Below are 70984 nucleotides of genomic sequence, written 5' to 3' on the forward strand. Positions count from 1 at the left end.
ATTTAAAGTAAAGTTTGGGATTTAGACTGGGAAGACAGCAGAGGTTTTCTTTGTGTGTCTTTGGCGAGACTTTCATGGGTCTTTGAAATGTTTGCCACTAGAATGTGGGACAAACAAAGGCAGCCCAAAGTAAACCACTTGATCACTGTTGAGTGAAAGCTAGATGGAACATTATAATACTATAATGCCGAATAGTACTGCTTTTACATATGTTAGGGATTTCCAGTTGCCTCAAACTGAGTGGAAAGTTTTTAACAAAACTGGAACAAAGTTTAAGGAAGTGATTGACTTTCAGAATAACGAGTAACAATAAATCTTTTTTTGTGATTTCTCAGCCCTGAAACTGAGGTCAAACTCAGGTCAGTGGTTGACTTTCATTTACCACTAAATTGTTCCTCTTAACACTCAACTTGTTTTATTTAATATCCAACTGATTTCCCATCATCACTGCTCAGAAAAGTGTCAATTAGAGTAAATATCCAAAATATGAAGTTTAAAGTTACATCACTGTGAAATCAGACTAGTCTATACTGAAACGATGTTGAAATCATGACTGAAGGTCAATGGGACTTCAATGGTATGAAAACCGACTGTCAGGTTTAATATAACTGAATATTTAATTTAACCAGTGTTGGGCAAGCTACTTTGAAAAAGTAATTAATTATAGCTACTAGTTACTTCTTTCAAAAGTAACTGAGTTAGTAACTGAGTTACAAGATTCTAAAAGTAATTAATTACTAGGGAAAGTAACTATCGCGTTACTTTAAAAAAATGTTTAACCCTCTGGGGTCCAGAGTATAATTGGCCGTTTTTGACTACTTTTATTTTTATCTCTACATTTCACCTTTAAAAACTAGTTACTTTGCTTTGTTTGGTATCATTCTTTTCAACACGAACCTCACATCTGAATTTACAGTTATGTTTTCATTTTGACATACTGTATTAACACACATGATCTAAAATCAGACAAAAAACAAAATCAGAGTAGAAAAAGTTATATTTTCTACTGTAACAACCACAAACATGTTTAATGAATCATATTACATAACTTTAAATGCAAATATAAATTGTAAATTTTAAAATCCTATGCACAAGTTTTGCAAACAAAGTTATTTGCAGCCATTTCAAACTATTTACATAACAATCAGGTATTCTGCATTAAATAAGATGCCACACAAATTATTTGTGCCACTCCCAAAAATAATTTTTGTCCACTATAAAGGAGAACATCACAGCCTGATACCTGCAGGTCTGACAGAACAGGTGTATCACTCCTCCTGTTTTCTACCTGGAGACACCGTTTACACTGTAATCTACCTTTGGTGGCTTTTTAGCAGCACCTGTGTCATTCAGCAGTTGTCTCATTGTTCTGACACACAACACAAAACTATCCACTACGCTACACACTAACTACACAAGACAACACACTAACTACACACTTGGGGTGTCTTTTGTTTTGTTTTATTTTTTTATTTTTGGGTCATAAGCAGAGAGTGCTTGCTACACTCAGAAAAATAAAGGTGCCATCTGGAACCAAAAGTGGTTCTTTAGACTGATGCCATAGAGCAGTGGTTCTTAACCTTGCTGGAGGTACCGAACCCCACCAGTTTCATATCTGCATTCACTGAACCCGTTTAGTGAAAAATAAAATATGATTTTTTTTCAAATTCAAGACATAGATATGTTATTTTGTTTTAGATTTTAATGTCTGTTTTCTGCCTCTGTAAAGCACTTTGTGATTTTATCTTGAAAGGTGCTATATAAATAAAAAAAATTTATTTATTATTATTATTGTTTTTTACTGGTGCACAAAATGAGCCGTGCATGTCATGTCGGAGGCTCTGCCGAACCCCTGAGACCGTCTCACCGAACCCCTAGGGTTCGATCGAACCCAGGTTAAGAACCACTGCCATAGAGGAACATTTTTTGGTGCCACAAAGAACCTTTCAAACAATGGTTCTTTGAAGAACCATTTCTTTCAGTGGTTCATTGAAGAACCTTTAAAGGTGCCCCAAAGAACCATCAAGAAATGGTTCTTTGGGGCACCTTTAATGGTTTTTCAAAGAACCTTTTTAAAAATGGTTCTTTAAAGAACCATTTTTAAAAAGATCCTTCAAATGGTTCTTTAAAAAAAAAAACCATTTTAAAGAACCTTTTTTGAGTGGTTCTTTAAAAAACCATTTTAAATCTTTCAAAATAAAATGTATCATAAATTGAATTTGAGTAGGGTAAAATAAATACAAGCACAGCATAGACATATATTAATGGTTTATTGTCATTTTGTAGTTACCAAAAGACAAAAAGGCATTTTAACCCTCAGCACAACATCACTACTAATACATGTCACATATTAGTGTTTTAAACAGTAATAATTAAACATTTTTACTATACTATAAATAAATATATATAAATACTATATCTATAGATAACACAATTAATACATGTATTGTTTAATTAATAAAACATCAGAAAGTGTTAAAACACATTAGAAATAGCAATCCGATTGTTCAGTCTGACGTCACTAGCCGTGTCTGGGTCTAAACTCCGCTGCAGGTCCATATATCAAACGATCACTATGGCATTACTGAGAGTTGAAAAACTGTCTAAAGTCTTTCATCTTTAATAAAATGATCAGCGTTCTGCTCTACCAGGTGTAACAATTGAGTTTAACATCCAGGCATCCATGAAAACGGAATTTATGACATTTAACGGAGTTAGAAGTTAGCAGGGAGTTAGCTCGCTAGCTTCTATCTAAATACAATATAGCATGTCCTGACTGCGGAGTTTTGGAAACAAATTAAAACGTACAGCTCTGCTATCACTTCCAGCATAAATGAAGACAGAAAACTAAACAGCAGTGACGTTTGTAGGGTTACTGAAGTTGGGCTAGCTGGTATATAATGATGTGCTACGTGACCGCTAGCAACACAGCTATGTTAGCATAATATAAACAAGCTAACTTTTTTCCCACTCGATAAAAGTTAACGCGAGTGTTCTTGGTGGTCAGGAACAAATGTAATCGCATGGCAGGATGCTGTAAAAGGACCAAACTTCAGCCAGGAGAACAACTGAGATAATCCATCCACAATACGAGGTTAGTCATTCATATACTGCTGCATGGGCTGGGCTGTAGTTACATCCTAAGGTTTTAAAAACTGAGCTTAAATAAATGATTAGTGGTAATAAAAGCCGAGGGAGGTCAACAGTGATCACTGACTGTTTTAGGAGCTTTTTGAGATCAAATAGAAGAAAATACATAACATTAAACATGTTAACAACACAAAAGCCATATTAAACGCAGACTACTTTAGACCCGGAAGTAGGATTCGTCGCGTCATCACTGAACAACCGGATAGCTTCATAACAGACCAATAAATCAACACATTTTCATCAGCAGATGCTTGCATGTTCAATAAAAATATTTCAACAACAAGTTTATGATTAAAATGATCAATGAACTTCAGCCTTACGCTATGTAATGTACGTTTCATGTTGTACTCATGGTCCTTTGTTAGTCCAGTTTAGGATAATGTCTCTGACGTATGTTTCATATCAAATATATGTCATATCAAAACAAGCCCACACCTGCAGTTGTTTCAGTTTTTCACTGGTGTTTCCTGTCAGCTGGTCAACCTCACTCAGGCGGACATCCATATCAGCCAACCAAACGACAAGTTCCTCCCTTTGTGCTTCAAATCCCTCCCACTCTGAGACAAGGAGCTGAAAGAGAGAGAGAAAAGAGTCAATTATAAAGAAGAGAGAAAAGTGAAACCCTCCTCAGAAGGTCTGACTCGCATACCTGCAGTTGACCTGTGATGGACCAGTTTGATGTTCACGTCATCCCTCGCCGATGCCAACAGCCAAGTCTGCAGGGTGCCCTGGAAGAGCTGAGTTAATGTTTCACTCCTCCTGGTCAGGCTCTCCAGCTGGATGATCCGAGGTCTCCCCTCTCGCCGCTGCCTCTGAACACACAAACACAAATTGCATCTGAAGCAGGAGGTGCAGATTTTTTGTGCTATTCTTTTCTAAATCCAGGCTAGATCACGTGGAGGTATTTGTAAAACTTTTTTGGCCAGTGGACGACTGTTGTCTTGCAGAAAGTCAAATCAAACATATGCGATACACAATCAATTCACAAGAACACATTATAAAAAACAAGTCCAGTTCTTGCCTGATTTCAACTGAATTCTGCATCAAAACAGCGTAAAACGAGTGTTTGCAGCAAATGTGAGCACAAAGCCTCACTTTGTACAAGCCTGCTATTACAGTTCTCCTCTATGCAGACGACTTTCCTGTTTTCAAGGCACAACTTGGATCTGCTGTACGAATCTTATGGATACACACTAAATGAAACAATAGTGTGCATGAGTCCAGATTCTGATCCCTCATCCTAATATGGTCCCAACATAGCAACAGCAATAAAGCAAATGTTGAGGCTTCAAAATACAAAGTCCATAAACCAATGGCTGACATGGGTTTTATCATAAGGGTGATAAATATACAGATTTCAGTCTGTTTTAGAGATTTGATGTTCATTTACCTGCAGATGCACTATACGTACCTGCTCCATGGTTTTTCACAACATTTTGCACATCACTATTTAATACAGGAAGGAGGTGAACTAAAACAAGTCATCTTTCTTTGTGAGAGGACCATATTAATGAAACAAACCTCAATGACATCATAGGGATCCCTAAAGATGCTCCTGCTGCTTCTCTTCCTCCTCATCCTAAGCTTCCTTCTCCTTGTCCTCGCCTTCCATCCAATTGTAATTCAATCTAATTGTGTTTCTCCCCCTCCTCTTCCTCATTTTGTTGGAGCTGTGAACACAATGTGAATCTGGATTAATTTGTGCAAACAAGAAAAATCTACAGCTTTTTGGTCAGAGGTGCTCTTGTGATTTAAGCCGGGTAGAGTAGATTTATGTGTTGATGCTGCCTGCTTCAGCTCTGGCTGCTGAGTGATATTTACACCCTGGCTGGATTACAAACTTTAACCATGTGCTGAATTTTGGCCCAGCGTTGATACCTCTTGTTAGTATAACGATCTCTTCTTAGCTTGTATGTATGATGGTGGATAAATGTAATATACAAAGAAAATTTAACTATATTACAAAAGAACATCTATCTTGGAAACATCAAATGACCGGAGCATAACTTGTCAACTAGTCCAAAAATAAGTTATACAGGAACAGTCAAAGACACACCTTCTCATGTCACATTTCTATTCATTTCTATATTAGACAATAAAGAGTTATCTAATCTAATTATTCATTCAAAACACTTATGCATAGCTGTATTTTATACAGCTCATACAGAATTCAAAGTACAGGTTCATGTGAGTATTTAATGTGCGGCTCAGATCTACAGAATTTCAGAGTTTCTAGAGCAGACACAGAGCTCACATCACAACAGGCTTCAGGCGCCATTTTAGTGACTTTAACAATATATAAAATTTTAATTTCGGTCAAGCTGACATTAGGTTATGTACGCAGCACGCAATTGAACCACATATTTTAGAAGCCAAAGGTTCAAATTAGCTGGGAGCACCTTCACTTAATTATAACAGTGGTTTTGTTAGGAAAACAGTTTCTGTATACCGGATACTAAATTGCGCTGACGTCAACGGCTAACGTATCTAGCTAATCGCTACTGTTAGCACAACATTAACAGCAAGCTACAATGGCGAGTAACAAAAACAAAACAGTAATAAGGTTTTAATGAAAATGTTTTACCTTTTCTAACAGTCCCAGAATCCAGAGCTTCAAAGTCCAGCAGGTACTGAAGGCTGTCACCGGCCGTGAGAAAGTGTTTTTTTCCCCGAAAGGTCAAGACCCGCCGCTCGCGCACTCTGTCTGCGCATGCGCATCCCAACGACTGACCCCCTCCATCCACTCCCGGGAGGTTATAGTATGACGTGTTCTGACGTCACTCTCTCTCCCTGTCATTTATTTGGCTCGAAACATATTAACAAATTGCTCAGTGATGAACAACTACTCAGATCATTTACCTAAGCAGTGCGCTTTGTCAAAACGAAGTGTGTGTTCATTACACTGACATTCTGTTCTGCAATTGTTATTTACTTGTATTTTATAATTTGACTTTACATACTGCTGGGTGGTTTGTAAAGTTTACAATAACTAGTATTATCATTATACTATATTTTCAAAAATATATAATAATCTCAAAAGTACGCCGCGTATATACTGTTTATCATGACTCTGGTTTTACGTGGCCTATCAACACAATTTAAAAACTGGTATATAACACCTTGTTGCTTTGTCATCTTGAAGTGATCAAGTTTCTTGTTAGTAACGGTAATGGCATTGTAATGATAGTAATTAGTTAGATTACTTGTTACTGAAAAAAGTAACACCATTAGTAACACCGTTACTTATAAAGCCGTTATTCCCATCACTGAATTTAACTGAATATATATGTTGAAGTCTGACATTGATCCTTGATCATATTTGTACCCTAACACAATACTGAAACAGCAGCGAGGTCACTGCTAAAGTGCAGTAAGACTTCAATGGTATTTCTGCTGATACACAGCAAATTACTAATAACACTTTAAACTATTGTGCTTCTTTATGTATGGCCAGGATGAATGTTGTGATGATGCTGTTTTAAATATTTTTAACCTTTTTAACCTTACCATTAAACATTAGGATTCTAACATGTAAATAACAAGAGGCAGCTTTGCATTAAAATCACAGGTTTATTCATTTCATTAAATCAATATTAAAAATTTAGAATTTTTTTTGTTTTTGTTTGTTTTGTTGGTGTTGTTGTTGTTGTTTTAATTGTATGATATTCTGCCTCCAACTGGTCTGGATCATATCTGTAAAGGAGAGTCCCACCCAGCCCATTTGCTCAGTCACTCCATCTACAAAAGAAAAAACCAAAAGCAATAACTGAGTAAATCTAATGAGAAAAAAAACCATAACAAACTTTTATACTCACTTATTTATTGATTCAAGGTTTTCTACTTAATATGCATCGTTGTCGTTTTATGGTCAACCATAAATTAAGGACATTTCAACAAAATTTCTCAGAAAACACGTGACTTTTCTATATTGGGAAGATGGGATGTACCACTGTGAGAGGAGCCTGATGGAATAGTCCAAGTGAAAATATCTTTAATCTGAAAAGTCAACATTTGTTTTCAGTGTCACGTTTCTAAGCCCTTACATGCCTTGACCTTTACAAACAGCAGAGGTGGGACCAAGTCATTGTTTTGCAAGTCTCAAGTAAGTCTCAAGTCTTTATCCTCAAGTCTCAAGTCAAGTCTCAAGTAATGTCAGGCAAGTCAGAGTCGAGTCTCAAGTCACTGGTGTAAAAGTCCAAGTAAAGTCACAAGTCTGAAATTTTGAATTTCAAGTCCTTTCGAGTCATTAAAAAAAACGAAAAAAAAAAGCATGTTGCAGTTATATGCTAAATGTAAATATTAGACCATGTAATTTTTAAATCTGTGTTTTTCTCAACACATGACAAAATAGTGAACTTAGAAAATATACACAAATTGTGAAATTGTACCTCTTTAAAATGCAGCTCAATTAAACCTAGCTCCAAGAATAATTTTCACCAACAGTTCTGAGATAAGCTGCATGTTATTCTTGGATGCGCTTGTAGGACCGGCTTTAAAATCGCATGACAAAAATATCATACACATTAAAAAAAAAACTGCATCACCAACGTAGCCTGGACAACATTTGCTAGTTAGATGAAGTCAGCTATCTCATCGTAGCATATTTATATGCATATTTATAATTATACGGTTCTTGTGAGTGCATACACTCGTGAAGTTTAGTAACTTCAGGTCACTGCAACAAGCCCAGGTACAGTTTACCGACGGATGGGTGCAGGACCTTGAAATGCACTGTGTAGAAAGTAAAGACCATCGTAGGTATCATAAGTTTACCAGTCTCACAAATCGTCGTCATAAATACACATTCGTTAACCGTTTATTAATAGGACCTTTGAGCTCAAAGGTAATTAATTAGCAGTGGAAATAATTTCTGGTAGCATCACAGAAATGTAGCAGTGACAATAATACTGTATGCTGTAATCGTACTGGGCAATTAGTGATACAAAACAACTGTTTTACCCTGTGAATAAAAGTATATGTTTTTGTCAATGTACCATAATAACAGAAGCGAAACGCAATATTGTGTCAGGACAATTCACTATTTATGCACAATAAACAAAGGAGCGACAATTTCTGTTCAGCGCCAGACTTGCTTGTAACCTATATCACCAATTATGTTGTGAAAATGACGCATTAACTACTACAGCAGACTGACCTTTGTGGGAATGCTTGGAGCAGACTAACCTGTGAGCTGGAGTGTTCTGGGACGTTATATTTGGTCTTTGAATGGCTGCAATCCAGGCCATCCGTCGCCTCTTTGTTACTTCGGAAACGTGGCTCGAACAATTTCTCTTCAACGACGTAATCCGATAACAACCGATCTCTTTACCCGTCGGCTTTCCGTGGCTGTCATGCGACCGGCTATTGCAGTTAATAATACAACAGCTTCTTGACATTTTTGTGTTTCTTTTTATCGCTGTATAACTGATTTTAATTGAAAGCCTGCATGCGCTAGTACCTCTTGCCACGAGTTCCCAGAATCCTTTGCGGTTCTACCCGTGAATGACGTCACATTTTCAATCTCTATATAATATGCATGTTAAATTTTATATTTGGGGTAAAATATCAAGTCTTTTCAAGTAAACCGGTTCAAGTCCAATTCAAGTCCCAAGTCATTGGTGTAAAAGTCCAAGTCAAGTCACAAGTCTTAGAACATTTTTTCAAGTCAAGTCTAAAGTCATAAAATTAATGACTCGAGTCTGACTCGAGTCCAAGTCATGTGACTCGAGTCCACGCCTCTGGCAAACAGCTCAAATGACTAACTCTGAAAGCGAAAGTAAATAGCTGGTGAAACAACCCCAAAACAGAAAGTTTAAAAAACGTACAAAGCATAACATGTCCCGTTACAGCGACTCAAAACGAAACTCACGGGCAGAATAAAAGCTCCGATGGGGACACAAACTGTGGTTTTCTGGATGACACAGCTGTAAACCCAGATGGTGTTGGACATCCTCTGAAGCAAAGACGTATACCTTTGTCTTTACGTCGAGGCAGCAGGAAATCACACCAAGAGACAGGTGAAAAGCATAAATGTGTTATTTTATATGTGGCAGACTTCAGAACAATTCATGCACATCCAGAGTGAGCTAAGGAGTTTCTTTCATATCTGTTTATATGTGACCAATAATCAAATTTGATTTGATTAAATGACTGATTTTAATGCACATTTCTTTAGTCAAAATGTGATTTATGCGCAGACTTTTAGCTTTACTTCAAGAGGTTATCATAAAGTAGGGCTATTAACTACTAGGAGTTATGGCCATTATTACACATAAAGCATAAAAAAAACTTAATGATGAGAAGTTGTTTTCGTATTGCTTTTATTTTGACATAGCAAGAAAGTAAGTGCTGTATTTTGTGTGTTGTATGTGTGTGTGTGTGTGTGTGTGTGTGTGTTCATTTCTAGATTTGGCTATTAAATAGTCTGTTTGACAGATGGCAATAATGTTACTGTGCACACACTAAGTTAACCTAATTTGGAGCTATGAAGACACACAGAGCTGCATGGTGTTGTTTAGATGGACTTGTTTTGCATGTTTATATTTCCCAAAGATACAGTTAGAAAATACTGATGGAGAGATGCACTGAGGAGAAAAGACTTTCAGCCAAATTCCTCTGCATATGAACAACATGGGCTGTCAAAGATATTACTCGAAAAATAAGACACCGGTTAGCATTTTGCACTTCTGCTTTTCCCTTGTTGTTTCTCAGTCCCCCATTCTCTCTTCACAGTCTCTACATCCTCACAGATACAAGCAAAGGAGTGCGGAGTCGGGAAATAGGAATTCAACAAAACTGAACCAGAGTCGTCATTTCAAAGCCAAGTATGTAAGACATAACTGCATGGCGTGTCCATTGTTTAGTTATAGCCTGGGCCTACTGCTGTGTTAATGACATCTTATTTATTCATTTAAGACTTGGGGACAGCGTCCACAATACAGTCCACAATATAACATATTGCTGGAGAGACAGCTAGTTAAAATCTTGTCATTTGCTTTTATGTTTATTTTGGGGCGTCCTGTGTTATGGTGCTTTGAGTTTTTGGAGTTTTCTATTACAAATATTCATGGTTAGTTTCTTTGTTTTCATCCTTGGGCTATTCTTATTTACAGTTTTGCTATCTAGCTTAGTTCTTGGTTATAGTTTGCTTTTAGTCACTGTTTCAGTATATACCACCCATCTCTGTGTAAGGTGTTCTCATGCTTTAGTTATTTCCTGGTTTATTTTGGAAACTCTTGTCTCATGTATGTTGTATTTAGTTTTGCTTCACTTTGCAATCTGCCTCCTCCTCTGTCTGCTTTTGGGTCCACACTTGAACCAACTCCAAACATGACAGTATCACCATTCACCTTTTTACTTAGAGAAACATACTTAGATGGTACTAAGATGCTGCCGTGATGCCACAAGTTGACAGGGAAGCTTTTGTTTTGGGGGTGCTTAAAATGTAAAATGGAAGCAATTTACAAACAGGATTTGAAATGATGAGTTTGTCTTTCTTTAAAAGAAGAAAAAGGCTGCTGTTAATTCAACAGATGCCCACAACATGTGGTAAAAGACTTCTAGGCTTAAATCGGGTTAAACGAAGTTGAAAATGTAATGTTTTTTTTATGTTGTTTCTGTTTAGCTGCATTCAAATTATTTTATTTGAATGCATATATTACAAGGAGAGCAGAGATGTAATTCAAAGTAAAAGCCTTTTCTATTTTGGAATAAACTGAACATTTATTTGATTAAATCATTTCCCGAGGGGGATGTAAGCTGGCAACATAAACATAAACAGGGATATGTGGTCCAACTGGCCCAGGCGGGTGATGGTGAGGCTTTGTAGTAGCTCTGTTTAATGTTGGAGCAGACTTTATCCTTTTCGCAGATGTAGCACAGTTTACATGCAGGTGAAATTTGGGGAACACTACTTTTAAGTCCACATGATTAAAGACGTCAGCTTTAATGTGTGCTGCTTCTTATTCATCTTTCTTATTCAGGTGGGTGCGAATGGCATTATGTAGAAGGCTAAGGGCTGAGTTAGATTTAGCATTGGAAGCTATATCTAGTGCCGTGGTCAGAATAGCTTGAATCTCACGAGGAAGAAAAATCTCACAAACTCTAAGTCTGGAGAGCAGTGATTGTCCACAGTCTTAGTATTATTTGCTCATTTTTCATTAATATAAAGGGAAAGACCCCCACCTTGCTGTTGTTTCTTTGAGTTCTGGTTTCTGTCTTGACAAGTGCATTGGGTTTTGCTGGGTAAATCCTCTGCAGCAGTCCCCAGTGAGTCTATTATCTTCCAGCTGTAGCCTCAGCTCATCCCCTTTGTTAATAATAGTGGTTTGTGAGGAAAAGGCTGGGCAGCGTAGGTTTGTGCAGTGTTTTCTTTACCCTTTCTCACTCACCAGCTTGGCAGGCTCATTTTTGTTTCCCGTATCACTGCCTCTGCCTTCTATCCCAATTGATCCCAGGATCCTGTCTTGGGAGATGACCTAAAACAGCGCTTGAGTGATACTTTTTGCCTAAATGCTCTGGCACTGCCTTGGAGTAGTCTGTGATTATTAAGTTGTTCTTTCTTCTTTTTTTCTTCTAGAAACCTTTCTTCTAGACACCAAAACATCAAAAATGGGTAATGGATTACCAAAGGAGAGTAACATGGGAAGCTCCCTGAGATGCTGCAAATGTTTTAAAGTCTTGCCTCCATGCAAATCATTTGATGACTTCTACAAAAGTACTATTCATGGGCGATACGTATATGTGTTCAATGGAGGTGAATACTACAGACCAGTTGGTTACAATGACGCATATGAGTGTGATTATTGCTTTAATAAGCCAATCAGAGATCAAGAGGAAATGAGAAGAGAAGAGGAGAGGAAGAGAAGAGAGGAGGAGAGGAGAAGAGAAGAGGAGAGGAAGAGAAGAGAGGAGGAAAGGAGAAGAGAAGAGGAAAGGAGAAGAAGAGAGGAGGAGAGGAGAAGAGAAGAGGAGAGGAAGAGAAGAGAGGAGGAAAGGAAGAGAAGAGAGGAGGAGCAACAGAAAGAAAAACTGAATCAAAGACTAAAAGAATCTCACCAACAAGCTAAAGAGCAGTTTGAGAAACAATTGAGCAGCCACATCTTAGATGAATGTGAGTCCAAACGAGATGTTCTAATAGGGCATCTGGATGAGTTTCAAGCCAGCTATGAATCAGGCAGTGACAGTGACGAGCTTCTTGAACTCCTCTCAGTGAAATGCAGTCTTCCACTTTCAAATCTCAGTCTGACTCAGCTCACAGCTGATCAGCTCAGTGAGATCCTTTCAGTCCTGGACAAACTTCTGTTTGATGAGTGGATTAATGCTCCTCCATCCATCAGCACTCTGCAGCACACTCAGGTGTTCATCACAGAGCTCTGTGCTCTGTCTCTGGAAATATCTGAAGAAGTTTCCCTACAAAGCATCTCCAATCATATGCAGTCCCTTTTGGGATCCATCAGCCAATCAGCAAGTGGTGTTTTTGAGAGTTTCCTCTTGACTCAAGCCCTGTATCTGAACCTGATGCATGTTTTCAATGACCGTGACAGATCTGATAATGATGCTGTCCTCATAGCCAAACAATGGGCAGAATATGATATTTCCACTGAGAACCTCTTTATAATTGAATTCCTGAGCACCCTCACATCATCACTGCAGAGTACAGTCAGCAGAGCCTCTGTGTTCATTTTAAAGATGGAAATCCAGTGTTTAAAGCTTCTCTTATCCACACTCACAGATCTAAATGGAAAAGAAGCCCACTCAAAATCCACTGAAATGCTCCTCAAACTTGTGCAAAGAAACCAATGGACTCCAATGGAAGCAGTCACTCTGCTTAAAGCACTGTCACAGAAATATGCAGATGATGATTCCATAACTCAAATCCTTACCTTGGTACGAGTGTATGACATACCACCAGACTGGATAGATGACTGTGGGCACTCTCTAATCCAGCTCCTTGAATCTGCTGCTCCTGAGCGATTTTGTCAGGATTTCCAAAAGACTCTAAGAGGAAACGATGAGAACAGTGTAACTGCAGTTCTAGCAGAAGTAAAGATGTTGTGGAATTTGGATGACTCTGTCATTGATATGATAAAAAACATTAACACTGGTGTCCTAAAATATACAGAAAATGTACCAAAAGAAGAACCTTTTATGAAAGATTCATTTAAATGTGAATCTTTGAATGCAGACAACATACAGAAGTGTCTGTGTCAGCTCTGCAAAGCAGTGTTTAACATAAAAGGCTGGTGGCCCACAGTGAGGCAGGTGGTGCGGTGGTGTGCACTGGTGCTGACTCAGAAAAGTAGAGTGGTACAACTGGTTGGTGTGGAAGAAGATCCATGTGTTACAGCCATGTTTGCAGCCATGCAAGTCTGCTTGGGAAACAAACTGGATATTGTGCTGAGCTCTGATGTTCACTCAGAGGAGCAAACAAAGGAGTGGTCTGACTTCTACAAACTCCTTGACATTTCAATCAATACAAACATGAAGAAGACTGATCCATCATTCCAGGATGTCTATGAAGCAGACATTGTTTATGGTACAATGGATGATTTTGTGACAGATTATGTTCAACGTGGCATAGAGGCAATGGAAACAGGGCATACACAGTTTAGTCGTGGATTTATTATTGAAAAACAAAGTCTCACTGCTCTGTATGCTCTGGAGCTTTCAAGACTCAAAGACGATGACTCCCTGGTGTTTGCTGCAGAGGTCCTGCAGAACCTCATGAGTAAATTTCACAGTGAAGATGTGGGACTGATACACATGTTTATTAAGGCCCTTTTTCAGGTGCTTCACAGTATCCTAAACAAAGACACAATCACTGACAATAAAATCATCACAATCTCAAAGAAAATCACCAGAAAGGAATTGCTTTTTAATGAGATCTTTATTTTGACCTTTCTGGAGAATCTGATGAAAAGTTTTGTTAGAGAAACAGAAACCATTAAAAACATGACAGATCCTGCAGGCAAATGGTGTTTGGAGATTTTATTTGCCTGTGTGGAACAATTCCAAGACTTAGAAAAAGAAACCAAAGAAGTCTTCAAGATGGTTTCAAATCTTGGAGAACAAAGGCTATGGTCACCAGTAGAGGCCTTAAAGTTTCTTGAAGCATTAACTGTCCACCATCATGATAAAAGCTGTATTTTCATCTTGAAGATTTTACATTTGATGGAAACATATCAGGTTTCTTCCAAGTGGAAAGATGAAAACAATAAATCTCTCCTTGAGCTCATAGATTCATGCACAACTAAGAATCTGATCCAGCATCTAGACAAGAGCCTTAAAGATGAGAAAACTAAAAGCATTGACAACCTTTTTTATGAAATACGGCAGATGAAAGAAATTGATGAACAAACACTGAGTAAATCATACAACATAGTAACTCATGTAACAAACCTCATCGAAACTGGTGAAATTAAAAAACACAGAGACATACAGCAAGCTAGGACTCTGAGTCACAGCATGGAGACAGAGGACCTTCAGGAAGTTCTTGCAGTCTTATGCAATGCTGTACACCTCCACAAAGCTGAAAGAAAGTGGTTTCCCAGGACAACTCAGATGATAAGCTGGTGCCTGTTGGCCTTGTCTGACACTGGGAAGCTCCTGGAGATGGGAACTGGAGAAGGGAAGTCTTGTGTCATAGCGATGTTTGCAGTGCTGCGTGTGCTTAGAGGTGAAAAGGTGGATGTGGTGTCCAGCTCCTCTGTGTTATGTCAAAGAGATGCTGAAGAATGGGCCAAATTTTACAAATACTTTGGCATTACAGTCGACACAAACACAAATAAAAATGAGGATAAAGATCGGAAAGAATGCTATCAGAAGGACGTGGTCTATGGAACCATTGAAGCCTTTGCTGCTGATCACCTTCGCCAAATATTTGAGATGAAGGATGTGAGGCCTGATCGTAACTTTCAGTGCATCATTATCGATGAAGTGGACTCACTGCTGCTGGATCAAGGAGTGCAGCTGACATACCTGTCCAGCCCCATGGTCTCCATGCAGCACCTGAACATTATTCTCACCATGATCTGGAGCCACGTCAGTCAGTATGGCTTCCTATCTACAGGACACCAGACATTTGTACGAGGTCCTCCTGCTTCATTCTTCAAGGCCATCTATGACTCAATAAACACAGAAGACACTGAAATTAGTGATCCAATGGACATTTTAGGTATTGCTGAAGAATCCAACATTGTGCCAAAAGGATTTTCAGAAGATATCTACAAGAGCGAAAACCATGAAATTCTCAGTAAACTGAAAACAGTGAGTCAGGATGCTATGGTTGACCTTTTCAAAGAAATTGAGGACTATGTCCCTTATGGCTTTACTGTTTACATGCTAGATGACAAGGGACTGCTCTGTCTTCAAAAGTGCAGTCCATATAATGACCGGGACATCCCAGAGCTTACATTTCTTGTCTTGGAGGAAGGATTGTGTTGTCCTCTCTATGAGTCAGAAGAAGTTCTCATCAAGCCCATTGCAGAATTGATCTCTGAGAGGATTCAGTACACCCCATGTGAAAACAATAAAGACAAAATCAGCATTCCTGGATTCTTGAAGACTCTGGTGGAGAAGAAAGTCTCAGTGTGGGTTCAGAATGCCTTTCTGGCAATGTTACTGAAAGAAGGACGAGAATATGTCGTAGAAAATGACAACGTCTGTCCAGTGGACTTCAGATCCACTGGTATTGTTGAACTGAATAAGAAATGGGGGGATGGTCTGCAGCAGTTTGTGGAGATTAAACACCAAGTCAAACTGAGCACAATTTCAACAGTGACAAACTACATTTCCAATGTTTCTTTTTTTGAGAAATACCAGGGGAAAATATACGGAACAACAGGAACACTGGGGAGCAAAGCAGACATTCAGTTTTTGCAGGACCTGTATCCAAATCTCTCTGTGTGCAAAATACCAACATTCAACAGGAAAAAGTTATTTGAGGTCAAAGGTACTCTGAAAAAAACAGCTGAAGAATGGAAATCTGAAATAAAAGATGTGGTCATGGCTCAGATTTCCCCAAATTCATACAGAGAAGGAAGAGCAGCGTTGGTGATCTGTGAAACTATCAACAAAGCCAACGAGATCTACGAAGAGCTGAAGAGCAGCATCCCAAATAAAAAATTGATTCTCTACTGCCGCAGTGACAGAGACAGTTTGAGTAAAATAGACAAGGAGCTTCATCCTGGTGATGTCATTGTTGCCACAAACCTTGCTGGGCGTGGCACAGACATAAAAGTGTCCCCAAAGGTGAACAATAATGGAGGGTTATTTGTGATCCTCTCCTTCCTTTCTGAAAATACGAGGGTGGAACTCCAGGCTTTTGGACGAACTGCACGCAAAGGTAAACCTGGATCTGCTCAGATAATCATTTCCACTGAACACCTGCAGCCATCTTTCAGCACAGTGTCCTCTCTGGAGGAAGCCAAGAGCACAAGAGACCGACTTGCAGCAGAAAAGATAAAACACATGATGAACGATGTTGCTGAGATGAAACTGCGGGAAGACCTTTTTTCAGAATACTGTGAAACACTTCGACATATTTATAACAACACTGATGGAGACGAGGAAAGAGCTGTTGTTGCCATCATGAATGAGTTCTGGGGGATTTGGCTGCAAACTAAATCAGAAGAAATTGATCAGTTGAAGAGAAATGAACTGCAAGAGAGTCTGAAAGCTGATTTGTCAAAGGCAAAAAGTCAGTCTGAAAGTCAGACTTCACCAAGTTCCAGCATTTATCACTACATTAAGTTTGGAAATATTGCACTGGATGAAAAAAAGTGGGATATTGCAGCCAGACTGTTTGAAAAAGCCACGACAGAGGATAAAAGCTGGGCAGCTGTAGCTTTTTACAATCATGCATACTGTACTATACAACAAAAGAAAGCAGATTACCTCACCAAGGCCATAGATGATCTAACAAAGGCACAGGAATCTCTGAGGTTTCTCAATGAGGAACTAATAGGCTGTCTTCAGTTTGTAATAATGTCCTCTGCATACTCAGCCAACAGCAACCCAACCAGCCTGGAAAAACAGTTATCAACCAAGTGCAACGTTCTAAGTTACTTTGACAAAAACATTACTGAGGCCATCCAAAAGTTACGAGAAATAAGAGAGAAAGGGAGGGATGCAATGGCCCCAAAATTCCCAATGTTCTCACTATTTTCAGATGCTGATAAAGATCTCCAAGATGAAGCTTACAATCTCTACAGACGAGGTCTGAGATATGTATTTTCTGTGGAAGATGAGCCTCGTTTCTCATGGGAAGGTCTTCTAGTGACCTTTTTTGCAGTTTTACAGAATATTGGAGGAGCACTGCTCACTGCATTTACATTTGGAACATTTGCTCAAGTTGGAATGGGACTCATTATTGAGGGGATATCAGACTGCATCACTGGCATTGAGGCCATGGTGACAGGAGAATTCAGCTGGAAGTCATGGGCTATAGACAAAGCCATTTCTATTGGAGTCTCTCTCATTGGGTTTGGAGTTGGAAAGCTGATTTCAAAGGGCTTCAAATGTTTTAAATCCTTAGTTAAATTTGGCAAACAGCTTAAGTCAATGCCAAAATTTCTCTCTAGACAAGCTAAAGATGGCTTCAGTACTGTTTTAAAGACAAATATGAGGAATGCAGTAAAACACACAGCTAAAAAAATTGCAGAAGAACTCATCACCTTTGGACTGGGAAAGGCAGAAGATGAAATAATTAAAAAAATATTAGAAGAAATCAAAAGCAAGGTGAAAGAGAGAACTGATCATGATGTGAAATTAAAAATAGAAAAAGAGCCGTCATCTTCATTAGTAGACATCATTATTCTTTCACAACTTGAGGACAAAAAACAACTTCATGATCTCCTGAATGACGAGAGAAGAAAGGAAGAGCTGCTGGCCGTTTTCACAGACTTAAGCAAAACTGCAATACAGCCATTCTATGCAGACCTCAGCTGGCAGAACAAACTGAACTCATCCCTCTACAAAGTGATTGAAAAAGCTAAATCACACACTGGAGGAACAGCAAAAGCAATTCTGACAGTTATACAAGGTGTCCACATGGTCACACTGGCAGGGGAAGCTATCAGTGCAGTGCTCAGCCTGTCAGACCAATCTTTTTCAAATTTTCATGAACAGCTGAAAATATTTAAAGAAGAGCAACGAAAATCAGAGAATATAAATGTAAGTGATCTTTCTGCAGAAGACATTAAACTGCTGAAAGATTTCAAGCAGGATTTAGCCAGCACCATCAGTACGTTATTGGCTGATGCTTTGGTGGAAGTTTTCCACCAGAAGTTCTCCAGTCACATTGTTTCTATTGTTAAAGACAAGGCAAATGGTGTTATTGGTAAATATGTGAGAAATGGTTTAAAGAGTGCCAGAACAGAGGAAAAGCTCAGAGCAGGACAGAACAACAGATACATTGCATACATGCCAAAACACCCCAATTCTAACCTAAAAGTTGAAGGAGATGCAGGTCAACGCTCACGATCACATGCTGAAAAGATCAAGAACTCCACGACTGCAGGCACCATCCTTGATATCAGAGTCCTGTCAGAAGCCACTGGCACTAAAGTTGTCATCCTAACAGAGGACAGCAATGGAAGACTTACCAAAATGCAGGAGCTGAGCCCAGACACTCGACATGCCAATACAACTGTGACATTGATCTACAGACCAAAGAGTGACCAATACCCCGATGGCCATTATGATGTGCACATCAACAACCAGACAGTGAGCATAGACAACAAAGGCAAGAGCTGTCTGTTTTCTGCTTGGGCACGTGGAATAAAACCACAAGCCAGTGAAGAAGAGATCACTGTGGAAGCAAATCGTCTTCGATCTGTGGAGGCTGATGCTCTCCTCAGTTACCCAGGCCAATGGGAGTCTTTCATCAAGCGGAAAGAATTAACTGAAACAATCAGGGGAGGGGACTGGTACATGTTAGAGGGAACTGCACCCAAACAAGCCATAAAAGAAAGCAAAGAGTTACGTCAGAAATTAGTTGGCCAAGTAGAAAAATACAAAAACTGGCAAACACATGCAAAAGGAAATAAAGGAATTGGAAAGTTCATCAATGCAGATCACCAGCCACCAGTCAGTAGCATATTGAAGGCCAGAAAATTGAACCAGAATAGCAGATTAGCAGAAGCCATGCTTGAAGTGGCAACAAACTCATCTACTGGGAACATTTCTGATGTACACAAATATCATGGCCGTGAACTTCCAACAGTTTATGTGCCTGCAGAAGTACATCGTGAATTTCCCAGTACAAAATCACAAGCCTTCAGAGACCTTTTGACTAGAGCCATAAGTAGTAATGATGTTGTGGGTACTTTCAAGCTAACAATCCTTGGTTCAATGCCAAGATTCTGGTTGGATAGTAGCAGGAATTTCAAAAACTTCCAGAATACAAATATAAGCAAAAGCAGACTTAAAGATTTTGAAAAAAGTTTTCCACATCACAGTGAAAAGATGGTAAAGGAATGGTCTGACCAGCTTAAAAACAAAGGTGTTATGACAGATGACCATCTAACTACTATTAATAATTGGATCGCTAACCAGGGCTACAAAGATCAAAACGATCCACACAGGAAAGAAGTTGCCAACCTCCTCTGATGAAAAGGTAACATCAAATTTTACATCATATTATTTGTGATTCATAATGAAAGGGATGGGAGGTACCTGGAGTAGCATGCATTGTGGTAAGCATCTGACCAGAGTGGATTTCTGTTTTCTTTTCAGTTTGCGAGACAAGAGAATGTGACTCTTACAAGCAAATGAAGTACAGTGAAAACCTGGAGATCTTCCACCTGCCTAATCATCATTATCAGATATCTCTGTGCCTTTGGTTTAATTTTAACTTAATTTTTGTGCTTATCACAGAAAAAAAGAAAGTCCTAACTGCTTGTTTAGCCATTATAGCTTAATGTAGATTGCTTATGACAGGTTTTGTTTTTTGTTTTGTTTTTGTTGCGCACAAAGAGCACACTAAAATGATGCAACAAAGTATTTCTTGTAGTAAATTACTAATCACTCTGAAAGGCTTCTAAATCATCCACAGAGTACCTGAGTGCCCCCTAGTGTTTTTAAGAGACAAACTACACATGTGTCATATTAAGGTTTAGCAGCTTGATTTTCTTTTTTGTTGGTTGGAGCACAAGGTGACAGCTGGAGTAATTCTGCAGAGCCTGACTGTGAAAGGAGCTCTGGAGATAAAGAAACTGCTTGTAATGAATCACAGAAGCTACAGGAAAAAAAAACCTGCATGTAGTTCACTGTCAGCAGCATCTTATTCGTTATCATGCAAACGGTGTATAATTTTTGTTTAATTCAGTGTAACTACGAAGGTGGTAGTGAGGGGGGTTAACAGTGAAATTATAAAATATATTATCTCTATGGAAATGTTTTTACACAATAGTGGACAATAAAACTGCAGGGAAATGTACCAATATGATATTACATACTTTAAAAGTTTATCTAAATGTATTTAAAACATATTGGTGAAAACGGCCTATAAACGTAATTGGCCACTGTTATGAACATTCTGAAATAAACAGAATTACACACAAGCTGGTTGTCTTTGTGAGTTTTTAATTTGTCTTTGCAAAGTGGTCAGAACAACAATACAAATTTAATCAAGATTCAATCAACCAGGTTCAATCAAAGTCATCACTCTGTGTCATATGGAAACCATGCTGCTGTTTTTAGATGGAATAGGCACCGTTAGTGTGAAGCAACAGTTATAAGAAACAAATGTCAGGTTTACGGAAAATTGGACCCAAACACAGGACTTCCTGATTACTCAGTTAAATTTTCAGTCTATTTCATTTCATTATTTAATTGTGTTCTATCCAGATCCTGGCTGTGGGTGGGATTCAGGGGCCTCTTCCTGTAATTGAATCTAATGGCATGCTAGTGGTCTGATCTCTGCCTTCACCCGGGGCGGGGGGTGGTGTTGTGTCAAAGCCCCCCAGTGGTTGTTTCCCATTCGTCAGGTTAAAGCCGGCCTCCCCCACTCTCTCACTGGCCGATGTTAGTGATGATTATTCTATAGCCTTCTGAATTCATGAACTCCAGAGTACCAGAGTGCCCTCTAGTGTTCAGAAAGGCAGACTACACGCCTTGTACTGAAGATCTGTTGATTTTTCTTTTCTGCTACGATGCTTCTGCAATAAAGAAAGTGATTGCTAGATGACACATACGATAAAAAAAGTGAAAACCTGTATGTAGCTCCGGAGAAAGTGGTAAATAATGAATACTATAGAGTTCGATCTAATATAGGAAAATCATGTTATATTAAATGAGCTAATACAGGTAAATTAGTAAGTGGAAGTGTAACGGGCTAAAACTTATCATCTGGATCATTAGCTGGAGAGCCCGTGACTGACTGCAGAGGTGGGCTTTGTTAAATAGGCCTCATAAAAGCCCAAACACATATCGAATGACCGGGATCCTTTTAACAAAGATCGTTCCACTTGATGGATCCTTCTTACATAAAGTAATCTTGAGACATTCAGATCCACCAGGCTGTGCCCAAATATTTCTGTTTATTGCTGAACTCTGCTTTGTTTCTCCAGCATCTTGTGCATTACAGTAAAAGTGTAGCTATGCTAGATAACTATATTAATGGCTGTATATCTGTATATGTTTGTTGCTAAATTCTACTTTACAGCTCAACAAATCAAGATCAGAATATACAATGAAAAAAAGCACAGTGGCACATGAGATGATGTGCTCTAACACCTGTACTTGAGTAAATTCACTTTGATTTTGCAATATATTCTTTATGGTATTTTATGCAATGCTGTTTCATTATGACCTGAAAAACGTGTTGATGCTTGAAATATTTGTCATCATAAAAATTTGCTCAAAACTACAGAGACTTCCTGTTTCCATCCGTTAGGTCAGGGGTGTCAAACTCAAATACACAGTGGGCCAAAATTCAAAACTGGAACAAAGTCGCGGGCTAACATTAATATTTATTGAAAAAAAAAATCTTCCTCCAGATATAAGAATGAATCTTTTCTTATGGACTCAAACAAGTTTTGCTGAAAAACTGAATATGGAACAAGCAAAGCTTAATACTAAACAATATATATATTAGCTGTATAATACCAGTAGGCCAGCTCTGATAGTCATTTGGTATGGCTTCGCGGGCCAAATGTAATTAGGCTGCGGGCCAAATTTGGCCCGCGGGCCAGAGTTTGACACCTATGCGTTAGGTGGTGCAGGTTACTAGGGGCATAAACTGCAGTAAATATCAATACTATTTGGGGTTTATTTTGTTTGTGTTTTTACACAACAGACTATAAAACAGCCATTGTCAAATGATTTGAAATCTTATGACATATATATGATGGTAGCTTACTGAGTCTAAGTGAATGCAACTCAATTATTCCCCACTAGATGGCGGTGCATCATGGACACAAACATGTAGACGAGATCAAGGAAACTGCGGCACCTGTGTGACTTTATGCTAGGCTCTCAACACAAGCAGGAGCACCCTGGATGTTGCTTTGCTGTATTATAAAATAGCTATTACAGATATATTAGCATAATTACATTAAATTATTGATAAACTTACTAAAAATAAACCCATGAACTCATTAGTGTATATATATAAGACATCAAATAAATGGATATATATCTCAAATACTATTGTCTTTAACTGAAGAAGCTGTATAATATTAACATGTTCAATTAGGCATTAATATGATAAAACTTAAACAACAACTGCTTTTAATTACAGTAATGCAATGCCTATTAGCCTAACAATACTCTTTGTTTATAGGCACTTTATAAAAACTCATCTCTTTCCTATATAAAAAAAAAAAGCACACTTAAAGTATTGCCAAGTAAAAAAATGCAATTCACACTCCTGGTCAGGATTTATCATTAAACTGCTACAGATCAGTTTAACTCCGACCAGTAAACCCACAGAGCAGAAATCTTTCCTATTAAGGATTTCAATTTTGACACACGTTTAAGCAAGCAGAACAAAAACACATTTTTAGTCATTTAGAAATCTGCACCAATTCTTGGAAATACAGCAGTCTTCTAAACTAGAATTTCCAAAGAGACTTGGTGTAGCAATGAATGAGACATTTATAGTTTACGCTTTTAATTCAAGAATGCAGTTCCCAAAGATAAGACAAATTCCAATGGATGATACAGTGAAGAAACCCCCCCCCCCCACTACCAGTAATGTGACTGTATTATGACAAAAGACAAGGACACTTTGCAACTTCAAAGATACAGGAGGAAAGTTAAAGGAGAACAGGTTTCGTAAAATGTAACCAACAATATAAATGGCATGATTAGGTTTGAAACCGAACAGGTCACCGTGCATTACTATTTCCAAACATATAAAGTTTCCTATTTTCTTGGTTGTTTAAGCTGTCAAATCAATGCTTTTATTGAAGGGATAAATCTACTCAGAAAAAAAAAAATTACTAAAAGGTGTTATATGTTTTGACAGGGATTACCACATTACTTTAAAAATGCTTGAACAATATGAAAATTTCCTAAAAAGGACTGATATCCAACACGCTTTGAAATGTTACTTGGTTTTTTGGCGTGCTATCGTGTGCCCTTTGTGTTGAGTAATAGGTAAGCTGCAGATAAACAGGTAACTTAAAAATTTAACAGGCAAGTGGCAGAAAATAAGGCTAAATAAATCCTCAAATTTCACTTAGCATCCAAGACTGCATTAAATTGTCATTTTCAGGTTACCAATATAAACTGGCCAGATTCAGCAATCATATCCTTTAATACTGATTTTTTTTCCATCCAATACCAGTTTAAATTCATCTGAAACCTATTAAACAGGCTTTTTTTTGGCAAAGACTTTCTACATAAAGTGAGATGAGATCAATATTGCTCATATGCATTTGGTAAATATGAGCCTACTGTTTAAAAGGTCAGTAAAGTCATTTACCAACACCTGTAGATCACTAATTAGTTAGATTTTCAGTGCTGTTACACAGAGTTTAAAAAAAAAAACAACAACCAAAAAACAAAACCCAGAATCTATTGGTCACTTCAGTGGAGAGATTGAGCATGGTCAAAGAAAGAAACAACTGAAATAATTTTATTTAAAATTCACAAGATAAAGCACTGGCCTTGGTGGATTTTGATTTCTTTGAACAGAGACATTGCTGAATTCTGGTCTTAAGCTGGGTTTTTCATATTTATTGAACAGAGAAAAGTATTACCGATGTCATCCAACTTCCAGCAAGAAAGCTACCAGCATTTCCCCAAATTATTTTACTACTACTTCAAATTTTAGAGACTTCACAATCATCTCACTACCTTAAGACGCTTATTTGCCTGTTCTCATCTGTGTCAAAAACATCTACACAAGATGTATTTGAGACAAATTCTTTCTACAATAATTAATCAGTGTTTGAGAATGATAATGACAGCACCTTTGATCAAACTATTAAATGTGGATGGAAAGGATGAGGAAGAAAAATGAATAGTAACACTCAATTTAAACCCTCAGAATTTCAGAAGCTCCACTTCAAAGATAAGAGTGGAATTTGCAGGGATCATGGGTGGATATCCTCTGCTGCCATACGCGTAGTCCGGAGAGCAGGTCAGCTTGGCCACCTGGCCCAGGCTCATCTGTGGAGGAGATGAAGACCAAGTTAGATAGGTGAGTAAAATGAACAAAGTTTACTTTGTTTTAAAAGCCCTCCCAGTGATTGATACAGCTTTGAAGATGTGTTAAAAAGAAAGAAAGAAAAAAAATTACACAAGTGAATATAGTTCATTAGACGTTTCACGCTGGCTTAAATGAGTGAAGCCATATGAGACAGCAACAAACAACAACAAATACTAGGCCTGAAGGCCCCAGATGAAAGTTGCCTGTATTTTCTGTTACTGTAACATGCAGCATGAACAGTTTCACTGTGTGTGCAGCAGCTGCAGTTTGCATGACTGATTGCTCTGCACTGCCTGTTTGCACCTTGCACTTTTTAGTGCTTTACTACTGTGCAGCAAGTAGTGGGCGAGTGATTGCGGAAAAGGCAGTGTCTTCCTTGCAAATTTCAGGCAACAGCAGCAAGCTGCTGGCAACCAAACCGATTGCAAAGTGTTTTTTTTTTTTTTTTTTTTTTCTGTGTAGAAGATTGTGTTTGTATTTTGAAATATTTAAACTTATACACCTCATAACCACAGTAGTATTTTGGCCTTTGTGCACTTCATGACTAAGTTAATAAGAAACATGAAATAAAAAGCAAAAAACAACCAATCCTAATTACGGTCTTTGACATACCTTTATGATACAATTTTACCTCATAATCTAGCCAAGCAATGAAATCTCTGGTATTTTTGGCAGACCATTACTTTATTAAAAATAAAATCCTTTTGAAATGAAAATGTAAACTAAAATAAGTATGCAAATATTAAATAAAAATCTATATGATAAAACATAAGCTCTAAAAAGCAGTACTGAAATAACAGAATTAAAATGGCTTGCTAGCAAACATCAGATAAAATGGCTCAGAGTGTAAAATGTAGATAATGGATGGCCTGGTTTCTGCTCATATTTGCAGCCTCTGATAATAAAAGGCAGCAACATCTTAGCAGATTCATTTGTGACTTACAATAATCTTACACATAAACGCTAAAGTAAGCCACAGTGATATTTTTGTTTTGTTATTTTTGAGGGGAAAATGACTCGGAGCTATTGCCAAAACGAAGGCACCGAACGTATCTTCATGTGTTTAACATAACATTGATCAGTGTGCCCCTTCAAAGCTCCACTTACCTGAGCTACACCTTCATCCCAACCACGGATGACTTCACCTGCGCCCAGTTTGAACTGGAAGGGTGATCCTCGGTCCCTGGAGGAGTCGAACTTCTTGCCGTTTGTCAGGGTGCCTGTCGGAAAGCAGCCCCAAATTAATAAAGTCAAAGCCTGATAGCCTCTGCGAAGCCAAACGATACAAATTAAAAGATTCGAGTGACTGTCATGTTGTATCCACACACAGGGTGACTGGGTAAAAATGTACTGCTGAGGGTACACTGTGCAGCTTAGTTTGAGCAGGAATTGTTCGACATCTTAGGACGCCGGAAGCTGCCGTCAGGATGCGGCTAGAATATCTCACATTAGCACAAATCCTTAGAATAAAGACACACGTTACCCTAGCGGTAGTTTGCCGTTTCTCGCATTTTATTTATTGTAAGTATTACGTGGCAATCTTAAAGGTGGGCAAGAATTACAGAGAGGATGTCTTTAGAGTCCGGCTATCCGCCCCCTCATTTCCAGGCGCTAAGCTATGCTACGCTAAATTAAGCTAAGCTAAGCAGTGCTAGCTACAGAATTAGCTTGCTGCCACCAAGCCAATTCTCATTTAACTGTCCGCAGGTCCACGAAATGAGAAATGCTTATTACAAACCCAGTTTATACTAATACATATTTATTTTTTCACCTCGAAGTAAATGAATAAATGGTCAAAAAGAGGCGAGGCTTACCGACATAGTGAACTGAAACTGTCGATCCTTTCTTCGGAAAATTCTTTCCTGAAGAAAGAAAACGAAGGTTGATATACACCCAAAGGCAAATATAGTTTTAAAGGGACGGAATAATTGGAACCAAAGAGGGGAGGACAAAAAAAGCTTTACCGTCTCCTGGTCTGAGGGTTTCGACGTCTACTCCCATTGTTCTTTCAGCACAGTTCTCCCTCTGTCTGTCTTCCTGGTACTCTCTCTGATTGTGAGCTCGCTCAATGAAGTCGTCGAGTATAACGTCCCACGTGGTTTGGTGGGCTAAAAGCCGTAAAAAAACGCGACTGTCTTCAACTGCTGCTCGATGTGTCTAGATGTATGCCACGGTGGGAATAAATAAGGAGCCAATCTTTGGCTTTAAAAATGCAATTTACTGATTTTTTTTCCCGACCTTGTGGGTTCGTTGAGCGGACACAGGGGCGTAGTAGTGACATTCTCAAACCCAAGCAGGGGCCCCATGAAGATCCAGTTTTCTTTTTTTTGAGTAATCAAATAAATGAATCAAAATGGGGAAAAAAAGGGCCTTCGATGTTCTAGAAGACATTTTATTTTTCTCTTGCACACACAGATTATTACGTTATGCAAACAGGTAATCTTGAAAGCAGGTGTTTCCAGGATTTTTAAAAACTGAGTAGTAAAGGATGTGCCTGCAGAAGATCAGAGTACTTCAGTCATCATCCTAAAAATTAAATCTTTTTCTTTTTCTTTCTTTTTTTGTGGTAAAAGTATTTTACTTGACTTGGATGGGTTTCTGATTTTGGATAGGCAAAAATAAATTAGGATGCGCCTTGAAATAACAGAACTGAATGTTTTTAAGTTTAATTCTGTTGAACAACCTCTGGACCATGAAGTGCAGCTACTGATCAGTGTGAAATGGTTTGTTGTAATTAGTCAGAATTAGCCTATGATAACTTAATAAATTATACCTTCTATATTTGTTTTTAGAAAAGAAAACAAATGAATTCTTTTTTATTTACATTTTTATTTTGATAATTGAAAATTTCCCATGGACAATCAGGACGGACACAGTTGTTAAAGTGGGTGAACTCAGGACCAAACATCATTCTTGAAAATATGCATCCTCCATAAGGAAAACCTTTTACATGTAGCACTTCAAACACTTCAAGTGTATTTTGATGCTAATATAACCATAGAAAACATGTGGAATGGAGACCGCTGCACCACTGTATATTAGCTTGACACTGTAGTAAACCTCAGTAATGTGGTCAGAAACTGAGCCGCTACCCTGAATCTCTTGTGGGCCAAAAAACAAATGTTATAAACTGTGGTCCCCTTTTCTGGACTTTTTTTTGAAAGGCCCACGACTATTGTTCCTGATTTTTGTTTGTTTGTTTTATGTTTGGTTGTGTGTTTTTCTTTGTTGTTTAATGGTCGAGGAGAGAACTAGAATGTAAAAATTCTGAAAGTGCTTTGTATTATACATTGCACTGAAACCTTTGTCTAATAAAAAGACTTGAAAGAAGCTGCTGCTTTTGGACATCATAAGATCCTTTATAGAAAAAGTGCCCTTACACAATGACAGGAAAATGTATAGTTTCCTAAAATAAGAATACTATAAGTTTTTGCAAAGGTTTTACCTCATCACACAGGCAGAAGCTAGAGTATTTCCTTCAATGTATTTTGCGCTGATTCACTTTGATTTAGTCTCGACTTGCTGGCAGCAGCTTTACTTCTTGCACCTGATAGCCATTTCCCCTGTTTTATTTTTTCCTGTTACAAGTGAATGCTAAAGATGGGAAAATGGTTCAGAAAATCAAGAGTAATGCTTCATTTTTAAATACAATGGCTGTCTTCTTTTAGTGTTGTTTTGTTTTTTTATGTGAATAATTTAAAAGGCAAAAGATTGTTATGCCAACCTGCAGTATTTTCAGGGCCCACCAGGGGGATGCATTACTTACATTCCTTAAGTGCATTACTTAATGCACTTAAGGAATTACTGATTATGTTCTCTCCTGAGAAAAGTCCCACATGCACATTCCAACGTAATTTACTTGATTTCATGAAATTAACATCTATTCAATAAAGAGAAAAATCCTTTCGATTTTACTTATTTTATTTACTTTGACAGAAAAACATCTGGCCTAAGCGTCAGTCGATGAAGTGGTGGCCTCCCTTGCTTGCGGTGATGGATCATAAATCTTGTTAAAGAAGGAGAAGTCAGATTCAGTGCCATGTTGCGTGCCCTGAAAAGAAACATATTGAAATAATCTGATAAAAAAACAGGATTCCTGTTACCACATCATGTTTACTTACATCTATTCTGCAGTCATACAGGTCAAACACAGAGTTCTGGTTAATCGCATCGTCATCGTTCACAAATAGCTGCTGATTCCTGACCACAAAGTACAAATGTTATTGAACATCAAAAACGAGCAATCATCATTAATGTGCACCTGATGTTGAATCCCTAATCACGTTTGTTAAATTTACATTTTATTATGATTTTGGTTCAGCATAACAAGGATGATGAAGATGATGATCCCAGCAAGAACAATTAGCCCAACTGCAAGGCCGACAATCATACCTGCACACAAAGAGAACCATGATGAATGCACATTCAAACAGATGACTGTTTTTCCAACATTTCACTTTCTGAAAGACGAAGCTGACAATATTCAAAGATGTTCTTCTTATCAGTGAAGGCAGATAAAAGCACATAAATGAGCAGCACTGTCTGGTCATTGTTTAGTCAAATACACACTGTCCTGTGGAGGTAAACAACCTAGACATATAACTATTACATGTATCGATTTTCAGTGTTTAGTCCTGTTTGATTTGTTTTAAAAATTAACTTCAAGCTGCCAAAATCAAATGATAAATATTTGTGACCCATTTAAAGTGTCTTGATTTGAACAATTAGGAGTAAACCTTGCTTGGCAGTCTGTGCTATAAAGTGCAAAAGAAGAAAAAAAAAGAGACAGTGTCTGCCCCAAATATTAATGCAAGTAGGTATTTTGCTATGGTCATTGGGGATAATATGTAAACCCACAAATAATTTGTCAATTTTTACAAAAGAAAAGCATTTTTCCACAGTACAAGAAATTATTTTCTTCTAGTTTTCTATGAAAAAAATAGTAAGACGTATTTATGAAGTATCCTCCGGCGGCTTACAGTTACCCTTATTGTCAGAGTGATCAATGGGAGGCTCTGTGTAGCAGCTGCCTGGGACGATGGTGATATCATCAAGAGCAACATCCCCACCTGCCATCCTGCCTCGCTGATACACAAACACAAACTGTGGCGAAGGAAAGAGAAAGAAGTTTAAAGGTTACATATATATCTGTAATGTAGCTGTCAAATATATACTGCTGCCCACCTCTCAGCTCACACAACTGTGTACAAATCACATAAGAAGAATAAAATTACTTCCATGCAAAAACAAAATTATGATCCAGACTGCTTAAATTAAAGGGATTGGTATATCACTGTATGGGTGTATATGAGTGCTCAATTCCATGAATGAAGTCGGTGAGTCGCAGGTTTAACAAAAGAACTGCTGTAATGACAAACAATCTGTAATTTAAATTTAAATAAAGTCTTAAAGCCCATAAATACAAGTGCATTTACAGCATGTATGCCATCGCCTATAAATTCAAACGTTTCCTCCTGACATCTGTCACAATCCACAGACAATGAAGGCTTTGAGAGAAAGTGAAATACTCAGCCACAAATTATATAAATCCTCAGTAAACCCATTCAAATACATAATCTCTTAAGTGCTGCTTTTAGTTTAATATTTCAGTGTTTTGTTAATGCTGAGGTTCATGAAGGGCTTGCATAAAAATCCTTGTCAGACCTCTGCATAACTGACATTAACATTTTGTCCATCCATAAGTAAAATTATCATTAAATATTATAAAGAACCAACTGAGAAGAACTGTTACGCATCAAAGAGCAAAGTTAAAACACGAGGAGCAATCAGGTCATCAAATGTTCATCGACTGATAACGACAAAAGCAGTGCAATACACACGTCCACGTCGTGACGCTGAATAAGATGAAACTGAATAAGTCATAATTTTAAATATATACCATAAGAATATAATATTACAACTGTAAGTGTTAAAACAAATAAATCAAACGTAGTGATAATGCAGCAGTAATTTATATAGCAATTACTCTCACCTAGCACTCAAAGCCTTTTTTTTTAACAGAAACATTTTCATATGATGTGGGGCCCTGGGATCCACATCTGAAAAGCACATAGTTTAAATCCTGAGTCACCAGGACCTGGGTTTGTTTACGTCCATAGGTACAAAGTGGGTAACCACTGTACAACCCATACCCCTATTATTATTATATGTATATATTTTTAAAATGGAGTAATTTTAGACTTCTAAAGTCAACTCCTGCCTTTGTTGACAGTCATCATAAAAATTGGCTAATGGGCTTTATCAAAAAGCAATCATAAGAGTTTTTGTTCCAAATGTGTTACTTGTGTCCACCTGTGAATCATTTCTCTGTAATGGTAAGTAATCTGTAATGTAATCTGCTGCAATATAAAATCATCATTTCATTTTTCACTTTTATATTTTGTGTATTTCTCCACATGAAACTTATCACAAGCTCAGTAATACCCAAAATGCTTCATCATGCGTGACAGACACATTTGCCATCTGCCACTTTTCTCCCTTGTTTCCTGTTTCAGTCCACTTCAATAGGCCCACTTCATCACCACCAGCCTGCATTTTCCTGCAAGACAGGACGACACCCATTTATTTTATGTAATGCAGAAAATTTCATTAGTATAATAATATTGTTTAATATTGATGATCTTCAGACAGAAGTATTTACCTGTTATTTATATAGACACGGAGAGTCCCAACATGGTTTCCATACATGTGGTACCAGAATGTGAGACAGTGCCCTCGTGTGGAGGGCTGTAAAACATCACTGACCAGGAAGGATGAGACTCCCCACTCACCCACAAAACTGTCCACGTAAACATAGTGACCTGATGGAAACACAGCAAGCACATTCAGATTAACAATAGCAGCCAGTGTCATAAAGAACTGTGATTTCAAACAAGCATGCATATCAAAATAATGAACGACAAAAGAATTTCCCTCAGGATAAATAAAGTTCCTCTTATCTTATCTTATCTTATCTTATCTTATCAGATGGTATACTTCCTTTAGGCCAAACACAGTCTACCGATGACAAATTATTCTATATAATCAATTCTGTCTCTATGTGGAACCTTATTGGTGAATAAAACTGCTACAATTAATATTTATATTCTATTTATAATTAATATAATTCATCTTTTTATATATCTGGAGTCTATCATAGACTCAGGCAACTAAGAACTCCTCCAGGTTCCTCCAGGACCAGAGGAGACCCAAAAGAGACGTAAAAAAAAAAGTGAATGTTAGATTCAAGAACATCAGGTTAATGCAAACATTGAATAAACTTAGCTCTATATTTGCTGCTTGTGTAAAAAGTGACCTCCTGCTAACAGTTTTGTCGTCTGGTTTACAGCTTGCTTCTGCATTAGGCACTGAGCCAAGTGTTTCATGCATGAAAGTTCAAACAGTCAGTGCTCATTTGCTATTTCTCACGAGCCAATAATTGTAAAGTGCTTTATTCCCACAATGATTCTTTATGAATGCTGCTTGAGTCACTCGTGCTGTATAACTGAACTCATGGCCAGAGATGGGCAGTAACGCGTTACTTGTAATCCGATTACTTTTTTCAGGTAACGAGTAAAGTAAGGGATTACTATTGCAAAAACGGTAATTAGATTACCGTTACTTTCCCGTAAGCACGCTGCGTTACTGCGTTACTAAAACCGTGATTTTTTTTTGCGAGAATGTCTCATGACAGTGACGTAAGCGAGTGCGACGTTCGAAGTAATCAGTAATTAGTTACTGATTACTTTTTTCAAGTAACTTGACCAACACTGCTCATGGCAATTGTGTTTTTTATGCATCTGTAAAGTCTACTTTTTGTCTCTATCCGGAATAGTTACTACCTTGTGTGGAATTAGTAGTGTGATCCACACTGGGTCCTGTATGTGGGTTCGGGGAACCACCACTGCCACGAAGCCAGTCTCCCTGGTCGACTCCTTCACCCAGGTTGCTCCAGCTACACATCGTGTCCTCAAAGTCACAAAATCCACGAGGAGGACACTGATCATCAGTCAGCTGTACATCATCAATAGCCATGTCCCCCTCCTGTGTAGGGCCAGCCTTCACACCTTCCACCACAATCTGAGACACAAAGCATGTAGACCAGATTTTAAAAAATCTTAGTGGAAGAGTTATTTTAGTGTTATTTTATATTTTTGTATCATTTCCGTGACACTGCACTGTTGTACACTCAAAGTACTGTTACCAATTAATGTGCCACAATTTTTGTCTGCCCAAGAAAATAAACTCTCACAGTAATACGTGTTTATGCAGTTTTATGTGATCAGGTTTTGAAATATTGGTCTTCTGTTTTTTGTAGATTACTCTAATTCACCACATTATTACCAGGAAACACTTTAGTGTTTTCGGAGAACAACTAGTGCATGCGTTTCAACTCCATTTTACAAAAACAACAGACTTTTTTCTACACAACACAAAGATTAAATGAAAATATGACACCTCTTACATTATTTTGAATATTTACAGATGTTGTTTAAACACAGTCAAATTAAGCAGCATATCAAAACAACATAAAGGAAATGGCTTACAAATATATACAGTTGTAGTAATGAAAAAAAAAACACTCCCAGAGTTTACTTGTGTAACAATACCACAATGTAGTGGAAGTGAAAGTACAGTGTCATCAAAAAAAAAAGAACAACCTCAGTGGTGAGTAATAATACTGATTATGGGGACATAATGACCCACAGCAGGGTTAAACCTGTATTGAAATGTACTAATATTTTATAATTACTGAATTAACAGAAAAGCATTAACTATGTTTTATATTAGAATAAGGTGAAGCTCATTTAACTATTTTTTACTTTTTAAAATAATTCAGTTACTGAAGATGTTTTTACCAGTAAGCAAAGCTGTTGAAAAAATCTAGAATAAAAACAACTAAAATAAATATATTTCCCCCTGAAATGCCCAAATTTGAGTGTGAAAAATTAAAAATGTATTTAGACACTGTACTTTTACTTGTGTGCTTTTTTTTGTTGTCTGTGCATCTATTTGTTCACACGTGTTTATTTATGTAACTGTTTTTGTGCCTCTGATCAAGGCACTGGTTTACAGCTGGAGCGCTGCCCTCTGCTTCTGTACGTACTGAATACACAAAACTAATTTTCTCACTGGACTAAATAATGATGACTTAAATTGCTCTGTTCACTAGTTTGGATGGATCTTTGTGACTCACTCTGTAAGGATGAAGCCGAGGCAGAAGAGAAGCCTGAGCGAACCTCCACAGAAGGCCCTGGTCTCCTGTCTGAGAGAAAATCAGAGCTTCCTTCCCATCTTCACTTTGCTGGTAAACATTTAGTGTCCCCATTCCTTTGCCATACATGTGGTACCACAGCTGCACGCAAGATCCTTTGTCTGAAGGACAAAAAAACCACATCTGAATCCCCTGAACTGTTTTGGCCCTGTTTGAACGCAGGCCCCTGTCTGCATTATATAAAAATACTGCTGAGTCTCTCACCCGCTGGGTACAGAGGTGAAAACATTGCAGCTTTCTGGCCAGCTCGGTCAGTAGACGATGAAGGCAGGTAGAAGTAGTGACCCGTAGGTGTGCTGGTGGTGTGGTCGCTCTCCGGTCCCGTGTAAGGGTTGTGAGTATATCCCTGATGTCTGATCCACTCAGAATCACCGGCTGCTTGCTGCTCCCAGTTACAGCTCCCATCCTCAAAGTCACACAAATCTGTACAACATTATTACATTTTAACTTAATCTGAGGACATTAGACATGACAGTTTTTGATTAACACTGTAATATCTGTTGCAGTTAATTACATTACTGTCTGCTTGTTAGCTATATGTGCTCCCTGTGCATTGGATAAGACTAGTTCTGCTGCAGTTTCAGTGAGCTGCTAAACTATTATGTATTTTGGTCAGAGAGCTCCTGTTTGAAATCTAATAGAGCAAATGAATGAAATTGGAGTCTAAACCTAAGTAAACATCTCTTTGGAGCCAAGGGGTGGATGTTGGGATGATGGAAGTTTGAAACATCAGAGAGAGATGCAGCTGACAGAGGACGAAATAGAAATTTGGCAGCTTCCTCACAAATTTTGGAGGGCTTGTTTTGGTATCTGGGGAGAGGAGAGTGTGAGGCAGGGCAACTTGAAATGTCCACGTGAAGTACCTGGTATGTTTTTATACGCTTATTGCATCATTTTTTAAATGAATACTTGCAAAATGACTATTACGCCCCCATTTAGCATTTTATTTGATCTATACAGCTAGTAAACTGAAAAGGAACAATATAATGTGTGGCAAAAATAGCAAATAACAGACATTAATGTGGTTGCTTGGAATTTTTATCATTTTCAGCTCCATTACCAGAAACAGGACATGCTCCAGGACTCAAGGAGATGTCATCGATAGCTATGTCTCCAGCCTCTCCCCCCACTGCTGCCTCCAGAACAACCTGGTGAACTTTCTGCAGGTTCACATGGCTCTGAACCTGCAGCCACTCATCTCCTTGGTTTCCTGATTTTTGCCACACCTACAGGAAAGACAGGATGTTGATTCACTCATCCCAATAAGGATGTGAGGAGGATTTTTGCAACACAGTGTTATGCACTGAAAGTGTGCATCTTGCATCCATTATGCCATGCATTAATGTGATTTTGCAATCAGCATTTCACAAGAATGTGAAAAGTATAATAACACAGAGAAAAACACAGTGGAAACAGCCGCAAATATTTCTCAATCGGCCACACAGACGTTTTTTTTCCTTTTTTTTTCCTGCAGTAAAGGGAAGTAACGTGTCCAGACTAAAACGGCATGACTAACAAAAAGAAAAAAAAAAACCTAAGTGGCCTTCTTAAGGCCTCTGCCATATTTTTTGGCGTTCACTGGATAAAACAAATTGAGAAAATGACTAATTTCATGCATATTTTTACCAGAGTTTTCTCTAAGGGATCAGATGTTTGCAGGAACATCTTGAGGGAACCCACAGTGGCTCCAAACATGTGGTACCAAAATGAAAAACAGTATCCTTTTTCACCAGCAGGTGGAAGCAGTGAAGACTTCAGCTGGGCTGAATCACCCTTTATGCTCGGTGAGGAACTCTCGATGTAAAGGTATTTCCCTGTGAAACAAAAACAAGACAACTTCAAGGTCTCAACCTTTTAATAAAAATAAATTTGCAACTTATGTCCTAAGCTTGCATATGTGGCATGTGAGGAGTGATGCTCCACTTTCACATTGTGTCACACTGAGCCATAAAAAGTTTAAAGAGAGAATTTTAGAAACCAAAATTTGAGAAATGCTAAAGGTAAAAAGAAATAGACATTTTGTAAGACTATAATTTTATGTATCATGCCACTGCTTCAAGCAATACAATACTATTTCTTTTTGGTTATATAGTCCCAAAAACTAAGCTAATGTTTATAACAATTTATGAAAACTCCCCAGTTAATCAATTTTAAGCTTTAACTGTGGAATTAAGATGCACCATCTTGCAGTTAGTCTTGCAGGATTTGTCTTTTATGTGCATTCTGCCATTTTGTGATGGACATTACTCAGTCTGTCCTGTTCACTCAGTTCTACTTGTTATAATGTCAACAGTCAATTTGCATTAATGGTCACTTGTGGTTACAGTGGCTGATGCTCAGCAAAGGTTACAAAGGCCAGCCTTGAAGGACACAAGGCATCTGGCACTTGCATAAATATACAGACTAGCATAATGAAAGTTTAGCATGAGGTAAAAGGACCTTTGCTGCTGGTGTGGTCTCCTGCAGGCCCGGTGTTAGAGGTTTGAGTGGGACCTGCCCCGCTAAGCCAGTCCAGCTGATCCTCAGCCCCCTGAACCCAAGCACACAGACCATCTTCAAAAGAACAGCCAAAGGACGCCAGAGCTGAGAAGGGAAGGAAAACAAAAATAATCCTGGAAGTCTGAACATGGCACAAAAATGGATATAAAATGATACATGCACCACACTCATTCCCCTACCTCTCGTGTTATATATTCACTAACAGTCACTTTGAATTAACTTTATTTACCTGGAGGTTGGTAGGATTTTTCACAGTTTAGGAAAGAGATATCATCCACAGCAACAACATGAGAAACAGCTGCATTATTCACACCACTGAACAAAACCTGGTGACAAAAATGGTCAGGCACTTTTTAATGATTAGTATTTATTATTTATTATTATATGAAACTCATTTGTTCTCATTGCTTCCCGTGTACATTTTTCATTGTTGAGAGGAGGCAAAATCAAACACCTTATAAGGCTGCTGGTGCAGGCCGAGAGGCAGATGCTCCGGGCTCCAATGAGAGACGGTGCTGTGACTACGTGACCACAAGATTGCTTCACTCCCTCCAGCTTGCTGCATAAGCACTCTGAGTGACCCAGCGCTCTCTGCACTGATGTGGAAGTGAAACCTGTGTGTAGGAAAGAAGGAAGCAAGAAGCAGAGAGAGCGTTGGATTGGGAAGACACTTGCATGGTAGAAAGAGGGGAGGGGAGCTTTGAAGCATTGAGCAATTCATACACGGACATATCCATCAAATATATCCATCAAAATAACCAGGTTTGACGCGATCATTTGTCTGCGCATCACTGCTTACCGAATCTGGCAGTAGGGGGACGAAGGAGACAGCGGGGGACTCTGGAGTTGAGCTTCACTCTGTGTAGACCCCTTACTGAAATTAACTCTCATGTAGTAGCCTGAGAATAACAGACACCTGGTGATTAAACACGCCGTGAAGTGAAGCTATGACAATAACATCAACGAACTACTCAATAACAGCCACCTGTGTCTGCAGTGTGATCAGTGGGTGGCTCAGTGTTGTTACTGGCTCGCTGCCTCTGCCACTTGCTCTGTCCATCGCTAACATCAGTCCATCGGCACTGATCATTCTCAAATGTGCACGGACCTGAAGGGTTCAAATCAAGATGTAACACTGCTGTGGAAATCACTCGCTCGAGAGAAGTAAACCGCTTTTAAAAGATTTTGTGTTGTATGCAGGTGCGTCAGCCAAAGGAATTTCTGCTGATAAAACAGTCACAATATTCATGGTCATCACGGCCAAAGAAAAAACAGGTGCTGGGCCCAAACACAAGCCTCAAAAGAAAGAAGAGCATAACTGATCCAGTTTTCTCCTGTTAAAGGCATACAAGAGGTTTTGGTGGCAATTACAGTGCTGTGAAAACGTTTTTCCCCCTTCCTGAGTTCAAAAGGCAGTTTTGATGATTTCATTTATTAAGGGAATAAAAGCTATGCAAACCTACTAGTCTCCCATATATGAAAAGTACTCACCCCTTAAACCTAATAAATGGTAAAATGGTAAATGGTCTGTATTTATATAGCGCTTTACTAGTCCCTAAGGACCCCAAAGCGCTTTACATATCTAGTCATCCACCCATTCACACACAGGTGATGGCAAGCTACATTGTAGCCACAGCCACCCTGGGGCGCACTGACAGAGGCGAGGCTGCCGGACACTGGCGCCACCGGTGTCACCACCCTTGGCAGCGAAGCGTTTGCGATAACTGGCAATGAATCGTTCACATTGCTGTGGAGGAATTTTGACCCACTCTTCTTTGCAGAATCGTTATAATTCAACCACATTGGAGGGTTTTCTAGCACAAACAGCCTATTTAGGGCTATGTCAAAGCACTGAAATTGTCATCAAGACTTACAAATCACAACACTGCATAAGTGTGCGAGGACTTAAATTTCTTCTTTCATTGGCGCTGAAATTGCACATGACCTGTTTGGGGATAAGTGTGCAACTCATTTCTATGCAGAGTCCATCTGTATCTGATTTCTTGCGCTTATGAAAACTTTCCCAACTATTCCAGTGCTTCTTTTTTATACAGCACGGCTTAAAAAAAAAAGAATATTTGGCATAAAAAAGCCTGAGAATAAAACTATCTTTATACAGTGGATAAACACTGTAAGTAAGAGTGAAATTTCATAATACTGTTTGGTAATATTTACTCTACCATATTTACTGTCAAAATGTAATAACACTACTCATAATGAAATTCAGCAGCACCACAACACGCAGGCTTTAAAATGGGATGGATAAACCATTTTAACCATTGCAAAGGAGGAATTTTTTTAAGGACTGTCGCATTAAGCAACATTAGCATTTAGAGGACTACAGAAGTGTATTTTATGGCAGCGTTACTGTTTTAAATGACCTCTCCAACTAGCCACATTCAGGAAAAACAGTGATTAAATGGATTTTTGCCACAACTTTGATAATAACACTTTTTTCAAGACAAACTTCTTGCTAGAAACACTGAATACAATATGCAGCTCTCACCACAGCCGGCTTCGTCTTCCCCCTGCGGGCAGTCTAGATGATAGTCACATTGTAAGGTAGCCAGAATACACACTTTTCCCGGTGACTGCCAGCAAAAAAACTCATTATCCTGCATCAGGAAAAAAAAGAGACAAATACCCACTGTGTATTTAGACTTGTTTATAATTTATGTTTCTTAAGTTTGCTATCACAGAAATAAAGTCAGATTCTGCAGCTTACCTGACAGGGGTTTATTGGTGCAGTAGAGGTCAAGTGTGGAGAAGTGGGTGTGTTAGAGGTTGATGGTGGGGCAGAGGTTGACGACAGGTCAGGTAGCTCGCTGTTGTCGGGGTCAAATACACAATCCCTGGAGAAAGATACATCGTCCAGTGCAACCAGACCTCTGAGACCGTCGCCGAGCTCATACCTAAAGACAATCTGAGGATAAAACAGAGATTACACTGTGGCCTTTTAGCTATTATTCTGCCAGGGAGCAGCTCTGATACAACACATAATTATATTGTACATATAAGAAGTATTCATTCGTCTACAGATACTTTCACTTTTATGCAAAGGCCTCAACAGTCTTCTTGGTCTTATAATTTCAATAATGTCTGTAAGCTTCAGGGATTTAAGGCTATTATTTAAGTTGATGTCTAACAGCATTTATACACATGAGGCAGTGGCTGCCATTCAATTAACTGCTTGTGTCCTCACTAACCTTGCTGCTGGCTGCGGAGGACAACGTAACCTCGGCTCTCTGCCAGCTGTAGCTTTGTGATGCTTCCCTGGTCCATAAAACTCTGTCGTCACTACCGGACCGTAGAGTCCTGGACTGTGCAGTCAGTCGGCCTGAAGCATCATTCAGGCTGAAGTAGAAGAATCTCACCTGAAAGTATTACAACAGTACCGTGAGCATAAAAAGAACGGGCTGACGACAGGATGGTGTTTGCTAAAGAATTCTTGTAGACTCAGCAACCTGCAGGAGTAGTTAATACTTTACTGCAATTACTGAAGATAAGAATCAGAAAGGTAATAAAAATATGTGTACATAAGCATTGTTATTACTGTAGTATAATTACAGAAGTGTTCAGCAGTTTTATTTGTACTGTGCCCCATAAGTGCTTCATATAGATGCTATTAAATACATCAAAGGTTATTATTATTATCTCCTGCAGTTTGTCAATCTGTCAAGATTTTGCCCCCATCAGCTATTACTATTATCTGTATTAATGAAACCACTGCAGCTTATTAAAAGCTTATTAACTGCCTGCTTTTTCTCCCCATTTGACATTTTGGTGATTTTTTTTTTTTTTTTAGCTTTTATGTAACTTTGTGACATGACTTGTCAGTACCCTAAAAAACACAAGGTGGTGTTTTTCTGTAAACAACACTTTAATTTACATACAGTAAACTCACTTTGCAATTAAAGCTGGGCAATAAAGTTTTGGACAGAATCTCTGATGTCTCGCCACTTGCACTCAGGTGAGTTCCAGGTATAATGTAGTGACCTGTTTGGATAAGACTGAATTAAAAACTAAAATAAATCATAGCATTACTGATTCAAAGCAAAGATAATTCAGACTTTAACTCTTAGACCTGCATCAGAATTTTGTGTGTGGTCCCTGTGAGGTCCGTGGTGGGGCCAGGCGTCCTCTCCTTTGTGATATGTCCACTCAGCTCCGGGTGTGTCCACATCGCTTGCTGCCCAGGAACACAGGCCGTGTTCGAAGCTGCAGCGCTCCAACACACCTTGTAGCTCTATGTGATTAGCAGATAAAGAAAGAAGTGAATAATTAAAAAAATAAATGTAATTAATACAAAAATTCAGTTTCCAAGTACAAAATCTACCACAGAGCATTTTTCTTTTCTCACCACAGTTGTTTTCATCAGACCAGTCCCCACAATCATCGCTGAAGTCACAGACATGGTTGGTGTCCACACACACGCTGTTGTTGCATGTGAACACACCCTCAGGACACTGAGGCTGTGGCTCTAATAATAATTTTTAAAAAGATAAAAAATAAATGTCCAGAAGGGACAAAATAGTAAAGAGGACATCAGAGCGCACATGGTGAGCAGGTAGCCTACCAGGCAAGCTGCAGTTGGTGAAGTCCACATCATCAATAGCGATGTATCCGGGTATATCGAAGGTCCTGGAGGCCTCAAACAGGATGGTGAAGTCCTGAGGTATTCTGCCAATTGTTACTTCACCGTGTTGCCATGAATCTCCGTGGTTACCAGATAACCACCACAGCCTGGTGGTCCTGGATCCCTCCTTCAGTAGCACGTTCAGCTCTTCTGCATCTGTTGATTGATTGATTGTTGCAAAGGTTGGAATAAATTTTTTGAATTGTATTATTTATTTATTTATTTATTTGCTGAAGACATAGATCCTATAAACATACCCTCCCCATACATGTTGTAGAAGAAGTGCAGTATGCAGGTGGTGCTGGCCTGTTTCATAAGGGGACTCTGAAGGGTAGCAGGGCTCATTTGATCACCCTGGTTAGGTTCCACTGCCATGTACCAACCTGGACACGTCAGATCAGAACCTACTTAAAACTGCTGATTGTCTACACTTATCTCAGTGTGAAACTGCATAAACACAAGTGTTGCTAAGACTGTACAAATTGTGCAAAAAGACAAAAGCTGGCTGAGATTGTAAGAAGAGTCCAGGTTTAGGAAAAGTAATCTGAGACAGTTTGATTTGACACTTGGTGTAAATGTATTATTATATCTTTAGTGTGTGTATTTGGCCTTGCCTAGATTAGTGCCCAGAGTGTGGTCCACGGGTGGTCCTGTATTCCCAGTAACGTTCCTTCCTCTCATCCACCGACACTGACCAACACTGATGTCCTCCCAGTTACATGTGCCATTCTCAAACGAGCAACCCGCAAACCCCAAATCTGTTTCATTAACTGTGTCAGAAAGAAAACAAAATATTTTCTGTAACTTGCTTTACTAAGAAAAAAGGGAATGCAACAAAAAAAAAAAGAATAGAACTACCTTGACAGAGGCCTGGCGTGAGACCAATGTCATCAATGGCAATGAATCCTCTGCTAGTCTCTGCCTCGATCAGCAGCTGTTTTTGAGAGAGCATGTAAATATGTATATAATATTCCTGGGTTCTAATGTAACAGCTAAATCTGTTTGCAATACCTGGAAAGGTTTGGATGTCTCTACAGACTGAGAGAACTTGCCCCAGCGGCTCTCACTGCTGTTACTGTGGAACATCAGATCCTCGTCTGACGGCCCTGAACGTATGAACACCTGCAAAGTCCCGGAGTCGCTGATGGACAACAGGAAAATTGTTTTAGTTGAGAGAAAAAAAAGAGAGATTCTTGTTAAAAACAAAAAATGTACACTTTTCATTTCCAAAACTAATAATGGCATCTTTCTGCTACAGGGTTAAAAGGCTGCTGGTTTCACTGTTGGTAGTGCAACTCTTTTTGGAACAAACTGAACTCTGCCACAGAATATTCTCAGTCTTGCACAAAGTAAAGCAGGTGATTCACGAATACATGACATTTGTGCACACTTCTTGAGGAAGTCAGTGAGGAAACTACACAAGATAAACAGGATAAAGTGCAACCTGATTTTTTTTGCTGACCTGTTGTCCATGTGGTACCATAAAGTGAGACAGGACGTGGTGTCTTTAAGTTGGATCCATTCAGACACTACCTGTGCAACACTGCTGTGACTTTGGTTTGGTGACGAGCTCAACAGGAACCGACCTCCATGCAAAAAGAAAACAAAATTCACACAATAAATAAATACAGTTAATATTTAATGCTGCTCCTTTTGTTGTTTTAATAATTCAAACTTGGGGTACACCCGGATAAATGTTAAAAGATTAAACATATTATTTTCTAATGATATTAATGCAGTTGTTAAGGTTTAGATATTTATAAATAGAGAGCATCTAGAATTTAGAAACATTACATCTAGTCAGGGAGGAGGTTAGGTCAGCAACAGGACATAAGTCAGGGATAAAAAAAGAGAAGTATGTTTCAAGTAACTATGTTATGTCAGTTAAAAATTAACTTCAGTTCACACAGATCAGGTTGCAACATCAACAGGTTGCAACATCAGCAGTTTTTGATTATAATTAACTAAGTTTCAGATGATTCACACCATCTGTCACATTTTGAAACTTCAAACAAAGACAAAATGTTCACTGGGAACTGAAATCCACACCATTGGTTGACTTTCTGAGTGTTTAGCTTCAGCTATTTGTAAGGCAGAGGGTGAGCCTAAACTGTAACGCTAGTATCAGCTAGAAGACATTTAAGTAGTGCAGAGCTGATGGGAATCCCAAGAGTCACCACTTTAATATTATACATAAAATATGTAAGCAAATAAAAAATGTTGGTCAGTGCAGTTTTAAGGGTTTAAATGTATTTTAAATAAGTCTGAATACTGTCTATGCCAATGCGGATATCAATGAAAAACTGAGCTGTCAGCCACTAGAGTTTGAACCAAAATAAATACTTTCTAAACCAAGAGTGGTTTCAGACTAAAATGCAATGGAGGTCATATAAATCCTTGTAAGTCCTGTAGCAAGTCTTGCAAGACGATGGAAAACCAACCCAACATGTAAGAATCTTTATCCAAATGTATCAAAGAGAACTGTTGGCTTATCTAGTTTTTTTTCCCTGTATATCACATTTTTGTGGCTAAAACCTTGACTCAGTAATCCTTGTTTAAGGCCGTACCCTCCGAGGTCTGAGTGGTATGGTCTGTTGGTGGACCGTGGAAGCCTCCTCTGGCCAGCACCCAGTGTCCGTCTTCTTGGAGGATGTTGACCCAGGTGCATTGTCCAGACTCAAAGTCACAGCTACCCGGAGGACTACAGGCTCCGTCCCTCACAGAAAAGTCATCAATTTTCACTGTGGTATTCGTGCCATGCACATGAACAGCCTTAAACACCACCTGATCAAGCAACACAGCTGTTTTAGGTAGAATTCCCACAGAAGATAAAGAAAAATACAAAATGAAACATAATGGAAGAATAAGACTGTCTGATTGTCAGAAAAGAAAAGAAATGCTTTTACATTGAATTTTGTAGGTGATGACACCGTGACCTCTGCCACCTCCCAGCCTGTAGAGAGCCCTCCAGTCTGCTGCCAGAGGACATCACCAACTTCTGCGCTTTGTCTTAGATGGATAGCGAGGTTGCTAGAGGAGTCTGTGGGTAACCAGTACCTAAAAATAGTACATTTACATTAAATGTACAGTAATATGTGCACCAGTCTTCAACCTCCAATTGTAAATCTGTGATGGACCTTTGAACTCACCAGAAGCGCACACACATTTCTTTAGCTGAAGGTAAATCTGGTGTGAACAGCTCAGCGATCTCATCCTGTGTAGAATTTGATGTTACCATCATGTAGAAACCTATTAAAACAAAATTTGTTTTGTGACAAAAATGCAAAGACGACTGTTGACTGGGACATTTCTGAGAAACGATGACTAAAATCTGAGGCAGAGAGCAATGCTGCTACTTTCAGAGAATTTGTTGAACTCATGACTGATTGTGAAAATCAGCTTATGGCAATTTATAACATTCCTGCTTCAGTGGTAAAATATTGTATTGTATTATATTGTCTGTAACAGCCATCTAAGCTTTAGCTGCCATCTAAAAGGTGTCAAACACTGCAGAGGATTAGCTAAAAGAAGAGCCTACACCTCGATAATCCTGCAGGCCTGTTAAGTAACAGAATCCTTTTTTAAAATAGAGTTGTATGAAATATTAGATATAACACATCAAATACAGATGATTGGATTGAGTAATAAAGCTATGCAGTATTTTCGCATTAAAACAATGTGTTACATTATGCAACATACTCCTTCTTGATAATTATTTTACAAGATGATGAGTCGCATTTTTATTGTGACTTATTATTGTAGAGCTCTGATCCACAAGTTGATATCAAGGGACAAACTTAGGACTTACAATATATTACCATTATAGTTACAGCATAAATATTGTCCTGTAGGAGTGAGACCATGACTGCTCAGCTCTGTTAATCCCGCATTGTGCAGTGGCACTGTGCCACAGTTCAGCACTCACCATTCTCAGTTCCATATGTGTGATCCACATGATGCTTTGTTCCTTTTCTGCGAATCCAGCGACCCAAATGACTCACATCATTCTCAAAGCCACACAAGTCCGAGTCAAACCCACACGCATCTAAATGGTGTTTAAAACAAAAAGGTTGCAAAGTTTTATTTTATTTATTTATTTGATATTGATTTGATGTTATTTGATGATAACTGGGAGTACTGAGTTAATGTTTACATACCGTGATTACTGCAGGCCCCCTCTCTAACTTTAACATCATCAATAGCAATGAATCCTTGACTGCTGGTGTCTCTTTGACCACTAAACACAATCTGTGAATTAAGGATGATGCAAAGTTTAATGCTGCCAAAGTGCTACATTAAATGTTTCTGAATTAGAGACATTTCTATTCAGAGTCAGAAGCTAAAAAATAACTTGAAAATTGACTGACATTTTTATGGCAAGGTGAGGTTTACCTGTACTATGTCATTCATGCTGAGGGTTACTTTCGCATTCATCCACTCTGGATTCTGCGTTCCCCGACGAGTCCAAACTAAGAGTTCAGATGATTGCTAGAAAAAATTATGTAAAGGAATGTGAAGAAATCTGAAGATGATATAAAGCACAGCCTGAAACTGAAGGTTCAGTTGTGTTAAAAAGGTTACATACTGTTTGAACCAGCAGATCCAGGTTTGACACTGAAGGCCCGAGCATGTGATACCAGAAATCAACACAGATTGGTGACGCACGAGTAATGACAGGAACAGAGATGACTGCTTTTTCACCATTCTTAGATCCAAATCCATTAATAAGTAGAAAGAAACCTTGATAGAGAGGGGAAAATGGATGAAGATGAGAATAAAAGGCCGGGCTGTTGTGAAAACAGGAGAATACTGTATAGGCAGGGTGGAGTGGATGGAGATGGGTGTCAGAGGTGACAGAAGCATACCAACAAGAGAGAAAGGAAATCTTTACAAGTTGGTTGTGAGATGTATGATGTAATCATGTATGGTTTGAGATGGTGACCTTGACAAGAAGACAGGAGGCTGAGTTGAAGGTACCAAGATTTTCACTGGGAGTGATACACGAGATTAGAAATATGTACATCAGATGGACGGCTCAGGTTGATCAGCTTGGAGAAAAACCTAGAGAGGCAAGGCTGACATGATTTGGACATTTGCAGAACAGGGATAGTGGATATAGTGACCGAATGGTGTTGAATATGGAGCTTCTAAACGGGAGAATAACAGAAAGAGAAGTAGTGATGTAGTGAAGGATGACATGCAGAAGGTTGATGTGACAGATGAGGATGGTAAGGACAGGGTGAGTTGAAGGCAGATGAGACACTGTTGTGACCTCTACAAGGAACAGCCAAAAAAAGAAGAAGAAGAAAGAAAGAAAGACTTTCTCTAGAAAAACAAGACAAAGGATAATTGGGTATCAAAGTTGTTCATTATTTTTCAGCTAAGGTGTGTCACTAGACTTCTGTTATAAATGCACTGCTTCTGTGCTTATATTACTGTCAATAATGAATACCTTCATTATTCCCAACAGTATGATCATACTGAGGTCCATCCCATGGTTGCTCAACTGGAAGTCCAATACTGAGAGTCCAGTTCAAATCATGATTGGCCTCCTGGACCCAGTTACACAGACCTGTTTTTACAAGAGAGTATTCAAACACTATATAAGTACATGAGCAGGAAAGAAAAAATTGACATACTCAAATTGAGAAAAATGCATGTAGGAGTGGTTACACATTCATATCTATAATATTTTAAAATGTTATAGATAGATCATATATAGTTATAGTTATATAACTATATATGTTATAGATCATATATAGTGATGGATATAGCCAATGCATACTTAGCGAAGTCGTGTTATGAAGCCTGGTGTTTTGAACTGGGCATGAAGGAGATGGGATACCAATAATACCAACAAATATTGTAAATTCATTTATATTTCTTTATTGTTCATTGAGCTAAGTTGTGTCCATATATTTCAAAGTCACTGATGATTAAAAGAAAAACACAATGGCAATGATTATGAGCTTTTAGTTGTGGAAAAAGCTCTTAAAGGTAATTTTACGTCTAACATTTTCATTATCATGACCATGATTTGTAAGCTCTAATGCCAGTAATCATAAGAACTTGAATGGCATTTCCTTTTGTAGCATACTATTAACAAATGAAGCTATTTCTGCTAAATTTCTGGTAAATTTTGCACTTTTACCTTCTTCAAAGGTGCAGTCCATGGCAGAGGCAGGAGCGCTGGTCATGGTGGTGGTTGGGTATGGTGTAGTGGTTGGAATGAGGTCATCACAAGACATGTTCCTGATTATGTGAACGTCATCCAGGGAAAAGCTGTCATCTGTTGAGGCGGGACACCTGGCTTGTAAAATAATCTGCGATAAAGAACAATAGAAGTTTAAAACTCTGCGCTGATTTATCATTGGTCAATATTTTCATGAGAAAATCAACATCAAAAATGATGCAATTCTTACCTGGTGAGGGCCTGATGCGCTATAATCCACCCTGTCTCTGATCCAATTGTTATTAGAAAATCCACTTGTATTCCACACAGCACGCAGTCCAGCAGGCTCATTGACAAACACCGTCAGTGTAATGGCTGAAGGCCCTGGGTCATCAAGAGAATAATTAAGTGTTATTTCTTTGTTTATACTATGTTTGTTATTAGAGGTTCTCTGTTTGGTTCTTAGTTATGTTTACTATTTATGTATAAGTTATTTAAAGTTTTATTATTATTTTAGTATTTGGAGCCTTTATTTGTTTCTTAATTGTGGAGTTTATTAGTTCCCTTACTAGTTTCCTTTTGTTTCATTCTCCTGTGCTATCCCTTCTGTTGAGGAGATGCTTAACAGAGGAGTTATTTCTTTGTCTCTGCATTCATTACTGGTTATACTTTATTAATTAGTTAACTGGTTATACTTTATTAATTAGTTAACTCTTGTGCCTGGTTTTGGGTTTTGCTCCCTCCCCTGCTGTCTTGACTATTTGCAGCTGTGACTTGTTACTTTGGTATTTCCACCCCCTTATGTGTATAAACAGTCTTTCCTCTCAGTTTTTTTTTCTAGAGTTGGTTGAACAACTTCAGTGTGCTGTTTTTGACTTTAACTTCAGCCTCAATAAATGGCTCTGCCTCACTTGTCTGTATCGGATCCATGCCTCAATAATCAACATGTGACAATTTATTTAGGGGTTTAAATAACGACAGCAATTTAATTTTCTAACACAAAGCACCACTAATGATAAGACTTTTGTTTGGGTCTTTTAATGAATGTAAGGGAAGGTTCAACTGCATGCTAATTTTCACACAAATGCTTTTGCTACTTCAATTTATAGCTGCTAGTAGTTACATTGATGCTATTATTTTGTATCCACATGTTACTACAGTAGATTCACTGATCTCTTGACAGGTTGAAATAAATTTTCCACTTACAATGTCAATTTTGATAACTGTACTAAGATCTGGATTGAGTTTTTTCATGACTGGCATTGGACTTAGCATGAAATTACTGTTACACTGTGTAATTAACACTAACATGGCATGACTGACATTAATGTTGTTGGTAGCTTCTGTCTTTAAGTTATTGTAAAGTTGATAACTATTCATGTTTGACTGCAGAAAAGCAGACCTTATCTTGTTTACACCACATATTTGCAGATTGTTAATAAAACAAGATTAATATAAAGTAAAAAAAAAAAACTGTACTCACTACTTGATAGCCATGTTCCAACATAGTGCCACATCTCCAGACAAGCTTGGTCAACAGCTGCCATTGATTCACTCTCCAGTTGGGCAATTTCTTCTTTATCAGAATCGGATGCCATGAAAAACGCAAAGTGGCCTGAAAAACATATTTATTTTTTAAAAAGTGGCATCTTCTGACATTGCCTAAGAATTTGAAGGATATCTTCACTTATAGAGCAAATGCTATAACAGTAATATTGAAGTGAGCCTGCCATTGTAGTTAAAGTACATGTGTGACATGTAACTTACCTAAAGCAGATTCTGTGGTGTGGTCTCTGGGTGGAATCATTGAGCCATCACTTTTGCTAGAGAGCCAATCCCACTCGACTCCAAACTCTGGGGGAGGATTGTTGACCCAACCACAGAAGTCCCTCTCAAAGTCACAAAAACCTTCAAAGAAATACACAGACACATTATACAGCTGGATACACACAGTGTAATCAAATCAAATCAATCGAACAAATAAACACTACGATTGATTTGTTATCCAAAATCTACAGTGGCTACTTACCTGTCGGAGGGCATGCATCATTCAGGACTATGAGGTCGTCAATGGCTATATCTCTGCTTGGTTCATCCCCAACTATCGCCTCAAAAATCACCTCGAATTCAAAAGCACAAATGTCGTGTCATAGCTCTGTCTTTTACATGACATCCTTTAAAGTATAATTGCTAAAATGATGAAAGTAAGTGTTTTTTTTAAGTGTTTCATTATCCTTGAAATATATAAAATGTTTGAACACAAGGCACAAATAAAAAGCCATACAGGAGAAAACATAACTAAAAAAATCAGTTAATCGACAGTGGCAATCTTTATAGATATATATAGTATTAGATGAAGCAATCTTTATAGATATATATAGTATTAGATGAAGTGTAACAATATTGTGCCAGAGGAAAAAAAACTCAAAACAGTATATATTTTATATTATATTATTAGACAAACTACAGAAAATATATAAAATGACATAAAAAACAAAAAACATTGTGTTTATGTGTACATACCTGATATGTGCTATGAGGACTGAGAAGTGTCACTCTTCCATGCCTCCAGTGCTTCCCCTGATCACCTGCTCTGGTCCAGAGCTGGAGGGGATCTTCATGGCTGTCGGGGGTTTGAAGATACACATTTAGCTCTCCCACGCCACTTCCCTCCATGTAGTACCAGAACATTAGGCATTCCCCCTTTGAAGGGGTAGGCTCGAGCACCGCGCTCGTCATTGCACCTCTGGACCCCACAGGATGGCTCCACAATTGGGCGCTCAGGTAATAACCTACAAAATTTGTGGCGTTATCATACATTCTGCTTTATTTTGAGGACATGCATAGTTATCTTTCTGCACAGGTTGCTTAGCTTGGAAAGGCACCGTGTTTATTAAATCACTAACTATATCATGTGTGACAATGCGTCATCCTCAAAAAAACATTGCAGGTACTTTCAGATAAGATAAAATATTTCTACTGAAAACGTATCATGTGCCAATAAACACAACACATGCACTGCATCTCTATTCCTGCCTTAAACTTCAAGATTGGAAAGGAAACAACAAATACTGACAATAAAGTGGACTTTGGCCTTGATAAAATGTACTTCATTCATACTCCCCTGAGGATGAATCATATCACTTCAACTGATCTACTGAGCTTTATTCCAACAACACAAAACATTTAATATATGTGTGGTTTTGAAAATCAACCGTATATTGTTATTCTAAACATTTGCATACCTTGATCTGTCCCCAGTGTGTGATCCACTCTGGGGCCTGAAGAGAGGGCTGGTTGGAACTCTCCGGTGATCCGGTCCCAGCTGAAGTTTGCAGATTGGTGAGGCAGCAGACCACAAAGGGAGCCCTGGAAGGTGCACTCTCTCTCTGGTGGACAAGAACCATTTTTGCCGCTGAACACCACTACGTCATCAATGGCTATGCTCCCTTGTTCACCTCCCGTAACAGCTTCTATAATAAACTGGAAAACAGGTATACATCAGATTTTGTTGCACAAAATATTTTTCCAGTAGTATTTCTTGAAAAAGATTTTGCCAACAGACAAACAAACAAGCTATAGCAATTACAAAAGCATCAGTTATACCTGTATTGGTTTGTCGCTGTTGAAGGTAAGATCAGCATAATGCCATTTGTTTCCTTGGGTGCCACTTCTCATCCACATAACTGTCTCTGGCTCACCAGAATGCTTTGCAATAAACTTGAGTGAGCCTGATGATGAGAGAACAGCAATACATTAAATGTATCTCAGTTCATTAAAATACATATTGTTATCTCTCTGTGCATTTAGATAAAATTTGCCTCCAAGTGCAGTTAGGGACAGCGGTTCACGTACCAATGCTGTTGCCAAATATGTGGTACCAGAAACTCACACAAAGCACTTGACCCGCAGGCTGAGGAAAGCTAATGAGTCTGGCTGCTGATGAGATGTTTAGGTTTCGTTTAGCTTCTATGAGCATGTAGTAGCCTGCAGAAGAAAAACAAAACACAACAGGAGATACACTCAGAGCAATCTCATAAACTTTGAAGTGATGAGTGAGATGCAAAAGTCAAGTTATACACTCACTTGAATTTACTGCAATTTGTAATAGATGATACATAAATCTTACACGTGAGCAGATATTTAAGATAATGACTGCGTTATTAATACTACAGAAGATCACATGACCTAAAAGACACATCAGAGGCCATGCATAGTCCTCTGGATGGTTTTATAGTTTACTTAAACTGTGCTGCTATATAGTTTCATGATGGCTTTAATATTATTTATTAATCACAATATTTCAATCCATGTCACCCAGGAAGATCCAAAATATTAAACCTATATGTTAATGCTCAGTAGGCTACTCACCATTCCCAGTTGGGAGATCATATCCACCTTTACTCTTTTCCCACAAGAGACTGGCTCTGTAGTCATGGTACCATGCACAGGTATCCTTTTCAAAGTCACATGAAAGGTTGTCTGTACCTCCAGCTGGGACTTCCCCCTCTTTACAGTATTCAAAGTTGATATCATCCAACATAACATCCAGTTTTTCCAAAAATGAAAGACTGAATAAAAACAGTAGCTGCAAAAAGAAAAAGACCTTTACTCTTCATTTGTTCTGAAAAGTCAGTATTAAATTCATAATCAAAAGTTAGAAAGTATTTTTTCACCCTTATAAGAGAAGATTACTGCATTTCTTTGAAGACATCCCCCCACAATCTCTTAGTTATGATTGCAGAGGGTCAGAAATGAAGAAATGGTTCCTTAAACTCTCTGTACTGTTTGTACACTGCTGCTTTTAAGTACAGACATTACTGAAAACATGACACTTTCATCTTGCCATGAAAACACGGTTGAAACCCTGATGTCATCTACTGGGTTAAAACAGGTTCCAGTATAGCTGAAAAAACTGACGGATGTTGACATTTTTTACAAGTAGAAAAGACGTCTATTGGGTCCATACATGACAAAATGAGAAGAATAGATTAGATTACTAAATTAAAAGAATTAAAGGCATATTTTTTAACAATGACAACTACTTTGGTCGATACGTCAGAACAAACAGCCATAAAATTAGTATTACTGTAATCTCTTTTTTTAATAACACTTTAGGTCACTGACATTCATGTACATCTAAATTTTGATACATTTGTTGCTTTGATTAATGGAAAGCATCCGGATTTTACCTGGTTGGCCTGTTTGCTTAAGTTCACCTGAAATTATGATGTGTGTTTTAATTTACAAAAGCATCTTCATCATGCTGAGTGCTATGGTGTTGCATTTTTAGTGAAAAAAATGCTTTAAATCAAATCAAATCAAATCAAATCACTTTTATTGTCACATCACATGTGCAGGTACATTGGTACAGCACATGTGAGTGAAATTCTTGTGTGCGAGCTTCACAAGCAACAGAGTTGTGCAAAATACAAGAATGTAAACAAGCAAAATACAAGAATGGCTACATCTGAAACTAATAAATATATGTACAATATATAATAGTATATGTATTGTTTCCCCAGATGCAGAGGTGTTCCAGAAGAACATGAAACAGTTAAAGATCAGATAAAGATCAATATAATATGAGGGAGGAACTAAAAAGATATTAACCTTAATTAAATGTTTGCTGTTACTTTCTGTGTATTGGTTAAAGTCTACAGGATGCTTTGCTAACCTTGTATCCTCCTGGCTGATTCCCAATTAACGCTGTGGCATTCTCCCAACCATCTGTTTCACCAGAAATCGTCAGTAAATCTGTTTTAGTGTGGTCTCTGATCACTTTTACTGTAAGAGCTGATCTTGATGGGAGCGATGATGATTCTTGATCATAAATATGGTACCAAAACCTGAAACATATTAACAGACAGATTACATAAAAACAGATAACTGCTGGCATGGGGCATACTGATATGCACTATCAATGAGGAACTCAGCTGTGGGACTCATATATTAATGATTAATTTTTAGTACCTAATCTGGCATCCCAGAGCAGCTCCCTGGTCAACAGAATATTCCAAATTAGCATCTGAAAAAACCCCACCTCCTTCCTTACCATCTATATGCATTACATGACCTGTGGCAATCAGAAAAAAAAATCCAGTGTTAACAGGCTAAATCTCATAATCAAATGAAAAATGGATCTCAGTAGTTTTTGCATCCACTTTAAAATGTGCCATCAACAATATGACAGGAAGTTATACTAATCACCCCATGCACTTCCTGTGGTATGGTCCTGTCCAGGTATTAAGGTAATGTTTGCCATCTGCCTTCTCCAGGAAAAAGGGGTCTGACTAACATCTTTCCAACCACAGGAGTGATCCTCAAAGTCGCATGAGCCTTTTAGATGATATATCAAATTATGGATTTATCATTGAAAGCTACAAACTAAAAGTGCAAAGAAAAAGTTCTGATGTCAAGCTTTTACATAGCATCTCACGACCAGTGTTTGTAAATTAATGAACAAATTTACTCATGTAAAAAGAAAAATAGTCACTTCAAAGTAGAACAGTAAGTAGAACACATGATCGCTTATATTTGTTTATTTGTGCTTTAATTGTGTTTACATTTCTCACAGACTGCAACAGGTACAAAATAATGATCATGATGTAGTCAAAGAGTTAAAAATCTTAACAGATGCACGAGTTACTCAACACATGTTAAACTGGCTGTGTGCATGAGACAAGGACATCACAATTTCTCCAGTAATGTCTGGTAAATTTTAAATAGCTGACACTAAAATATAAATTTAAGCTTCAGCTTAACTTGTGTAGAACGACCACATACCACAAAATTCCTCATCAGAGCCGTCGCCACAATTCTTTGAAATCACAGTTGAGGCCAGCAGGAACACATTCACCAGAATTACTGTTAAATTCCTCATCAGGACGAGACGAGACGATGACTAAAAGTACTGTGAAGACAGTTTCATTACAAGAAGATATCAAGGAGACATGTTTATTGGTGCATTTTTATTTATATTACTCTTATTCATACATTTTAAAGCGTCTACAGCAAACATTGCACAATTTGTCAGAGGTTACACAAGTCATGAGTGCTCTCCCTCACTGTTATACCCCTTATTTCCTCAGGATGTACAAAAAATATATTGCAAGCAATTTCAGATTAAAGAAACATACCTGAAAGCAGAGCAAATATTTGTTTCACATCTAAACAAAGATGACAAGAGAAACGTGAGGAGTCCAAATAAAGAGAAACATCTCAACATCATAACCAGGTTACAGTGTAAGTCCAGTATTTCAGTTTGTACCTGAAATACTGGACATCAGCTTTTATTACCACAGCTGAGCTGAGACTGTGAAACCTTATCAAACACCAAAGTCCAGGGTGTGCTCAATGAGCTACACTGCATTTCTATCATTTGCTTGTAAATGATAACTCGTAATGCATGGCTAACTTATATTTTGTAGATTACGAAAGCATTTAATGGCTTGAGAACATGGTTTATGGTCAAGCATTTAAGTGTTTTTTTTCTTTTGGTCTTACTAATGTGTCTCGTTGTTATTAAAATTGATATAAATATACAAAAGTGGAGAGCTCTCACTTTTTTTGTGAAGTAAACTTCCTGTTTAAAAGCCGTAATGGTCAAGCCTGTTGGGTCTGATCTGACCTTCTAACTGGGTCGGCTCCAGGAAAATCTGGACAAACTAATATAAGGATATAAGGATTGTTTTTTATACTTGGATAGCAATTGAAATAACACACCTTTTACCCTTGTACATCACATTTAATTATTCCCTAATAATGCTCTGCCAGGCCTTTAAAGCAGCCACCATTAGTTGCTGCTTGCTTGTGAGAAGCATGCTCTGTTGGGTTTAGATCAGCTGACTGACTTGGTTATTTAAGAACATCTTAAATAACCAACAGCTTTACTTTATCCATTTGTGAAGCTCTGTCCGATCAGTTTTCCAGGATTTGGCTAAATCTGAGCAGAGAGTTCATCCGGATGCTTCTATCATCAATAGCATTAATATCATCAATAAACACCAGTTACCCAGTCCCACTGGTAGCCAAACATGCTGATACCATAACACTGCCTTCACCATGTTTGTCGGATAATTTTTCGGATCGTTAATGTTTTTCTCTTTCTTTGCATTTTTCTTTTCTTAGTTTCATTTCTCCAAATATTTTTTTTCAGAACTGTGCACTCTATTTTAGATATTTGATGTCTAATCTGGGCTTTTTGTGTAAACAATAGTTTGCACCTTGTTGTAAAGCATTTGTGTTTATATTCTTGAAGGTATTTCTTTTGATTGACCCTACAATAATAGTTTTGTTTCTAAATATGTTGAAAAAAGTATTATTTTCTTTTTTGCTTAACAAAAGCTCGAGCTTTATTAGTGTAGCAGCTTCATCCAGGCATCATAAAAACATCATTGTGGTAACAAAGGTTCATACTTCAGCACAATGTGCCACCACAAAAAGGAGAATAACCAAAGGGGAAGTGAAAATACAAAATGCAGTGATAGATATTAAGGAAGAACTGGAAACAAAACACAACAAACCAAACAAAAAGAAAAACATCTGAATGCCTAAACCGTAAAGCAGGACATTATGCTACTACACTCAGGATGCACACAGCCCCCCCCCCCCCCCCGGATCTGTCATAACATCATGAATTATAGCATCGGTAGCATCAGTCACCTCAGCTTCATTGGGTGAGACACAGGGTAACCATTCACTTGCACACATTTGCACCTACAGCCAATTTAGAATCACAAGATAAGCTAACATGCCATTGGGTACGTTACTTGTTGGCTTAAAAGCCAGAAAACCTGGAGAGACTCCACGCAGCCTTGCAGTGAACATGCAAACTCTACACAGAAAATTCATTATGAATTTAATATATGTGTACAAATAAATAGAAGCACATTTCCTGCCTTTGCCTCTTCAGAGCAATATTCTTAATTCGTAACAAATATATCACTGAGTGTGATAGTAGATGATCTTGGGCTGTGTAGAATATTGCAGAATGCCTTTATCCTGATAACATTGTTACAGTATTATGGTACTGTAGTACTGTGAGGAACTTTGTGATTCTGACCCTTACTTAATCATAAGGAAGATGTCAAAGGCAACACTATAAATCTATATGTACTGCATCAAAGCTTGTGAATTACTGTTTCTCTGGATCACTAATGCTGATTCATGAAACATGTTTAGCAAATTCTCTTACACATTTCGTTCTTCCTATGGAGGGGAAGTGAATGGGACAGCTTTTTGCCGTGTCTGGAGTTTAACAGAAAGAGTGTGTGTTTGTGTGCTTTTGTGTATGTTGCCCTTCCTTCCTTCCTGTCCACCCACGTACCAGTAGCAAAATGTTGAAATGTGCCAATGTGAAACATGAGACTTTCTCAATGAAGGGGGGGAAACAGAGTCATGTCAGAGATAATAAGGTTGCCTCCTTTTCATGTTCAGGCACATAAGTCCTCTGCTTGCAATGCATGGACATTGTCTGCTGCTCTGAGACTGATTGGAGGAATGATGCTCCCAAGAATATCTCTAGCAGTCTTTGGCCTCTTCATCACAACATGCCAATGCTCAACAACAAATGGTACAGTATAAGCTCAAACATTTGATTTAATGATTTGTCATGACCAAGCCTTGAGAAACCCCACAATTGTTTGGGAAATATATTTATATATTAGGATGTTTATTGATTCAAACACGGCTTTCATTAAAGGCTTGTTTGAATCCATACTGGAATAAACTTTGTGCAATAGGCTGATCTTTTTTTTTTTAACTTTCCCCTTTGCAGATTCCCCGTTTTCACTCATGAACAAAGCCACTGGTTTTTGTTTGCTGAAAAGGTTTAGCCGCTGCCTTGACCTACGCTGGACGACTGATGACCGGCTTTATGTTACCACAACTAAAAAATGCCTGGGAGCTCAGGGCAAAAGTATAGGAAGTGAAGTGAGCCTGTATGACTGTGATGACAAGAGCGACCTGCAAAAGTGGGAATGCAGGAATGGAACTCTGCTCGCCCTCAAAAATAATAATTTATTCATTGAGATGAAAGCTGATGAAACAATTGCTCTCTCAAAAACAACAGGACCAAATAACCAGTTCACAATTACAGGGACCTCAAGCGGTGCTTGTACAAGAACATACAGAGGTATAGTATAAAACATATGCTTTTATGTGTAAGTGTGCATTTGTCTATAGCCACTTGACCCAACCTGAATCCTTTTCTTTTCACCTCCAGAGTTATTTACCATTGAGGGAAATGCATTCGGAAAGATCTGCATGTTTCCCTTCCTTTACAAAGACCGGTGGTATGGAGACTGCACTACATTTGACTCCTCAACAAAGCGACCATGGTGTGCAGTTGAAACAAAATTTGAACGTGAACAGTGGGGATACTGCCCAACCACTTGTGAGTTTGTCAAATTTCAACATCACTGGAGTGAAAATGTAAGAATTATTTGAATTAATTTTTTTTTCTGTCAAAATACAGCCACAGATCACTGGAGAAAAAATCTCATAACAGGAGCATATTACCAGTTGAACATACAGTCATCTCTGACTTGGGGACAAGCTGATACCAGCTGTAAACAGCAGGCTGCCTCCTTGGTCAGTATTGTGGAGCCCAGTGAGCAAGCTTTGATCTCAGGTGAGGTGCCACCTGGTGGATATTTGCCAGAGCTCAAACAGATGCAGCTTTTTGAATTTTAAATGAAATAATCAAGATTTTGGATTACAAATACTTTTGATATTGCATGAACCTGCACTATATTTTAGTATTTATCTGTGTTATTCCTACCAACTGACTTTTGTAAAGCTGATATTTTAATTCAGGAAAGAAAAACAAGTGCTTTTCTTTTTTCGTCCTGCTGTCTCATAAACACTTGAACACACAGCATTATTGGGAGCAGGGAGAAAAAAACTTTGGATTGGGTTAGTTTTGGACCCAGAACATGGTTGGCAGTGGACTGATGGCAAACCTTTCCGTTATCTGCGATGGGATTCTGGTAAGTCCTCCCTGCAAGGACGAAGTTCCTTTCAGCAATAATCCTCAAAACATCTGAGCGATCTGGAAATTAACTGAAAAGTTGCAGAAAATTACAGTGTTAAGCAAATATAATCTGTTAGCCTAACTCCTGTGACAACTAGACTCTTAGGGTAAAAGGTTTTTCAAGAATTCATGTACGTAAGAAGTACAACAGTCTAAACCTAAAAAAACCAACAACTAAATATTCATTCATGTCTCCAAGTTTCGGCTAACTATTACACATTTTTATCTTTTTAACAAGTGAACTAATACAGTATTTTCATTTTCTATCCCTCTTTTGTTAGTTTTTCTAAATGCTAAATACTACCAATATTGTTACAAATTACTCAAAGATTTAAAGTACTCCTAAAATTTTTATTGTGCATGATTGGGTAATGTGTGAGTGTTAACCATCATCATTATTATCTTGATTTAGGGAATCCACTTCCTAATCCAGGACACAACTGTGCAATTCTTGACACTGCTGGAGAGCACTCTTGGCAAAGTTCATCCTGTACCAAGAAAATGGGCTACATCTGCTACAAAGATGGGGTCCCACCAGCACCTCCACAAAGTATATAAAAAAATTCTATTCTGTTTTACCGCGATTTGAATATTTCTCTAGATTGCAGTAGTTTCTTGGGGGGACATCAGAAGTGAAGTTCTTATATATTTGTTCTTTTCATCATCAGTTGAACAAGGATTTTGCTCAACACCTTGGATTCCCTACAATGGCCACTGTTTTCATCTTCAGCGTAATGCTCAAACATGGTCTGGCGCTCAGAAAGCTTGTCGTGCAGAAGGCGGCGACTTAGCGACCGTCCGAAATGTGGAGGATCAAAGCTTTGTGATCTCTCAGCTTGGATACGGTATGTGGCAATCATATCTCCATGAAATAATGTTAATACAAAACAGATTCCCAACAGCAAATATATTTCATACATTTGACAAGGTGCACATGTGCTGAGATTGAACACATCAGTTTCCAGTTTGTAATTCACTAATAGCATCCTTAAACTCTTTATTGTTGTGGCAGGATATGGTAAACTTTAGGGATATTTTGTGGTTTAAAAAAACTACACAGGCTTCGGTCACAACATCTTTATTTGCATTTAATTTAAATCGTGTTTTTTTAAACTCTAACTAAACTGTCTATCTCACCTAAACCTAATCAAAATGTGTATTCCACCTAATCCAGTTTCTATTTACACCTACTGAGTTTATTCAAGTTTGTCTTTAATTAAAACCAAAATGTTTACTAATACATAAACAGCCAGTGATATATGAATAACAATATATGAATAACAGTTTCACTTCGTAATATCACTGAGAGAGTGCTGTATTCATCCCTATATCATAATTGTTTTTACTCTGGCAAATAATAAAAAAATACTGAATTTTGTATAAAAGACTAATTATTAAGAAAGCCTTAACAGATGAGAATGACTTGCACACTTTACACATAATAACTGGCAGCATGACTGTACATTTAGGAGTGACAATAGAGATCATGTCATTCATTCAGCTCTAGCGTGCTGCCAAATGTCAAATATTTCCACGCATGTGTGAGCTGTTGATTTTTTCATATGTTAAAGTATGATTTAGACAATGCCTGTCGCTCTTTACCAGTCTATGAACTGTACAAGTAATTTTCAGTGCAATGGGGAAATTTGAGCTTCTGGCTGATATTTGGTCCATTATTTTTCTGTAGCATCCACTGATGAGCTTTGGATTGGACTGAATGACATTAGGACAGAGGGACTGTTTGATTGGAGTGACCAGTCTCATGTGTCCTTCACCAGCTGGGAATATGGAAAACCAGGACTCTCCACTGATGGAAATGACTGTGTTCTCATCAGGGGAGAGGTAAGACCTTGTGCATATTTATTCATCTATATTTGTTTAGCTAGACAAATCATGCATGGAGGAAGCATAATCCACTACCCTTGATGTATTGATCTTCAAGAAAAAGTTTTGTAAGAAATATTAAACTGTATTTTTTGTGCTGTTTCTAGAGTACATGTTTTACAATACTGATATTTTACATATTTTTCTACCGTTTTAACTTAGTTGTGTGCTGCAGAATATTTTCTTCCGACATTTTTCTTCATAGTTTCCACACTGGTTTACAAAGTTGAATGTTATGAAATCAGTATCTTAGGTGTGGTAGACTGGTAAAGTAGATTCACTGTGAGAGAAAACACGACAAGACTCCTTTAGAATTAGAAGGCAATGCATTTACTTCTATAGCCATGTGTCATTCTTACGAAATATCTAAACTTTAAAACCTTTCATGATTTGAAGGTTTTGGGCAAGTTACAGGCTTTTTGGATGTGATAGTGTTTTACTGCAAATATAAGCACTTTGAGTGCTTAGTATTCTGAGAAATATACCAAAGCACCTTGGAGTAACTGTAATTACAGTGCTTTAAATATTTGCATTTTATCCATTCAGCAATCCAGCCCACAAATCTGCAAGTGTTTACAATGCTTTTGTTCTTGCAGAACGGGAACTGGGCAGATCGGTCATGTGATGAGCAACATGGCTTTATCTGTATGAAGCAAAGTTCCACTGAAAGCACTGGAAATGAACCAGATATAGACATTGGATGTAAAGCTGTGAGTAATAACAAAGCATGATTAAGGTTCAAATTTCACTTTGTGAAATCAGTAGCACATTCTAAAAAATAGATTAAAAATAGATAAATGAAATTTTAATGTACTCCTCAGTTGTGATGTGTTTACTCTCCTATAGGGATGGAAAAAACATGGCTCCTACTGCTACTTTGTAGGCACTGAGACAAAGACTTTCAGTCAAGCTAGTGAAGACTGCAAGAGTTCAAACTCATACTTAGCTGATGTTTCAAATGGGTAAGAAAACAACCAGTTCATCTTTGTTATAAATCACATAACGACGTCTTTGGGAAATCCACAAACATGCATGCAGATGCATGTGCTGCACGGTATATTAAAAATGACAAGAAATCCATGAATTGTATACATTTTTGCAGGGTGGATAATGCCTTCCTTGTCAGCTTGGTGGGGTTGAGACCAGAGAAACACTTCTGGATAGGGCTCTCAAATCAAAAGAATATTGATGTTTTTGAGTGGACCAACTCACCCACAGTAAGGTTCACTCACTGGAATAGTCAAATGCCAGGTATGGATGCATCTGAATTTCTGTCCTTAAATATCAGGAATAAACTGCAGCCCAATAAGTTGCACATGACTATTGCTTTCCTCAATGCCCCAAGGTTACCAGCAGGGTTGTGTTGCCATGACAACTGGGGTTTTGGCTGGACTTTGGGACCTGCTTCCCTGCACCAATAAAGAAAAATATATATGCAAGTACATGGCAGAGGGGATGGTTCCAACTGCTCCACCACCAACTGTAGCTCCTCCTAAATGTCCAGAGGGTTGGACTCGAGTGGGAACGAGAGCTATGTGCACTAAGGTACAACCTTCGGTCAGCCTTGAGTGAACTCAAAGAAACTTTGTCTATTGTGGAGTATTTAGCACTGGCACTTTACAGCAATGCGATGTCAGCCAAAATACAGGGAGTGCAGAATTATTAGGCAAGTTGTATTTTTGAGGAATAATTTTATTATTGAACAACAACCATGTTCTCAATGAACCCAAAAAACTCATTAATATCAAAGCTGAATGTTTTTGGAAGTAGTTTTTTTAGTTTTTTAGTTTTAGCTATTTTAGGGGGATATCTGTGTGTGCAGGTGACTATTACTGTGCATAATTATTAGGCAACTTAACAAAAAACAAATATATACCCATTTCAATTATTTATTTTTACCAGTGAAACCAATATAACATCTCTACATTCACAAATATACATTTCTGACATTCAAAAACAAAACAAAAACAAATCAGCGACCAATATAGCCACCTTTCTTTGCAAGGACACTCAAAAGCCTGCCATCCATGGATTCTGTCAGTGTTTTGATCTGTTCACCATCAACATTGCGTGCAGCAGCAACCACAGCCTCCCAGACACTGTTCAGAGAGGTGTACTGTTTTCCCTCCTTGTAAATCTCACATTTGATGATGGACCACAGGTTCTCAATGGGGTTCAGATCAGGTGAACAAGGTGGCCATGTCATTAGTTTTTCTTCTTTTATACCCTTTCTTGCCAGCCACGCTGTGGAGTACTTGGACGCGTGTGATGGAGCATTGTCCTGCATGAAAATCATGTTTTTCTTGAAGGATGCAGACTTCTTCCTGTACCACTGCTTGAAGAAGGTGTCTTCCAGAAACTGGCAGTAGGACTGGGAGTTGAGCTTGACTCCATCCTCAACCCGAAAAGGCCCCACAAGCTCATCTTTGATGATACCAGCCCAAACCAGTACTCTACCTCCACCTTGCTGGCGTCTGAGTCGGACTGGAGCTCCCTGCCCTTTACCAATCCAGCCACGGGCCCATCCATCTGGCCCATCAAGACTCACTCTCATTTCATCAGTCCATAAAACCTTAGAAAAATCAGTCTTGAGATATTTCTTGGCCCAGTCTTGACATTTCAGCTTGTGCGTCTTGTTCAGTGGTGGTCGTCTTTCAGCCTTTCTTACCTTGGCCATGTCTCTGAGTATTGCACACCTTGTGCTTTTGGGCACTCCAGTGATGTTGCAGCTCTGAAATATGGCCAAACTGGTGGCAAGTGGCATCTTGGCAGCTGCACGCTTGACTTTTCTCAGTTCATGGGCAGTTATTTTGCGCCTTGGTTTTTCCACACGCTTCTTGCAACCCTGTTGACTATTTTGAATGAAACGCTTGATTGTTCGATGAACACGCTTCAGAAGCTTTGCAATTTTGAGACTGCTGCATCCCTCTGCAAGATATCTCACTATTTTTGACTTTTCTGAGCCTGTCAAGTCCTTCTTTTGACCCATTTTGCCAAAGGAAAGGACGTTGCCTAATAATTATGCACACCTGATATAGGGTGTTGATGTCATTAGACCACACCCCTTCTCATTACAGAGATGCACATCACCTAATATGCTTAATTGGTAGTAGGCTTTCGAGCCTATACAGCTTGGAGTAAGACAACATGCATGAAGAGGATGATGTGGACAAAATACTCATTTGCCTAATAATTCTGCACTCCCTGTATGCTATAAGTGTGAATGTGAGTGTAACTGGGTCTCTGTGTGTTAGTCCTATGATACACTAGCAACCTGTCAGTTTTAAGAATCTCTTCATTCATTACTATAGGGACTTGTTCTTCGTGTTTTGCATTCTATTTCTCCTTATTCCTCAGGACTCCATTCATTGTTGTGCTCACAAAATTAAATTAAATTCAATTACCTTCAATTGCATGAACTATCTGCGGTTGAGAAATTTACAGAGTTGTTGTCTTGCGTTTGAAGTTTTTTACAGGTCCTCGCTCAGAAGAAAAGACTTGGTTTGAGGCCAGGGATTACTGCAGGGCCATTGGAGGAGATCTGCTTAGCATCCACAGTTCTACTGAGCTACGACTGTTCAGGTACAGCATGACTTAGTCTACAATAACAACTACTGTTTATAATATCTTCTGTCAATTATTTTCCAGTGTAAATCATACAACCATTAGTTTATCCTAACATAAGATCAAACTCTAGACAATGATCATCTATGTGAAATAATCCTGTTTAAAAATATTCAGCATGCTGGCAAATATGTTTCACATTCACACAACACACCATGTTGGTGTTTTAACCTACTGAAAAAAAGCATTCATATAGTAGTACATTTCACACCTACTTATCTGACCTGTGTTCTATGCCAGCGGTCCCCAACCATTTTTGCGCCACGGACCGGTTTATGCACGACAATATTTTCACGGACCGGCCTTTAAGGTGTCGCGGACAAATACAACAAAATAAAACTAGTACCGGTACCGAAAAAAAGAAGATTTATTCATAACACAGGTGAAAAGACCCAGGAAAACCGAGTTAACGATAAAAACGATAACAAAATAACGCTGAAAACCATACATTTCACACCTGAGCCTAAACTCTCGCGGCCCGGTACCAAACGACTCACGGACCGGTACCGGTCCGAGGCCCAGGGGTTGGGGACCGCTGTTCTATGCAGTAGCAAATTCAGATGCACCATATTTTCGACTTTCATCACCTGAAGTACCACATCTTGCCTGTAGGGTGAAAACATATGGACATGTTTTAGCTTCTCTGATGAGACTGACACCATCAGCTAACTGCAAATGTAGCTAAAATGTTTGTTTTAGTACTTTAGAAGACAGTGAGAGTGTCGTTTCCTTTTTTGTACAGCAGAGGTGGAAAAGCCTGGATTGGACTTCACATTCCTGAAACAAGCACTGGTTATGCCTGGACTGATGGAAGCCCAGTAAGTTAATGGCATTCTGTTCCTGTTGTTCTTTTGTTTTTGGTCATTAAATCATTAAATGTTATCTTAATAAAATATTTACAATAACTCAACATAATATTGTTGTTTCTTATTGTTAACAGCTAGATTTCCAGCACTGGCAGGAAGGAGAACCAAACAATTTCAACAATGCAGAATCTTGTGCTGAGTTTGTGATACATAACTGGGATGAAGAAGGTTCTTGGAATGATTTGAACTGTGACAGTTACAATGACTGGTTGTGTCAGATCCGTGCAGGTATAGTTGACTGAATGCTGACCAGTCTCACTGCTGGAACATTTTTTAACTAACTTTCATATGCATGTTCTTTTCTGTCTTCAGGGGTGAAGAGATTATTGTTAATATTCACAATATTATGTAATCTCCTCTTGCCATGATTTCAGTGTATATGATTGGAGAAATTGTCACTATTGTTGAAACACATTTCGGACTAAAAATAATGACTGCGTTACAGTATACCGCAGTGTAGACTACAGAGTGCCACCACATGTTTACTGTTGCTTTCCTTTCCTTTGAATAAAATGGACTTCTGTCTGTGTTCTTGCAGGAGTGACTCCAAAACTACCTTCGAATAATACTGTGGTGGGTAAGTTCACATGAATTAATCTCGAACATAACCTGGGTGAATAACACATATGCACTACAACAGCTGGATTGCGGATTTGCCCGAGTACAGCTTCATCCTTTTTGGTGGTTTTGCATTGTAGCTCAAACTTGCAATTTTCCAAAGCAGTCTGATAAATCATTTTTATTGTTACCTTTCAAATAAACAAACTTATACTATAAATTATAAACAGCATTTTTTATAGAGCATGAGACCAACATAGAAAAAAACTAAGGAGGAAAAAGAGAGGTTATATTTAAAGATAAGGACTGCTTAGTGACACCTGATAAACTGATTACATGTAATCATCAGCATTTTTACATATTGGATTTGTATATGATGTGCTTTGATAATTTCTATCCATTTTCATATTGTGGTGCTCACGATCAGTGTTATGTAAATGTAGTATATTAATTTGCATTTAAGCATGTGATGCTTAGATTAAGCATCCACCTTTTTACCATCTTTAAAGGTCTAGTATAAGGACAATATACAGTATACTGTTAGTATAGCTGTGAAACATCTGCATGCATCATGTTGAATTCAGTTTTGTAAATCCACAAAGTGATGAAGTGATCAAACCCTGCACACTAAGAAAATCTACTGGAGAACACATTAAAAATTATTTGGTTATTTTAAAAAATGTTTTTTAACTACTTGTGTCCTACATAACAGATTTAAGCAAAGTTCATTCATTAGGTTTAGATTTAGATTGGAATAACATTTGTGTTCTCATGTAATAATAATATTATTTTAGAATGACATTAATACAGGACAAGGTTCAGTTACCTTTGCATAAAAAATAGATGGTAGAATTGAGTGAGTGTGTAATGAACTTGAATTAGTATTGAATTAGTACTTTTTTTAAACAAATATATCTGTACTTCTACTTGGGTAAAGAATGCTTGTACTTTACTTGCTCCACCTCTGATAATGACATCACTGAAGAAATTTATGAATAAAAATAAATTTTAGTTGAAAAATATTTGGGATGATCTGAATATCAGTGGGATAGATTTAACATTTTATACCTTTTTATTCATTGTGTACCTTCAGCCCTCTTCAAAAGTCTGATGTGGCCACTGGGTGTTTTAGTTGCTCTTTTTTAAGGTTGGGTCTCCTTGGACAAACGGATCTGACCAAAAGATACGGTAGAACACTGACAAGTCTATCAATGTATTTCTAAACTTTTACAGAATTCAATACCACTTCGGATGGTTGGCTGGAGCGGAGAGGGAATCAGTATTATATTAACAGAGTGTCAATGTCCATGGAAGATGCTCGTCACTTCTGTCAGCAGAGGCACAGTGACCTAGTATCTATAACCAGTAAAGAGGAAAATGTTTTCTTATGGAAACAGGTAAATATCTATGTATTTAATTTGTACTTTTTTGTTTTGTTTTATTAATATATTAGAGCAGGCTGAAAACATTAGAATGTGACACACACTAGAGATAATTGTGCATATTTATGTGTGTGTCTACAGATATCCAGAAGCTATGGGCGTTATTATATAGGTTTGTCTGTGGATCTTGATGGGTCAGCTTGGTGAGTAATCATTAATGCCATAAGGGGAAAAGGGAGCTTTTAGGCCAACTCATGATCATTGATAAGAAGTGCATTTCCTATTAGATTTGTAATGAGGTACATTTCCTTTTTTTACTGGTTAAGTTTCAGATATCAGTTCAAAAGACCTGTCATTTGATCTAAAGAAGATTTTTCTTTTTTAGTCATCAATGAACTAAATCCATGTTGTCACATGTTTGTTTATTTATTATGGAATAGAAATAGTGACACCATAATACAAAAAAGTCTAACATCAAATGATGAATATTTTCATATGATACAATTAAAAATTTAACTATAATGCTCTACATTAAGGTGGATGGATGGTACTCCAGTGTCATTTCGAAGATGGGATGAAGATCAACCCAGCACTAGTGGCTTTGATCAAAACTGTGTTTTTATGTCTTATCACATGGGTGAGTAAAAATGCTCTGAACGCTTGAATTGAAAAATGATCAAATCTAGACACAATGTCTGGATTAAAATAATTGATTAATGGATTAGGATAATGTTCCTAATGAATTCTTTGTTGATCTTATAGGCTTCTGGGGGACTTCTAATTGTGGAAGAGAGCTTTCATTTATTTGCAAGCGAGGAAGGATATTGCCAACCAACACCACTGCAGCCCCAACAGTTGCTCCAACAGGTGGCTGCCCAAACAGATGGATGAAATTTGGCACAAAGGTCAGACTTTTAAACCTTTATTTCAGAGAAGTTTTTAAAATGACAACATTACAGCAGAGGCCCACCATCAAATTTTACATTGATGCTTTATTTGGCTTCAAATGTCAAGTTGATTCTTTAAAATGTAATAAATCACTAAATAAAACACGAATGAAGGAGAATGAAGGAAGCAGAAAGAAGTTTGTCAAATGTGGAGTGGCATTAAAAAAAGTCAGCAAATTTTGACCCCTCCATCTGTGTACTTCATTCAGTACTAATTATAAATGAGATCATCTAAAATACACAGGTTTCAGTGGTGAAACGTTTCACCTAACTCTTATCATAATAATAATTACATTTCTTTTCTGCAGTGTTACAACATCTTTAACGAAAGGCAGATCACCTGGGAATATGCTCGGTCAAAATGCATTGAGGTGGGGGGCAATTTAGTCTCTATACCTACAAGAAGTGTGCAAGGTTAGTTCTTATTATGTTTTATTCAGATTTGGATTTAAACTTTGGATTTAAACTTTAACTCTTTCCCCCTTAAATACCTACTAGGTGTATCCCTCGTTTCTCTTTTCTGGACTCAATGGTTTCTGCTATATTTTAGGTCTGCTTCCAGAACAAAATTACTGGGTGTGCTTCTGAAGTTAGTGTGGTTGATCTCTGTCTGTACTTAGGGCTACATATTACTAGGGCTAAGTTTGGAAAAACCTAAAGCCCATTCAAATGGCTGTCAAACCACATTTTTATTGGTGTATATTAAGGTTTCAGAACTCCTCATTAAGGGCACAGGGGAGGTCATTATGGAGGAAAGAGTTAAACATAACATACAGCTTATGAAGATGTGAATACTTTACCAAAAATGGAAAAGAAACCAGAAACCTAAATTTAATATCTTGTGTCTGTATCTTCAATTTTCAGCATTTTTGATCACCAGAATGGTTCATACAGCATCTACAGACCTGTGGATTGGTTTGAATGCTATAAGCCAAGAGGGATTTTTCTGGACCGATGGGAAAAAAAGGCAATACACCAACTGGGGCTATTCTGTGAGTTCATTCAATCTCATACGGGTGTAATGTGAAGCTAATCCTTTGTACAACTATCAGTAGCTGTATTGTCATTTTACAGCTTGCTTTGTATCATGATTTCACATTTTCACTTAAATTCAATTTCATTTATATAGCACCAAATCACAGCAGCAGTCGCCTCAATGCGCATTTCTTGTCGAGTTACAAATATATATTCAGTGATGCTATGATTTAATTGAACTACACAGAATTTAGTGTCAAGCTCTGACCAGCATTTTATTTTTCACTGAAATTTTAAAGAAATATTTACACTAGCAAATTTTGATTTTAGAGACGTGAACAACCTTTTGGGATGGTGTATCCGAGATGGAATGAGGTAAATATAGTTTGAGCTATGCGTTGTGATTTGACAGGTAGGTGTGGTTATAGATGTGTCCGGTGATGCTGGGCTTGGTCAGAGGTCAATGTCAAACTCCAACCAAAAGTTTTTCTTCTCCCAGGAATAGAAATGAAATATTAATAATGATCATTTTGATTGCAGAGACATCATCGTCATCCTGGCAGCTTTTATAAAAGATGGAATGAGGTAATGATTTTCCATATTAATTTAAGCATGTCACCACTGCTTGTATGCAACAAGTAATCTTAATTAATTGCACATTTTAAAAAAATTGATTTTAAAATCATGATCACTTACCATTCTTACCCAGGATGAATGTGTTGTAATGAATGGAAATCCTGTTTTTGGGATTGGTAAATGGACAACAAGGTCTTGCAATGACACCAATGGATATATATGTCAACGGAATCTTGGTGAGTCCATCTCTTTGGAGTAGACATTTTCAGAGGCTAAATATAATTCATAAAATATTTTGTTCTCCTGCAGTCTCACCATTTAAGGGTAGGGTTAAGTAGCATTTGATCCAAATTCAAAAAGAGCTTCATTTCAAATATAAGCCTTAATTCTATTATTATTTTTACATTTGAGCAAACAGGTGAAAATGTTATAGAGAGGTTGATGTAAACCCAGCTCTAACCCATAATGAGGTCGTTGGAGATCTGGTGGATGTTAAGAAGTTAAATTGTTGTTGTACAACTGCATTCCAGTGGTAGCTCACTCATATCAATGTGTTTGGCCTGCTATGGGGAACAAATTTGCAAATAATGCACAACAAAATAAATTAAAAGTCCTGTTGATAGTTATAATGTTTGCAGTGGTGCAAAAAATGAGAATTAATCTCATGTCTAATTTTCTTTTTGCTCTTAACAGATCCAAACATGAAAGCACCACCTGAAACCATAGATTATAATATCTATGAGACTCTGGGAAATGACAGCATCAAGATTATTACTCAAAATCTGACCTGGGATGATGCCCAGAAACGTTGTAAAGCTGATAAAGCCAACTTGGCCAGCCTGCGAAATGACTGGACACAGGCATATGTTGAGCTACTGGCTATAAAACTCAATAGTCCTCTTTGGATTGGACTTAACAAACAGCAGGTACAAGGCTGCAACTATCCAAAATTACTATAAAAACTATAAAAAGTACTATAAAATGATTAAACATACAGGACACCTGAAAATAAGAGTTATACAGGGTTCTTTGGTTATGTATAAAATAAGATGTGATAAAGTTATTAAATGACTTATTTTGGAAAATCATGACAAATGGCATATGACCCAAGATTGCTGACTTCTTAATAAAATCTAAATTTGTAATCTATATAACACATATTGGCAGAAGCAGTTTTAACAAGGTATGACAGACAGAAAACATCCCCCACAAAACTATTGATTTGACAACATCTGATCCATGTTTATTTTCAGACTGGAGGTTATTTTAAATATATTGATGGTTGGCATCTGAACAATGCCGGCTGGGCTGAATTTGAACCAAGCAGGGACAAACCTTGTGTGTATGTAGATGTGGATGGAAAATGGAGGACCGCTTTCTGCAATGTGACCATAAAAAGTGCCTGTATGCAGTCTACAGGTATGTTTTAACAAGTTAATGATTTTTCCTACATCTTTGGCATCTTGATTATACGTCTTAACGTCTATATTAGATATCACTAAATTGGCAACTGCTAGGTAACTGGCCAATGTCAAGCAATCTCTACTTATTAATGTCTTTAGAAGGATGTAGTTAAAAGTAAGAGGCAGGATTTTCAGTGCTCTGTGTTCTGATCATGTGAGAGTAACGAGAACAGAACTTTGATGGCCTGTGAGTGTTTGAGACCCATTACTGTCCATTAAATAAGAGCTATTTCAGAGGGCTTTTTTTCCTTAGCTGGCTGTTGGTCAGCTCAAGTGTTTTTC

At 38.0% G+C, this 70984-nt stretch overlaps 5 protein-coding genes and 2 long non-coding RNA genes across 11 annotated transcripts in view; 3 read left to right on the plus strand and 4 right to left on the minus strand.

Moving 5' to 3' along the window:
• The first annotated feature begins 8971 nt into the window (after nt 1-8971).
• LOC120725260 lies at nt 8972-12075 on the plus strand. Its single transcript, XR_005694070.1, has 3 exons — nt 8972-9167; nt 9883-9974; nt 11729-12075. It is a non-coding gene; the product is annotated as an uncharacterized LOC120725260 (long non-coding RNA).
• Nucleotides 12076-12114: 39 nt separating this feature from the next.
• On the plus strand, nt 12115-20714 carry LOC120725116. The gene is made up of 2 exons (XM_040017794.1): nt 12115-19768; nt 19888-20714. The coding sequence occupies exon 1, from the start codon at nt 12583-12585 to the stop codon at nt 19759-19761; it is 7179 nt and encodes a 2392-aa protein (XP_039873728.1). The 5' UTR covers nt 12115-12582; the 3' UTR covers nt 19762-19768; nt 19888-20714.
• Nucleotides 20715-23249: 2535 nt separating this feature from the next.
• On the minus strand, nt 23250-26971 carry LOC120725239 (peptidyl-prolyl cis-trans isomerase FKBP1A-like). Its single transcript, XM_040018009.1, has 4 exons — nt 26776-26971; nt 26626-26673; nt 25919-26031; nt 23250-24771 (listed from the first exon to the last, which is right to left on the minus strand). The coding sequence occupies exons 1-4, from the start codon at nt 26810-26812 to the stop codon at nt 24646-24648; spliced, it is 324 nt and encodes a 107-aa protein (XP_039873943.1). The 5' UTR covers nt 26813-26971; the 3' UTR covers nt 23250-24645.
• A 1743-nt stretch (nt 26972-28714) lies between these two features.
• On the minus strand, nt 28715-41750 carry LOC120722734 (MAM and LDL-receptor class A domain-containing protein 1-like). Its single transcript, XM_040013853.1, has 24 exons — nt 41478-41750; nt 41161-41376; nt 40945-41064; nt 40669-40830; nt 40489-40580; nt 39791-39958; nt 39310-39507; nt 39091-39199; nt 37570-37692; nt 37384-37483; nt 37039-37198; nt 36814-36910; nt 36525-36668; nt 35712-35899; nt 35146-35311; nt 34290-34508; nt 34008-34186; nt 32653-32890; nt 31473-31632; nt 31256-31370; nt 29797-29914; nt 29110-29203; nt 28933-29011; nt 28715-28862 (listed from the first exon to the last, which is right to left on the minus strand). The coding sequence occupies exons 1-24, from the start codon at nt 41593-41595 to the stop codon at nt 28761-28763; spliced, it is 3465 nt and encodes a 1154-aa protein (XP_039869787.1). The 5' UTR covers nt 41596-41750; the 3' UTR covers nt 28715-28760.
• LOC120725216 (MAM and LDL-receptor class A domain-containing protein 1-like) lies at nt 41742-44627 on the minus strand. Its single transcript, XM_040017983.1, has 7 exons — nt 44370-44627; nt 44127-44277; nt 43788-44004; nt 42683-42806; nt 42232-42361; nt 42079-42154; nt 41742-41990 (listed from the first exon to the last, which is right to left on the minus strand). The coding sequence occupies exons 1-7, from the start codon at nt 44459-44461 to the stop codon at nt 41812-41814; spliced, it is 969 nt and encodes a 322-aa protein (XP_039873917.1). The 5' UTR covers nt 44462-44627; the 3' UTR covers nt 41742-41811.
• Nucleotides 44628-45153: 526 nt separating this feature from the next.
• Nucleotides 45154-45989, minus strand: LOC120725267. The gene is made up of 3 exons (XR_005694071.1): nt 45613-45989; nt 45378-45468; nt 45154-45265 (listed from the first exon to the last, which is right to left on the minus strand). It is a non-coding gene; the product is annotated as an uncharacterized LOC120725267 (long non-coding RNA).
• Nucleotides 45990-56814: 10825 nt separating this feature from the next.
• LOC120725123 (macrophage mannose receptor 1-like) overlaps nt 56815-70984 on the plus strand; it is a 16140-nt gene continuing 1970 nt past the window's right edge. Inside the window, exons 1-27 of one of the 5 annotated variants that reach the window (XM_040017807.1) lie at nt 56815-56966; nt 57171-57527; nt 57618-57788; nt 57870-58025; nt 58273-58383; nt 58840-58977; nt 59096-59272; nt 60115-60269; nt 60908-61021; nt 61158-61273; nt 61414-61562; nt 61657-61856; nt 63778-63893; nt 64678-64753; nt 64876-65029; nt 65340-65378; nt 66593-66756; nt 66883-66944; nt 67278-67378; nt 67504-67646; nt 67997-68102; nt 68553-68680; nt 68994-69038; nt 69204-69248; nt 69373-69475; nt 69933-70165; nt 70493-70658. In XM_040017807.1, the coding sequence (XP_039873741.1) occupies nt 56894-56966; nt 57171-57527; nt 57618-57788; nt 57870-58025; nt 58273-58383; nt 58840-58977; nt 59096-59272; nt 60115-60269; nt 60908-61021; nt 61158-61273; nt 61414-61562; nt 61657-61856; nt 63778-63893; nt 64678-64753; nt 64876-65029; nt 65340-65378; nt 66593-66756; nt 66883-66944; nt 67278-67378; nt 67504-67646; nt 67997-68102; nt 68553-68680; nt 68994-69038; nt 69204-69248; nt 69373-69475; nt 69933-70165; nt 70493-70658 (3598 nt within the window). In that variant the 5' untranslated portion in view covers nt 56815-56893. The remainder of the gene's footprint in view (nt 56967-57170; nt 57528-57617; nt 57789-57869; nt 58026-58272; nt 58384-58839; nt 58978-59095; nt 59273-60114; nt 60270-60907; nt 61022-61157; nt 61274-61413; nt 61563-61656; nt 61857-63777; nt 63894-64677; nt 64754-64875; nt 65030-65339; nt 65379-66592; nt 66757-66882; nt 66945-67277; nt 67379-67503; nt 67647-67996; nt 68103-68552; nt 68681-68993; nt 69039-69203; nt 69249-69372; nt 69476-69932; nt 70166-70492; nt 70659-70984) is intronic. The other 4 variants (XM_040017817.1, XM_040017825.1, XM_040017835.1 and 1 more) reach the window with 4 other exon arrangements.

Source organism: Simochromis diagramma, unplaced genomic scaffold (assembly GCF_900408965.1).
Source record: "Simochromis diagramma unplaced genomic scaffold, fSimDia1.1 OVJJ01000205.1, whole genome shotgun sequence".
In the NCBI taxonomy this organism is placed as follows: Eukaryota; Metazoa; Chordata; class Actinopteri; order Cichliformes; family Cichlidae; genus Simochromis; species Simochromis diagramma.

What these genes read in the sequence shown, in the direction of transcription:
- LOC120722734 (XM_040013853.1), bottom strand. Translation starts at nt 41,595, where the DNA reads ATGGCAGTGGAACCTAACCAGGGTGATCAAATGAGCCCTGCTACCCTT. An exon ending in AGACCACACCAGCAGCAAAG is followed by an intron (nt 35,900 to 36,524) that starts GTCCTTTTACCT and finishes TTTGTTTCACAG; the next exon opens with GGAAATACCTTTACATCGAG. An exon ending in TTCACCTCTGTACCCAGCGG is followed by an intron (nt 34,187 to 34,289) that starts GTGAGAGACTCA and finishes TTTGTCCTTCAG; the next exon opens with ACAAAGGATCTTGCGTGCAG.
- LOC120725116 (XM_040017794.1), top strand. Translation starts at nt 12,583, where the DNA reads ATGCAGTCCCTTTTGGGATCCATCAGCCAATCAGCAAGTGGTGTTTTT.
- LOC120725216 (XM_040017983.1), bottom strand. Translation starts at nt 44,461, where the DNA reads ATGATGGTAACATCAAATTCTACACAGGATGAGATCGCTGAGCTGTTC. An exon ending in CATCACCTACAAAATTCAAT is followed by an intron (nt 44,005 to 44,126) that starts GTAAAAGCATTT and finishes TTGCTTGATCAG; the next exon opens with GTGGTGTTTAAGGCTGTTCA. An exon ending in TACCACTCAGACCTCGGAGG is followed by an intron (nt 42,807 to 43,787) that starts GTACGGCCTTAA and finishes TTTTGCATGGAG; the next exon opens with GTCGGTTCCTGTTGAGCTCG.
- LOC120725239 (XM_040018009.1), bottom strand. Translation starts at nt 26,812, where the DNA reads ATGGGAGTAGACGTCGAAACCCTCAGACCAGGAGACG. An exon ending in AACCCTCAGACCAGGAGACG is followed by an intron (nt 26,674 to 26,775) that starts GTAAAGCTTTTT and finishes TTCTTTCTTCAG; the next exon opens with GAAAGAATTTTCCGAAGAAA. An exon ending in AGTTTCAGTTCACTATGTCG is followed by an intron (nt 26,032 to 26,625) that starts GTAAGCCTCGCC and finishes GCTTTCCGACAG; the next exon opens with GCACCCTGACAAACGGCAAG.